The 72089-nt window shown below is 45.0% G+C and overlaps 1 protein-coding gene across 1 annotated transcript; it reads right to left on the reverse strand.

Annotated features, from left to right (window-relative positions):
* Nucleotides 1-5070: 5070 nt before the first annotated feature.
* MINAR1 (membrane integral NOTCH2 associated receptor 1) lies at nt 5071-38525 on the reverse strand. The gene is made up of 4 exons (XM_043434652.1): nt 38394-38525; nt 12764-15123; nt 10560-10814; nt 5071-5548 (listed from the first exon to the last, which is right to left on the reverse strand). The coding sequence occupies exons 2-4, from the start codon at nt 15062-15064 to the stop codon at nt 5351-5353; spliced, it is 2754 nt and encodes a 917-aa protein (XP_043290587.1). The 5' UTR covers nt 15065-15123; nt 38394-38525; the 3' UTR covers nt 5071-5350.
* Nucleotides 38526-72089: the final 33564 nt, after the last annotated feature.

Raw genomic sequence — 72089 nt, forward strand, 5'->3', positions numbered from 1 at the left:
CAGTCAAGAATACTGCAGTGGGTTGCCATGCCCACCTCTAGCAGATCTTCTCGACCCCAGGGACAGAAATTGCATCTCTTACATGTCCTGCATTGACAGGTGTGTTCTTTATTACTAGCGCCACCTGGGAAGCCCAGAATGAATAAATAAGTTGTGCTATGTTTGCAATCAGTTAGTGCAATGAGGAGAAAACTACAAACACACACCACAGCGTGGATGTTTTTTTACAATATTATGTTGAGTGACACAAGAGCACATACTGCATGAATGCATTCACACAAAGCTTGAAAACAGGAAAACTAATATATGCCCTGGAAAAAGGGTATGTGTGTGTGTGTGCATGCGCACATGAGTGCTCAGTCACATCCAACTCTTTGCGACCCCATGGACTGTAGCCTACCTGGTTTCTCTGTCCATTGGATTTCCCAGGCAAGAATACTGGAGTGGATGGCCATTTCCACCTCCGGGGATCTCCCCACTCAGGGGTTGAACCCATATCTCCTGCATTGGCAGGCATACTCTTTACCACTGAGCTACCTGATAAATAGTATAGATGACCTTATTTGCAAAGCAGAAATACAGACACAGACATAGAGAACAAATATATGAGTATTAAGGGGAACAGGGGTCGTAGGAGGAATTAGGAGACTGGGGCTGGCACAGATACACTACTGATGTCATGTATACAACAGACAACCAATGAGAACGCACTGCACAGCACAGGGAACTCTACTCAACGCCCTGTGCTGACCTAAATGGGAAGGAAATGCAGACAAGAGGGGATACATGCATACACATGGGCTTCCCAGGTGGCACTAGTGGTAAAGAACCGCCTGCCAATGCAGGATATATGAGACATGGGTTCAATCCCTGGGTTGGGAAGATGCCCCGGGAGGAGGGCATGCAACCCACTCCAGTATTCTTTGTGTCACAAGGAGTCTGACACGACTGAATCGACTTAGCATGCATGCACACATATGGATAGCTGAGTCACTTGGCTGTACAGCAGAAACGAACACAACATTGTAAAGCAACTATATTGCCAACAAAAACTAATTTTAAAAAGTCAGGATAGTCATTCCTCTTTGTGAGATTTTCACTGGAAGCGGACTTGAGGGAGGTTTCTGGGGGTGCTTGTTATGTCCTGTTTTACTTTTTTTCATCAGGATGCTAATTACATGAATGTGTTCCATTTGTGAAAAAGCATCCAGCCAGCCACGTATGATTTGTGCATGAAACGAACTGCTTATAATTCATGCATAGAACGAAACCTCACAGCATGCTACTTCATCATTTCCAGTTTATTCTCGATTATATTTGGAGGGGCAGATTTTACATGATAGCTTCAAACCAACCATTATACGTTAACCAAATTTTACACAAGCCATTTGAAAAAAGATCTAAAAATGTGCTTAGTTATTAGTATTATATAACATTGATCAAGCACCAAGAGTGCGCTGAGAGCTTTACAGAACAAACATAGAAAAGACAGTCCCTGCCTTCGAGGATCCCCACTCCTTTAGACTCTAAAGTTCAGAGTCGTGCACATAAAACTTCACCTAATATTTCACACCCCTTTATTCATAAGGCATAAATAAGGAAGTTTGTTGCATTTCTCCTTGTTAATAAATATCGAAACCTTTTCCCCTGTTATACCAACTATTATTAACATTGTTGCCTTTAAATACAAATTTCCAAGGTACAATATACAGTATACTCTGATTTGGTATTCACACAATTGAGCACAATCTTCTTGCAGGCTGGTTATAATATGAAATAGGTTGAATTTCAACATTCACACATTTTTATACCACTGAACAGAATCATGTATTCTCGGCAGAGCTTTTTTTTTTAAGAAAAAGGAGGTGCCGTGCTCTTAAACTGATAAACTATAAACAAAGACAGCACTGCCTTGATTCCAATAAGGGTATCAGAGCTTATGCAGGTTCCAAACAGTGACTTTCAGCACATCTATTAAGCCAGCCTTGCAGATACAAACCACATAGCTGCATGCCCTAAAATACTAACAATTTATCAGCTAGTAATGGGTGATACAAGTATGATTTGCTTTACTGTATTTTCCATTTAAAGAAGGTACTGGCGTAAAATATCTGAAAACTGTGAGCTGGGAAATATTCTTTGCTTCTCTGCAAGGCTGTGTTCAGAGCAAATTCAGACTGAAAAAGAGGATGTGATGATTACAACTTTATTTGGATAAAGAGATCTAATTTTAAAATAATCCCTTGATAACGTCCAATGGTTCATGTTTTTTAAATGCAAGAGAACCGACGTGAATTTTGATAATATAATGATTTTCAGTTTAGGCACAAGAAATGGTACTTCATCAGAATATGCCAGATACGGTGGTAGAGGCTGTTGCCTACTATAGAAGTCAGGCCTGACCCTAGGTCGCCCACAGGGAGCTCATAGCAGCAGGAGATGAGAGGCAAATTTTAGAGGAATGGGTAGATGCTTCATTCCCATCCAGACTCTGGTCTTGACCCTTTCTGCAAACAGAGGGATGGAGGAGCTGGAGTGAGTCTAGAGGTCGAGGGAAAGAAAGTGTAACAAGCTTGGGATCAATGGAGAGAAAGAAGCCAACTATGAACTTCACATTGTCTAGACCCCAAGACTCCAAGCATCCATCAGGCTTCACGCTATGGCAAAGGTGCATAACTTGACACCAGACTCAGAGCTACCAAGCTAAGGACAATTGCTTTCCAGAGGAACCCCCCTTGCCTGGGGGTCATCTCTGTGTGGTCTCCCATGGGAGTGACCAGGTCTGGATGTTTCCATGATGCAGCAATGAGTGGAGCTGAATTTTAAAGCTATGCTGGACTTAGAGCAAGACTAAATATCTTTGACTACCTCCCCAGATATGAAAAGTGTAGGAGAAAATTCTTCACTTCTATGGGTTGGGAGGGGGCTTATACTCGCCCCCTCCCCAGGGAGCTAGGCACGTGGCCCAAAGAGGGCCCTTTAAGAAGAAACTCACCCAAGGGCAGTGGCCATAGTGGTTTGGTCGATCCGGCGTGATCCTACCTGGCAAATGAAGGAGTCCGAATGGGATTTGACAAATTTTTCTTATCCTGGGTGACTGCATCTCCACTTCTCTGCAAATCACAGGGCAAGAGGTTGGCAACCTACCTACCTCTGCTGCTCTTGTGGCTTAACCTGTGATAAAGGGGAGAGCGTCAGGGCTAGGGTGTTTTCTAGAGTGGTATAGATTGGGAGGAGACTTGGGAATCCACAACTCCCGAGGGTATTAACCTAGAATCCCCTTTGGGCTGAAAGAAACAACCTTATTTAATGTGCCCAACCCAAAACAGAGCACCAAAAGACTAAATTCTGATGATAGACAGTAATATATATTAATATATTTTTCATTTTCAATTATAAATCCTCAGGTTTCCATACTAAGGCTTAAATTTCAGTCACCTAGCTGAAAATCTATACATAAACATGAGACTATAAATAGAGAACATGAAGACCTCTAAAAACGAAGGTTTACTACAGATGAGAGCATCCATCCTATATTTATTAACAACACAAAATGTTCTGACTCCCCTTTGGGGGAACAAGAGAATTAGACACAGCAAGCTAAGCAATATTTGGAAGATTTTAGGATGGATGCTGAATTCCTATTGCTTTAAAATCTGAGATGCTTCCCAAAACTCCCTTTTAGGAATTTATTCTATCTTCGGGCTTCCCTGGAGGCTCAGACAGTAAAGAATCTGCCTGCAATGCGGGAGACCCGGGTTCAATCCCTGGGTCAGGAAGATCCCCTGGAGAAGGAATGGCTACCTACTCCAGTATTCTTGCTTAGAGAATCCCATGGACAGAGGAGCCTGGCAGGCTAGAGTCCACGGGATCCCAAAGAGTTGGACGTAGCTGAGTGACTAACAATTTCACTTTTCTTTCACTGGAGTGACATGATTCTTACTACCAACATTTATTTATATTCCACTTTGTTCTCAGAAGAATTAAGGTAGCTAGTTTTTGTCCATTGTTTTTCTTTAACCTATAATAAGACATTAGGATCTGACACTGAAAAGGATTCTTTCTGTTCACTTATGTCAAAGCACCATTCAACAGGTGGAAACTGATATCAAATTCTCATGAATGACAACGGCTTCCTTACACGGGAGAAATCTTGCTCTCAAGTTAATTAACAGAGAAGACAATAAACCAAAATCAGGTATTTAGATAGACATATAGATAGATAGATAGATAAATGGTTAAATAGGTCATTTTTTTTTGCACTGCTGACAAATATTTGAAACTCTGGAGTAGGTGCTGGAGTAGTTGAGAACACCTCAGAGCCTTTATCATATTATCGACAAGCTTTCAAAATCTTTTTAAAGCCATTGGAAATGGCTGGTATTATTGGTGCACAGCAACCACGGTTTATAGTTAGAAGGTCAAAGTTCTGCCATTGTCTCTACTTTTCAAGGCACAAGGACAAGTTCCAAAATCAACTCATGGTAAAAGGTGGAGGATCCATACTACCAGGAGATAGAAGATGGAGGAGATGACCCACACACCAAGGCAAGGATGGGAGGTCCTTTGGGATACCTTGACTTTCAAATGTTGAGCATATATCATTAGCGAGAAGCCCTCCCATGGCTTGGGGTGGCCACTGGAAGGTCTCCTAGCCTGAAGACCTTGGCCTATTAAGCAGAGAGGTCACTTCATGCCATGCCTGACTTGGCAGTCCAGTACCTTTCTACCCTGGGCACCAGGAAGAAGGTCTGGAATGTTTCCATGAAGATCTGCAACAAAGAGCATCATGATGACAGAAGGGCAAGTGTGAGAAGTCAGTAGCCCTTGATGGCAGTCAGCAGAGAAGTAAACAGTAACCCCCTATGAAAACATATCCTGTTACTTCACCTGCAATGGTCTAGTAACATTAAGAAAGAGAGAACCCAGGCTTTTCTTTCTCATCTTGCTCTCTCTTAGCTTCCATTAAAGAAGTATGTATTAACCATCTCCTCTATAGCATATTATCCACCATGAAATGGAAAGAATCCAACCAATTAAGCTTCCTCTTCTTTTTTTTTTTTTTTTTTTTTGCCCAGAATTCAGTTTGTATCTACTGGTCGTCCATTACATTCTTTCGGTAGGAAAAGATATTGCACTTCTTAAAATTCATCCGTGTCATTAAGTCAAAGCTAATAGGTAGGTAGACATCTTTCTAGAATGAATATTTTCTGAAGCTCATCATCAGCATTTGCAGAAAAGCCTCCATGGTTTCTGTTTCAACAAGTGGTGCCTGACCTGCCACGTGATTTTAGACTACAGAGAGAGATGTCAGAGGTCACAAGCCATCGGCAACATTGTCTCCAGCAGCTCATGATTTCATCGTGCAGATGGGCACGACGATCACCAGAATGACCGTGCACGCAGCCGCAGCAATCAGAGCCGCTATCTTGCAGACCTTGGCTCGTCTGAATTCGGCTTCTTTCCGTTTTAGCAATGAGTCGTAGCCCGGAGTATAAATGTCTTCCATCCAATACTCTAAGTTGTTTGGATTTAAAGATTCTTGAGTCTAAAAGTGAAGAGAAGATGTTAGAAAGATGGTGAATATTTGTAAACAGGTTCATCACCCTTGAAGCATCTCAGCTGGTGCTTGAAGCACCCTGAAGCTGTCTGCAGCTGGCAGCGGTGTCCAAGCTGCCCACCAGTCCCTCCTGAGATGGATCACCAAGGACTCGGGGTCCTGCACACCCCAGATTGCATCTGTCCCCTCTTACTACAAAGGTCATGATGGTCTCGACACAGGAAAACCCAGAGGTTTTCTGGGGACAAGCGAAACAGGGCCGAGACAAGCGAGAGTCAGCACTGCAAGGGCGCACAGCCAAGAACAGGCTGGCCTCACTGTCGGGGAAGCAGGGAGGGTCACTGACAGATATTCCCCACTTACAGTCCCTAAGAACAGAGATGTTTGAAGCAAGGCTGTTCTATTATTCTGATTCACTTCCCAGTTCTTCAGAAAAAGCCTCTACTGAAAAATCAAAGGCACCTCCCACAGAAGCAGCTCAAACCAAACATAAAATATTTCCATCTCAAACATCTGTCTGAGCAGGTCAGGCCACTGCTCAAAGGCCAGGTCTACAGACTGGCGGCAGACCACCCCCAGGCCAGGTGCGGCATCCCCAGTGGGAGGCCCCTCCCTGACATTTTGTCTCCTGGTCTCCCTGAGATTAACGATTGTCTACGAGAGAAATATCGTATTTAACCTGTGTTGCCCATGAATCCCGTTCCCCGTGGATGGCTATAATCTATTTCCATAAAGAAAAGCAGTGTTCTCATTTTACAGCAAGCATTTAATAATGTGAGTGGCACACAAAAGCGGCAACACATTGCGATTCCAAGTTGAGGTCTCCTAAATCTCTGAAACACAAGCAAAATATCCATTTTGAAGATGTTCTCAGATTGGTCAATGCTGATAAAGATGGGCATGTTACAAATTATGTACACACACACACACACACAGAATTACAAAACAAACACTTCCAAAACTTAAAAAAAAAAACCTCAGTGGTACCAGGTTATTGGAATATTGATGATTTTGTCACCCACGTTAGTCATTCTTCACCCGTCCTTCCAGAGCAGTTCTCTGCTCTTCTCCATCTTGCTCTGGTCCCCCCAGATCTTGGTCCACATGGACGCATCCCTGGTGGGTTCCCTGGTGGCTCAGATGGTAAAGAATCTGCTTGCAACGCGGGAGACGTGGGTTCGATCCCTAGGCCGGGAAGATCCCCAGAGAAGGGAATGGCTATCCACTCCAGTATTCTTGCCTGGAGAATCCCATGGACAGAGGAGCCTGGCGAGCTACAGTCAATGGGGCCACAAAGAGTTGGACACAACTGAGTGACTATCACACACACTGGTGGGTTCTGTTGATGGAGCACCAGTCCTCAGGCTCCCTCTCTGATGGACTACATTTCTATCTGACACCTGCTTTCACAGCTGTGGGTCCTGGTGGGTTTCAGAAATAGCTCCCATCTTTGGGCCTTCAGATCCAAGGGCAGCATCAGTCTCTCACTCATGCTGGTCCCTGGGTGCTTGCTGGGCTTTAAACCCCTCCCACACTGATGCTAACAGTCCCCTCCTCCCATTCCTGTCCTTCCATGAGCTCGCCAGCTGCTTCCTGATGGGATGCTGACAGTCCATACACCGTGGACCCCTCTGGCATCTCTATTGCTCTCCTGCTGCTAATGGCCTTCTAGTGCTGGGGCCAGCAGACGCCAACCCGGGAGCTAAATTCAGCCCAACACCTGCCTCTGTACAGCCTACAAGAATGGTCCTCACATTTTTTAATCACTGGGAAAAAAAAAGAAAAGAAAAACAACAGTCTGGGATATGTGAAAATCATAGGAAATTCAAATCTTAGTGTCAAAAGAGAATGTTTTATCAAAACACAAGCATGTCCAGTCATTTATTTAACACAAATTGTCCATGGTTGCACAAGACTATTATGGGCAGAGCTGAGCAGTTGAAGCCTAGGGTGCTGCAGTCCATGGGGTCGCAAAGAGTTGGACATGACTGAGAGACTGAACTGAACTGAGCAGTTGTGATGACAGAGATTGTAAGGACTGCTGGGTCTTAAGGTATTTACTCTCTGGCCCTTTAGAGGAAGGTTTGTCAACCTTTGTTCTAATCTATTCAGTTGTTGTTCAGTCACTAAGTCATGTCCCATTCTTTTGTGACCCCATGGACTGTAGCCCACAAGGCTCCTCTATCCATGGGATTTCCCAGGCAAGAATACTGGAGTAGGTTGCCATTTCCTTTTTCATAGGATCTTCCCAACCCAGGGATTGAACCCATGTCTCCTGCATTGGCAGGCAGATTCTTTATCATTGAGCCAACAGGGAAGCTCTCTCCTGGGTAGATATGCTTTATGCACTGCGATTCAGTCAGTGAAATAAACTATTTGTAATTAGTTTTTTCAATAACTGCAAGCTGTCATGACACCCAGTAGCAGAGAGGTAATGCCAAGCTTTCACAGGACCCAGGGAGCATCTTTGATTGACAATTACACCTGCTGAACACTGGAAATGGAAACGGTATCTTTGATGTATCCTCAAGGTGCCATTGCTGGTAAATTTATATCTCAAAGCCAAGAGACAGCAAGAAGATGGCCCAGATGCTGAGGCTGCCATAAGACAGTACCTGGGTCTCTGCAAAGTGATGGAAACAAGGAGGGTGGTGCTTTTCTGCCTTTACCAAGTTCCCGATACCTGTTCTGCTGCTGCTGCTAGGTCGCATCAGTCATGTCCAACTCTCTTGCTGCAAACACCCTCGAAAGGCTATGAAGCTCCTTGCTGTCTTACATTTTGTGAGACTAGATATATTATCCTCTGCTTTTTAAAGTGCTGTCACCTGAAGCTCTCTAAAGATCTTTAACTTTTTATAATTTCACCTTTAGTGCTTATAAACATTGGCATTTTAAACTCACATATATCTGTAGGAGCAATTCTCTCAGACTCAGCCTTCTGGATATTAAAAAGATGTTTTTCAATCTATGATTCATTCAGTTAATCTGACCATGTCAAGGTCATCCCATGATACTGGTGAGACACTGATTATTCCTCCAAGTAAGCCATTCATACCTCCAGGTCTTCCCTGATTCGTGGCATCCTAATACTCACAGAACACAGTGTGGTACCCACGGCAAAGTGTTAGGACCCCCTCCAGGAGAAAAGAATCCTATACAGCCTGCTTGCCAGAAGGATAGTGACAGGAGAGGACATGGCCTGAAGGGTCAAGTGATAAGCAGCAGGCATGTGGACATAAGGTGCAGGAGGGGACAGGGGCCATGATATCTCCAGGGTCATTCTGATAGCATCACCCACCTGACTCTCAAGATTTGGCCAGAGATGCTCCTCCCCATAACTGCTGTCAGTTAGGGACCAACATAAACCAATGTCATTGTGGTCACTTTAGTAACATGAAGCCCCACTATACTCTCATCAGAAAAATGAAATGGTGGCGAGGCAACAGAAGATGAAAGAACAGAAGTCTTATTGCTGGAGAGTCCGACAGGAATTCAGACTTGTCGGACCTGCAACAAGTTCTTGAGTTTCTCGGGCCTCAATTTCCTCATTTACCTGCTTGAGATGAACGTCATCACTCCTGCCTGCAGGCCACTGCACCTTGCATGAGAGACTGTGGTAAAAAAGCACCACACAGGGGCTTCCCTGGTGTCTCAGTGGCAAAGAATCCACCTGCTAATGCAGGAGACGTGGGTTCAATCCCTGGTTCAGGAAGATCCCATATGTGCAGGGCAACTGAGCCCATGTGCTATTATTGAGCCTGTGCTCTAGAGCCCACGCATCTCAACTACTGAAGTCCGCATACCCTAGACTTCAGGCTCCACAACAAGAAAAGCCACCACAGTGAGAAGCCTACACACCACCACTAGAGAGTAGCTCCCGCTCGCCACAACTGAAGAAAAGCTTGCTCAGCAACAAAGACCCAGCACAGCCAAAAATAAATGAATAATTAAAAAAAAAACCACTATACAGAGTTGATTGATTTCAGCATCCTTTTGTCAGCCTAAATACCTTTTCAGTCCCTGATTAATGCCAGGTACTTTAAATACATTCTTCTCATGTCTCACAACAACACCACAAGTTAGAGATTATCATGGACATTTAACAGGTGAGGGGACCACAGCTCAAACAGGTGAATGTTCCAGGCTGCACAGCAAAAGAACCCTGGATGAGAATCTGCACCGTGGGAAAACACATTCCTTTTCTCACCACCGTACTGCCCATCCTGCAGACTCTTGGCTTCAGAGCAAGGCAATGTCAGGGAACACCTTGCCATACCAGCCTCCACCAGCATCTCCCCAGCTGCCCTTTCAGTGGTGGGGACATTCAGGGACCTGGACGTGACTGGCAGCATTGAGACAATGACCTTGTTGCCCACAGATCTAACCGGCAGGTGAAGGCAAGGTGCTTCCCTGCTCCCAAGATGATGCAGACACACAGATAGACGCAGCGTGGATGGAATCACCAAGATGCAAGTGTGGCCGAAACCCAGCCCTGCCTGTGGTTGAATAGCAAACACACCCTCTAGCCACAACTGCATTCACAGAGTTTCCAGGGGTGGCACTTACCTGGGGCTGCTCCGTACGGAAACATAATCCATAGCTTGGCTCCCACAAACATGCTTATCCCACGGGCTACATGTGGAAGGAGAAATCAGGCTTGTGTTCCATTAACCAGTTGGGCTCAGGTCTTAGGAGCAAGCATGAGAATCTGCACTTGGTACAGAGTCTTAAACGCAACGTTAGCAAATTGATGGCCAAGGTCAATCCATCAGTGAAGCATTCCTGTTGCTAAATGTTTACAAGCCAAAACGCAACATAGCAATCCCCTGGTTACACATCTCTGCCTTATGATGTATTCAGGTTCAGTATTCCATGGTGGGGACCAAGGGAGCTGAAGGGGAGGGAGTGGGTGGCTAGGGCATCCTTCATCCATTTCTGCATCCGCCAGGGTGTGGCCAGGTTTCCCCCACCTCACCCCACCCTGGGCAAAGAGGCTCACCTGCAGGTCCAGGGCTGTCAGCTTGCCCTTGTCACCCGAATTGCGTGCATACTCCTCGATGGTCCAGGAAGGCTGGCCCCGCTTCACCTCTGCCAGCTCTGTGAGCCGCATGTCCGTGTACAGAGGGTTGCTCTTCATGTGGGCCTTGAGAGAGGCGGGATAGGGGTGAGGGCTGAACACCTGCTCCACCAGGAAGCCGTCCTTGGGCTGCTTGGGCAGGCGGTGCTGCGGGGGGATGTCGTACTGCCTGTCTGCCTGCAGAGGGTCACAGATAAATCCAGGAGGCCACACAGATGTGGTCAGATGTCACACTGGGCAGACCCCAGCTTTTCATCATTAGGTGCTGCCCAGGTAGCAACATGCAGTCATTCATGAGCAAATAGAAGGATTGCCTGTACTGGGGGACATTTACTAGGAAAAGCTTACAACATTAATACTACTCATACAACCCAACATTTCTGTGCCAGAAAGAGATGATTTTATCTAATCTTCACGCCATGACTACTACTATTAACACACATTATTCTGGTAAGGAAAAGAAGACCAGAAAGACTCAGTAATTTACCCCAGGGAGCACAGCTGCTAATGGCAGGGAGCTGGAATTTAAATTTAGCCTCTAGCTTCAGAAAAGCCTTGTTTAACCACTGCATAGTGCTGCCCCCTCTTTCTTTCCTTCCTTCTTTCTTTTTTCTGCCACACTATGTGGTATGGCAAGATCTTAGCTCCCCAACCAGGGATCAAACCCATGCCACTTGCATTGGAAGCGCAGTCTTAACCAGTGGACCACCAGGGAAGTCCCGGCCCCCTCTTTCTATTACCAATTTCTACCTGGTCCTGAGGAGTAAAAGGTACAGGTATTCTCCCCAAGGAGCTGGCCAAAACCATGGATGACACCCTGCTTCTCTGGATGGAAGAAGCCAAGTCAGAAAGTATATGGTGAGAGCCTCCGCTGGTTTTCAGGAACATCTGCTCAGCCTTCAAGACAGGGAACAGTCTGGACCACAGTGTGGAGGCAGGAAGGTGCCTGACACCGCTAGCATCACTGAGGCTCTCAGTCCCTAGTTCTGAACCTGGGGCTCTGCTCTCCATGAATCCTGTTACAACCCAGGTCTTCTGATACTTTCTAACTTCAGGCCCTCAGATCTCCGCACACATGTCACTTCCTCCAGGAAGCACTCCCTGACCCACCAAGACCAGGTCAGTGCCCACCTATGAGACCCCTTCAGACTGTGTATGGAGCTCATAGCCAGCACTGTCCCACTGAACTATAATGGCCTGTCCGTCTGTCTGTCTGTCTCCTCCACTGGACTGTGAGTTCCTCAAGGGCAGAGGCCTATCCTGATCACTTTTCAATGCCACATTTGGCAAAGTCACACCACTAAGGAGAAGGTGCTCCAAGCTTTATAAAAGGGATGGATACAAACACTATGGGGTTTCCCAGGTGGTGCCAGTGGCAAAGAAGCTGCCTGCCAATGCAGGAGATGTAAGAGACATGGGTTCGATCCCTGGGTTGGGAAGATCCCCTGGAGGAGGGCACAGAAACTCACTCCAGCATTCTTGCCTGGAGAATCCCATGACAGAGGAGCCTGGTGGGCTACAGTCCAGAAGGCTGCAAAGAGTTGGATACAACTTAGCACACAATGCAAGCCAGCTTTTCTGACCTGGAAAGTTACCCACTGCCCACACTTGCCCCCACTGCTCCTACCAAGGAGCTGCTTGTGCTCTAATACAGCAGTTCCTATGTACACCTAAGACAGTTTAAAAATAAAAGCTGGTATCTACTCTGCACAAAGATGACTCAAAGAGGGAAATCAGAGACCAGCAAGAAGCCCCTGGGAAGCTTTCAGAGGCTTTTGAATTAAGAGGCCTTGATTCTAGGGGCTATCCAACCATCTCATCCTCTGCCACCCCGTTCTCTTTTTTGTCTTCAATCTTTTCCAGTGTCGGGGCTTCCCTGGTGGGACAGAGGTAAAGAATCTACCTGCAATGCCAGAGACCCAGGTTCGATCCCTGGGCGGGGAAGATTCCCTGGAGAAAGGAATGGCAACCCACTCCAGTATTCTTGTCTGGAGAATCCTATGGACAGAAGAGCCTGGCAGGCTACAGTCCATGGAGCCAACTATAATCAGACACGACTGAGCAACTGAACAATCACAAAAACAACAAAGCTGGCACCCAGTTACGTGACCTTAAGTGGGTATTACCTCTTTAGACTTCCGATGCCAGTCTTTACTGTCTCCAGGACCTCGCTCTTTGATCTCCTCCTCGCTGATGCCCATGCGGTTGGAGTAAGTGATGGTGCGCCAGTCCCTGGGTGAGTTGGAGATACTGGCAATCTTGGATTCTGTGGCACTGTTCTCCTCCGTCAGGGACCTGGAAGACGGCCTGGTGAAGAGGCTTTTTTTTAAGGCCTGGACACGAAGGCTTTCGCTGTTGCTCCCACTGGCATCTGAGCAGCACCAGTCAGCCGTGTTCTCCAGCTTGGGCCCGTGGGCACCCTTGTGGGCACGGAACATCCGGGGAGAGGCACTCTCGTCAGATGGAGCCTCACTGGTCAGAGAATTGAGGTCGATCTGCACGCTCACCTTCTCAGGCTGCTGCATCTTCTGGTCTAGTTTATTGAGCTTGCCCAGGACCTGGGAGATCTCCTCACGCACACCCGACAGTGACTCGAGCTTCCGTTCAATCTCCCCGATCCTGAGCACCAGCTTGCACACGCTGGTCTTCAGCTCCTCTTCTGAGTGGTGGCTGTTTTCTGGCCGGCTGCCCTTCTCCCCTTGGCCGCTGGGGAGCCCATTGGTGATTCTGGTGAGGTGGTGCTCTGGCGAACTGTCACAGTCTGACTTATGAAGCTGAGATAGGGACCCCGTGCTGTTGTAACAGGATGACTGCATGACCCCTGTTGAGCCACTGATGCTCATGTCGTCAAGAAACCGGAAGATGTCGCTGATGTCATCACTGACCACCTCCGAGTCATCATCAGAATGCTTCACGGCATGCCGGTCACTGTACTTGCCCTGCCCGGGAGTGCACAGGTCCTTGCCTGTTTTGGGCTCCAGCACGTGCAGGTCAGTCTGGGTGCCCACGCTGCTGGTGTCTGAGCTCAGCTGCCCGCTGGCGCAGCTGATGCTCTTGTCTTTAAACTTTTTGACTGGTTCGTGCTTCTCCAGGTCCACAGTGGGTGGGATCTCTTTAGATTTGAGCCCATTGGGCTTTGCTGAGTAGCCGACTGGGAGGATGGGCTGCTGATCCTGTGGTGTCAGGTAAGCGGGGCATCTGTCTGGGGTTGGGAAGTTGGGTGTCTGACTGTTGGAATTTGGATAACGGAGCTTCTCCTCGGAGGGGTTTCTGTTGAAAAAGGACCGTTCAAAGTCAGGAACTTCTTCGGTGTTGAGGCTCCAGCTTTTGGCCGGCCAGGGGGTCTGCTTGCCTGATTTGCCAGGACAGCGCCGGGCCTCCTGGGTCCCCATCACTGGAGTGGGTCCAAAATATGTGGAGGCTTGAAGGTCATCTAAGCTCTCGTGCTTCGCCCGCCTCTTGTCAGGAACTGGGGAGTACTCGGGGTTCAGGTACTGGCTGCTATAGGGCATCTCAAAGCTATGGTGGGGGAAGGGCGTCTTGTGGGACTCCTTGCGGGCCTGGGACTTCCTGCGCTCGCCCTCGGCCTTGTTGGCCGGGCTGGCCAACCCAGGGGACACGGCCATCAGGTTGTGAAAGTCCTCTTTGAAGATGTTCCTTTTCTGGACACAGGACTGGACCACGAAGGGCTCGTCGTTCGAGATGAAGGTCTGCTTAATGCCCTGGGGGAGAGGCAGGGAGTCCTGATCAGATATGGACTCGCTCTCGAGGTTCATGGGGAAGTAGGTTCTCTGCATCTCGCAGGGCTGAGGGCTGGCCACTGAGTATGGGGCCAGAGCCTGCAGCCTGTCCAGGGAAGCTGCCCGGTTTTTCACATCTTTGCTGACCCCCAGCAGGAAGTCAGGTTCAGAGGCAGGAATGAACTGTGGACAGTCCTTGCAGTCCACCTTTCTGCACTTGGATGACTGGCGGCTGGGGTAGCCCCGGCTGAAAGACCTGTCACTCAGCTCACAGTTGAGGGGCTCGCACTCGGCCGCGCTGCGGATCTCCGTGTCTGAGCGGCACGAGTCAAAAGAGGCATCTTTCTTGCGCATCTTCTGCCGGCCTCCAGGCAGCTTCTCCTTGGCGGCTCCCCCATTCATCTGGATCAGGTTGAATATGGTCACGATGTCCGCAGCCACCATGATTTTCTTGGACTGCTGGTTGTTTACAGCGCATTTCATCTTGTCTTTGAATAACGTGGCTGGGAAGTTGGGGTCAAGACAGGCTGTATAGAAGAGCACACTCCTCAGTTTGGCAAGCTGGGACAGATCGAAGCGGGCACACAAGGATTTGCAGAGGTCCTGGTAGGAGACAGTATTTTGCTTGCTGTCTAATTCCTCCAAGATCTTCACCAAGAAGACAGACGTTTCCTGGTTGGTCTCCATGGCTTAGAATTTCACAGGCTAGCTGGTGACACTGGAAACTTCGAGTCAGTTCTGCGGGACTGATGATATGGAGAAATAGTAGGGAAGGGAAAAGAAGATTAGAAACATCAATGGAGTTTAAGTCAAGCTGGTCCTGAACCACATAAAGAAATGCAAGGAAAGACTTTTTAATGCTTAGAAATGTTGTAAATGCTTTAAAAATATTTATAAAATACCACGTCATAATTCCCTTCCAAGGAACACTGGACCTGGAAAGTGGGAAATCTAGATTTTCGTCTTAATCTATTGATTAGCACTTAGATGCTGGGCAAAGGCTTTAAACTTTCTGGGAAACTACCTAAATAAATTATGAGTGACTAAAGGAATCTACCTAAAGAAATTATGAATGACTTTGATTTTGCATAAAAATGTTCATTGTGTATATGTGCAACTGATTCACTTTGCCGTACACCTGAAACACAATACTGCAAATCAACTATGCTCTAATAAAATATTCTTTTAAATAGTTACAATCATCAAAAAGATGCTCATTATAATAGTGAAAACTAAAACATCTTAAATATCTGAATATTAGGGTAATGCATAAATAAAGCACGCTGTGATATACAGTGATTTCTTACAAACATTAAAATTACATTAATGTAGGGCTTCCCTGGTGGTATAGTGGATAGGAATCCTCCTGTCAATGCAGGGGATATGGGTTAGATCCCTGGTCCGGGAAGATTCCACATGCTGTGGAGCAACTAAGCCTGCACATCACAACTAGTGAGCCTTCGTGCCCTAGAGACTCTGCTCTGCAACAAGAGAAGTTACTGCAATGAGAAGGCGGCGCACCACAATGCAGAATAGACTCTGCTCACTGCAACTAGAGAAAGCTTGTGCACAGCAACAATGACCCAGGGCAGCCACAAAATAAATAAATTACATTAATGTATATTCTTACAATGGAATACTACTCATCAATAAAAAGGTACAAATTACCAGTACATGTAGTAAATGACATGAATGAATCTGAAATGTATGGTGCTTAAATGAAAGAAGCCAGACTCAAAAGGCTACCTATCAAGGCTACCTATCATATGGTGATTTTGTCGCTAAGTCATGTCCGACTCTTGTGACTCCATGGACTGTAGCCTGCCAGGCTCCTCTGTCCATGAAATTTTCTAGGCAAGGATACTGGAGTGGGTTGCCATTTCCTTTTCCAGGGGATCTTCCTGATTCAGTTATCGAACCTGAATCTCCTTCACTACAGGCAGATTGAGCCACCAGGGAAGCCCCTCTTATTATATGGTTCCATTTTTATTATATTCTGAAAAACAGATCTGGGGTTGCCAGACACTGGATGTGAAGCAAGGTGTAGGCAAAATGGCAAGGTGTAGACAAAACTCCATTCTGGATGATGGAGCTCTCTCACATCTTGATTGGAGTGGTAGTTACATGTCTCTCTGCATTTGTCAAAACTCACAGAACTGTGTGCTAAAACGTGTGAATTTTGCTTATGTAAATTATATCTTGATTATAAAATTACACATTGGAGACTTTTGATGACAAAAGAAAACTGAGGAATGACATTCTGAGTGAAAAATGTAAAAATGAATCTGTATCTGTAGTAAGATCTTAATTATATAAAATTATATCTTCTTGGAAATGAAACTGAAGGAAAATAATATACACTAAAATGTTAATGGCTGTTACCTTTGGATTGCAAATATAGATTTTCATTCTGAATTAGTCATCTTTGTTTCTCAATATTTTATTACGCAAATTTTCGAACATACAGCGAAGTTGAAAGAATGTTACAGTGAACACTCATATAGCCACCATCTGGATTCCACCATTAACATTTTACTATATTTGCTTTATCACATATCTATCCATCTACCCTTCATGAAGCCATCTTATTTTTTTAAATGCACTTCAAAACAAATTGCAAACATCTGTGTACCTCCTCCTAAAGATTTCACTGTGCCTATAATTAACCTAAGTCCAATAATTGTTTACAGTTTCTCTTTTATTAATAAGATTTACATACAATGAAGTGCACAAAATTTGTGTGTATTTGCTGAAGTTGTAACAAATGTGTGTGCCTGTGTTAAAAGCAAAACCCCTATAAGATCTAGAATGTTCTCAGTGCCCCAAGTCCCTCATACCACTTCCCATTCAATGGCAGTTCTTATTTTTTATAGATAACGTTAATATTTTCTTCATAATTTTTCTTCTTTTCCAAAATTCCTACCATGATCACACATTATTTTTTGTCATCACCAAATCAACACAGGAGACATTAAGAGATGCAGGTTCGATCCCTGGGTCAGGAAGATCCTCTGGAGAAGGAAACGGCAACTCACTCCAGTAGTCTTGCCTGGGAAAATGCCATGGACAGAGGAGCCTGATGGGTTACAGTCCACAGGGTCGCAAAGAGTGGGACACAACTGTGAGCACACACACACACAGTCTGTTTTCTAGGGGAACAGCGTCTTTTTTAGGGGTTAAGTTTCAGCTGCTCTGGACCACGGGTTCTCTCTCCATCCTGAAGGCAGTGCTCCCAATGAGAATCTATACCCTCTCTCCATGAACATCTGCAGGGACATGTAGAGATGAGTGGCCTGGATTTTCTTGTACGAAAAGGCAGTTGAGCTCTGAGAGGCTCTGCTCCTGCCCAGAACAAGGCACAGGGAAACCCTCATTTCCCCACACAGCTCTCCCTCCCTGCCCCATCCGCCCACTTCGTCTGATGGGAGTGCTGCATGTCAGAATGTTCTGGTTTGCTCCAGGTGGGGACAACCTGCTAAGCTCAATCTTCAAGGAAACAGGCACAGAAACCTGAGCAGAGGACAAATGAATGTAAATACTGAGGGAAGAGCAATTACAACTCAGGCACATCAGATTTTACATACAGGGGACACAAAGCATTTTCAGAAATTCTAGAATTATTTCAGAGATTTCTAGAATTCTTGTAACAATCTTAGGAGGCTTCTTTCACTATCAGTTTCTGACAGACCAGCAAACAAGTTCAGAGCCCTGCAAGCAGCAAGCGGGAGCAACAAGGATCCTCAGAGCTGGACTTGCAGTCCAACCCCATGGGCCTCCCCCAAACCCAAGACCCCACTTGCCTGTGATGCTGTCTCAACTTTCTATTCTACTTTGTGTGGTGAAAATTCTACTAACCCCAGGTCAAATAAGAACTTGGAAAATCAAGGCCCAGCATCTCCTAAAGTGAATAAAGGCAACACAAGTGGGATCTGTCTAAACCTGAGTTGTTTTCTATTAAGACTGAAATTTAGGGGATTATGAACGGCTGGCAGGGCAGGCAGGTGCCCCTGTGCCAATGGACGCATGCCTGCTGTGTGCTTAAGACGATTAATCACCGCAGAGAAATCCATGTAGATTTTCTACAATGTGCCAATGAATGCCAGAGAGGAATAAGGAGCAAAAGAGAGGCCAATCGAAAAACAATTTCTAGGTCCTGTGCAATAGGATCTGGCCTGCAGCACATGGTCCCTGGCAGCTACCTCCTCAGGTCACAAAGCAGCTCTGCGGTGTGGGAAGAGGGCTCCCATTTTGCAGATGAGAAAACTGAAGAGAGGGGAGGGAATGTGAGCTGCCTGGGGCCCAAATGGACCACAGCCCGGGCTGGGGATGCTATGGGCAGAGTAGTAGGCTCCGTCTTGTGCCAGGAGGAGGGAAAGCATTGCTGCTAAGGGACAGAAGTGAACTGGGGCGGGCGGGAGGTGCTGAGCAGGACAGGCACTGCAGTTAGACCACCTACTATGTGCCGGGGCTTCACACAGAACGTCCTCAGCAGCCTGGAGAGTACAGCACCACCGCTCGGCCACCTGTGCGGGAGGATGAGGGAAATGAGGCCAGAGGGAGAAGGAAATGCCGGGTCTGAAGCCAAATTTGCTGAATGCTGGATCTTGGACGCTTCTCTTAGTGATGACAGAACAAGGAGGAAATATCAGCCCAAGATCTCTGGGGGCTAAGCGAATCTGCTGTGGAAGGTGCACATGTGTGTGCACAAGGAGACACACACACAGTCACACACAGCGACACACTCAGACACACTCATACACTCACACACACTCATACACACACAGACACACTCAAACACTCACACACATTCACACAGAGACACACACTCAGACGCTCATACACTCACACACATTCATACAGATACACTTATACAATCATACATGTTCATACAGAGACACACAGACACACTCATACACTCACAGACATTCACATAGAGACATATACTCACAGACATACTCACATACTCACACATGTTCGCACCCAGAGACACACACACAGACACACTCATACATTCACACACATTCATACATACAAATCATCTGAGCAACATTATGTACACTGACAAGGGACCACCGTGAGCCCCCAGGCCAAGCCCCTCCACCTTACAGACTGGAAAACAGGGCCGAGCATCATCATTTTTCAAAACTACATGGAGAGCTAGTGGCAGAGTCAGCCCCAGTTCACAGGGCTCCTGACACCTTGCCATTTTCACAAGTGTCTGTGTAGAAACTGTCAGGCCTCAAAGAAGCAGAAACCAGAGGCTGGGGACCTGGGGAGAGTGAGATGAGTCCCAGCCACCGGGAAAGGCCAGTTTTGCCAAGGAGGCACCATCAGCAATGGCCTTGAAGACTGAAGAGGAGGAGGGTGTGTGATGGTCCAGAGGAAGGAGACAGAGGGAAGATTCCAAGGCAGAGGGGGCAGAGGGCAGAGGCGTGAAGGGGTGACGTGGTAGAGTCTGTCTGTGTGGTCAGGATAAGCAGGGGGGCATCCAGAGAAGGCAGGGTGCTCAATCTGGGCTAGGTGTCTGGACTCGATTCTGCGGGCAGTGAAAGCTGGGAGCAGCGGCAGAGCAGGTGCCAGAGGGCTGGACCTGCAGCTCAGATGAGCATTCACCCACAGGATGCAGACTGGGGCCCACATTCTCTTGTCTGCAACGCCTCCTGCATACACACAGCCAGGAGGAGAACTCCAGGCTTTTCCATCTCCGGACACATGGCTATTTCCACCACATGTCTACAGCTTTGGGAAGGGCCAGAACCAGATTCTGGACTTTTCCCTACTCCCTCATGACGCCATGTGTGATTCTCATGTTGTGCTCCAGCTTGACTAATGCAGCTGTCCAATCTGTGAGGCTCAAATGAATGTCCAACTTTTCATAACCTTATGCATTTGTAACTGCTCAAAGTGTTGATATCAGATGTTGATCAAAATGGAAAAGAAGAAAAGGACATGATTTAGGACCATAACTTGCAGAATTGCCTCGTGAATCTTCGGATAGAAGACAAGCTCTCTGAATTTCATGTCCACCAACTCCCTTAAAGCTTTAATCTTCCCTTTTGCCAACCACTCCAAAAATCTGATGAGGACAAATGATACAAACCTTGAACTGGATGAGTGAAACTTGGTTATAAGGTGTTCTTATTAATGTTTTCCCAGATGCAATGATATATTGATCTTTCCAACACTGAAATAATGTGCCAAGATGCAGTGTGGGCACAGTGTCCTCGCTTTACACTCATGAAAAGCAAGATAAAGAGAATTTCTCTGCAGCATCTGGGTATTGGCCTGGCTTGTTGTTTTGGATTTTGGTGTTTTTTTTTCCCCAGGATGATGGATGCTACTGTGATTCAGTGAAACTCTGGATTCAATGAAACTATTAAAAGAAGGCATTAATCTAGGAATCTAAAATTTATGGATGGGAATTTCTACCTCCCTTGTGTCACCTGCAATAAATTTCTAACTGAAAGGAGGCCCCTTTCTCCCTTCACGGCAGTTTTCCTCCACAAAACTGCTAAAGAGGGCAAGTAAAAATTACAAATAAGATGACAGAAATGTTTCCAAATACATCATACAGAATAAATGTAAACATGCTAAATTTACCAGTTTTGTTGTTGTTTTTCAGTTGCTAAGTCACTAGGTTGCTTTGTGACCCTACAGACTGCAAAATGCCAATTTTCCCTGTCCTTCACCATCTCCCAGAATTTGCTCAAACTCATTTTCATTAAGTCAGTAATGCCACCCAACCATCTTATCCTCTGTTGTCCCTTTCTCCTCCTGCCCTCAATCTTTCCCAGCAAAACGTAGTCCTTTTCCTGACAAAAAGTGGTCCACTGGATAAGGGGATAGCAAACCACTTTAGTATTCTTGCCTTGAGAACCCTGTGAACAGTATGAGCAGTATGAAAATTTACTGGTTGTGAAGTAATTAGCCTCCAACTAATAAAAAAAAAAAAAAGAAAGAAAGAAAATTTACTGGTTAAAAGATTGTGACTCTCAAAGCAGATTTTTAAAAATTAAAAAAAAAAAACAAAACTGCAGTCAAATGCTACCTATAACAGGCATACCTAAATGCTGTCACAGGAAGGATGCAAGTATGCCAATGGGATAAGAAAATATCCGTCAAAGCCAAATCAGAATATAGTTGGTAGCTTTTATAGGCAGATTGGCATAATAGTTAAAGGTCATAGACTCTGGAGCCCAACTGCTCAAGTTCAAATTAAAGCTCTTTCACTTACTAGCTGTGTGACTTGAACAAATTCTCTTTGTTTCAGTTTCCTCAGCTGTAAAATGGGAATGATAATAGTATCTACCTCTTGTTATATGTATTAGTGTCTGGCGAACATTAAGCAATCTGGCAATAGTGGTAAGGCTCAAGTTAAACAAGGGATCCCCTAGTGGCTCAGATGGTAAAGAATCTCCCTGCAATGCAGGAGACCTGGGTTCAATTCCTGGCCCAGGAAGATCCCATGAAGAAGGGAATGGCAACCCACTCCAGTATTCTTGCCTGGAGAATCTCATGGACAGAGGAGCCTGGTGGGCTACAGTCAATGGGGTCCCTAAAGAGGAGGACATAACAGAGCAACTAACATTTTATATAAAAAGGAAGGTACACAAACGTATATGGAAATGATTCATACCATGTTTAGCAGAGGGTTTCCTTTGGAGAGAAAAAAGGGGAAAGAAAAATGCAGTTTAAGGTCTAAAATTAAATCTCAATGTTAAGAGCTGTCCTGACATCTGGTGACACCTGCAGGGCCTGTTAAGGATCTAGTCACAAGTTCCTCTCCCCACTCTGCTCCCAGATAGGATCCCGGAGCAAGACAACTCTCCTCGTCAAGGGGATCCGGCAGTTTCTACTTTTCCCCAAGCAGCAAGTGCTGGTACCCTGCCAGCCCAGGGATATTCAAATAAGCCAATCACAGCCTCCCATGGAAACCAGGGGTCCCCTCACCCCCTTGTTACTATGAAGCCTGCCCTCAACAGACCATGCATGTTCACTCTGCTCCTCAGTCAATCCCTGTGTGACCCTGAGTGATGTGCTGCATCCTCCCCCTAGACTATGAACTATTTGGTTAATGAGCTGCTGTTGGTAGAGAACAGACTTATGCACATGGACTGGGTGAGGAAGGAGAGGGTGGGATGAATGGAAAGAGTAGCATGGAAATATAGACACTACCATATGTAAAGGGCTTCCCTGGTGGCTCAGATGGTAAAGAATCTGCCTACAATGCAGGAGACCTGGGTTTGATCCCTGGATCAGGAAGATCCCCTGGAGAAGGGAATGGCTACCCACTCCAGTATTCTTGCCTAGAGAATTCCATGGACAGAAAAGCCTGGTAGGCTACAGTCCACAGGGTCACAAAGAGTGGATACAACTGAGTAACTAAGCCCAGAGGGGTGGGAAGGGGTGGGAGGTGGGAAGGAGGTTCAAGAGGAAGGGGACATATGTATATCCATGGCTGATTCAGAAACCAACACAATATTGTATGGCAGAAACCAAAACAATATTGTAAAGCAATTATACTTCAATTAAAAATAAACAAATTTAAAGAAAAAATTAAGCTGCTGTCAGGACTTTCATGGGATCATCACAGGGTTAAGACTCTGTGCTTCTAATGCAGAAGGCATGGATTTAATCCCTCCTAGGGGAACTAAGATCCCACATGTGTGAAGTGTGGCCAAAAATAAATAAATACAAAAAATAAAAAAATAAGCTGCTGTCAATCTTCCATGTCCAGAGTCAGATGTCAGGTGAACATATCCATAACCCTAGGGAGGGAATCTGCCTTCTCCAGTAGGGTGACTAGCTGGCGATTAAACAAAAGGATGAACAAGTAGAACTTGAACTACTACATATTCTCTAAAAAAAAAAACTAGCACACAAGCAAAAATGACAAAATGTTAACCTCAATGGTACGTGGATGTCTCTTGGGTTATTGTCTGTATGTTTCTGCATTTTTACACTTGATCTTAGCCAAAAGGCCAAGAAGCGATGTTTCTGCATTTTTAAAAACAGGTACTAATTTAATAAGAAAGTCAATTTTAAAAACTAGAAAAATAAGTTCTCACTTAGACCTCCTGTCAAAATGGAGCAGAAAATTTCATAAATAAGGCTGTAAAAGGTAACCACTAATTAACCAGTTTTTGTTACTATGTTTTGCTGTTTTTGCATTTTTACAGTGAGAAGTCTGTGTCTTAGAAGGAACACTGAATAGTTACTTGCTTTATTTTAATTAATTAAGAATTCTGGTTCTATTTGGATAGACAAGTTCTAAAGTTTCTTATAAAGCTCCTATAACCATAATTTGACAGATAAATCAATGGAGCAAGATAAAAAGACAAGAAAGAAAGAAAGAAAGGGAAGTCACTCAGCCATGTCCGACTCTTTGCAACCCCATGGACTGTAGCCCACCAGGCTCCTCGGTCCATGGGATTCTACAGGCAAGAGTACTGGAGTGAATTGCTATTTCCTTCTCTAGGGGATCTTCCCGACAAGAGGCAAACACAAATGTAGCTAAGGATTCATTTCATGATGAAGGTGGCATTTCAAGTCAATGAGAAAATAATGGTTTATTCAGTAAAATGTGTCAATCAGTTCAGTTCAGTCCAGTTCAGTCATTCAGTCGTGTCCGACTCTTTGTGACCCCATGAACTGCACCATGCCAGGCCTCCCTGTCCATCACCAACTCCCGGAGTTTACTCAAACTCATGTCCATCGAGTCAGTGATGCCATCCAACCATCTCATCTTCTGTTGTCCCCTTCTCCTCCTTCCTCCAATCCCTCCCAGCATCAGGGTCTTTTCCAATGAGTCAACTCTTCCCATGGGGTGGCCAAAGTACTGGAGCTTCAGCTTCAGCATCAGTCCTTCCAATGAACACCCAGGACTTATCTCCTTTAGGATGGACTGGTTGGATCTCCTTGCAGTCCAAGGGACTCTCAAGAGTCTTCTCCAACACCACAGTTCAAAAGCATCAATTTTTCAGCACTCAGCTTTCTTCACAGTCCAACTCTCACATCCGTACATGATCTCTGGAAAAACCATAGCCTTGACTAGACAGACCTGTGTTGGTAAAGTAACATCTCTGCTTTTTAATATGCTGTCTAGGTTAGTCATAACTTTCCTTCCAAGGAGTAAGCGTCTTTTAATTTCACGGCTGCAAACACCATCTGCAGTGATTTTGGAGCCCCCAAAAATAAAGTCTGACACTATTTCCACTGTTTCCCCATCTATTTCCCATGAAGTGATGGGACCAGATGCCATGATCTTAGTTTTCTGAATGTTGAGCTTTAAGCCAACTTTTTCACTCTCCTCTTTCACGTTCATCAAGAGGCTTTTTAGTTCCTCTTCACTCTCTGCCATAAGGGTGGTGTCATCTGCCTATCTGAGGTTATTGATATTTCTCCCGGCAATCTTGATTCCAGCTTGTGCTTCTTCCAGGCAGCATTTCTCATGATGTACTCTGCATATAAGTTAAATAAGCAAGGTGACAATATACAGACTTGACGTACTCCTTTTCCTATTTGGAACCAGTCTGTTGTTCTATGTCCAGTTCTAACTGTTGCTTCCTGACCTGCATATAGGCTTCTCAAGAGGCAGGTCAGGTGGTCTGGTATGCCCATCTCTTTCAGAATTTTCCACAGTTTATTGTGAGCCACACAGTCAAAAGCTTTGGCATAGTCAATAAAGCAGAAATAGATGTTTTTCTGGAACTCTCTTGCTTTTTCGATGATACAGCAGATGTTGGCAATTTAATCTCTGGTTCCTCTGCCTTTCCTAAAACCAGCTTGAACATCTGGAAGTTCACAGTTCATGTATCACTGAAGCCTGGCTTGGAGAATTTTGAGCATTACTTTACTAGCGTGTGAGATGAGTGCAATTGTGCGGTAGTTTGAGCATTCTTTGAGCATATCTTCTAACAGAAGCAGAAGATATTAAGAAGAGGTGGCAAGAATACACAGAAGGACTGTACAAAAAAGATCTTCACGATCCAGATAATCACGATGGTGTGATCACTCACCTAGAGCCAGACATCCTGGAATGTGAAGTCAAGGAGGCCTTAGAAAGCATCACTACGAACAAAGCTAGCGGAGGTGATGGAATTCCAGTTGAGCTATTTCAAATCCTGAAAGATGATGCTGTGAAAGTGCTGCACTCAATATGTCAGCAAATTTGGAAAACTCAGCAGTGGCCACAGGACTGGAAAAGGTCAGTTTTCACTCCAATCCCAAAGAAAGGCAATCCCAAAGAATGCTCAAAATGTGTCAATAGTTAAGTATTATTAGAAACATTGGTTAACCAACTGTAAAAAATTAAGTTAGCACTCATTTCTTGCCATACACAAAAATAAATAACAGATTAAATGAAAAGAAGAAAATCTGAGTCAGGACACAGGTGAGGTTGTGAAAAGATATTTCCATACAACATTCCAAAAGTTGAAACCATGATGAAAAAGATTGATCAACATGGATAAATGAAAATGACTTACCATGTCAATAAACATCACAGAAATTGAAAAAAAAATAGAGTGCAGAAATTTTTTGCATCTCATAGAAACTCTAAATATCAGTAAGAAAGAATGATCAGTCCCATAGACAATAGTCAAAGGAAGAAAGGCAAAGGAAAAAATGGGCAACATTATAAGAAACAATTATATAATTTATTATGTAATTTATATATGTAACTTATGTAAATATAAATCATAATATATAATTTATATTTTATATAAATATATAAAGAATTATAATAAACAAATTCTTTGTGGCTCAGCTGGTAAAGAATCCTCCTGCAATGTGGGAGACCTGGGTTCGATCCCTGAGTTGGGAAGATCCCCTGGAGAAGGGACAGGCTACCCATTCCAGTATTCTGGCCTAGAGAATTCCATGGACTGTATAGTCTACAGGGTCACAAAGAGCTGGACACACCAAGAGACTTTCACCTTCGTGATAATCAAAGAAAGCAAACTAAAACCACAATGGGTTTGACTGCCTTAGGATGTATACATGTAAAGAAAATTAAAATGATATTTTCTTTCTAAGGTGGAGAAGCACCAAAACACTATGGGTTTTTTGTTTTGTTTTGTTTTGCCTGGGTTAAGAAGACTCATACCACTGTTGGGGAGAATGTGGAAAAGTGAGCACTCCTAAGCATTATGAAAGAGAAAGAGAGATAGGAAATGTGTGTGATCATTACAGGAAGTAATCTGCATAAAACCTGAAGCACGCATATCCTTTAAATAAAACAAATCCACACTTCTAAGTACTTATCTCAAGGCAACAGTCAAATATATGTAAAAAAGAAAGTGCTACAAATACATTCTCTTTAATGTTGCTTATAATAAGAGAAATATCAGCAATAACCTTTGTAGCTAACGATTGGTTATATAAAACTGTAGTGCTTCAACATGATGAAATATCATGCAGCCACTATAAGCCATGTTGAAGAAATAAATGTATTGATATGTTTAATTTTTAATGATATATTCTTAAGCTAAAAAGTGTGCCAGTAAATGGCATACTGTAATATGATATAAAATTGTCTATATGCACACCTTATGTACTAAAGTGTTATTAAAAATTATCCCTTGGTGCTTTTTCCTTCCCTTTGTTTTAGGTCTGTATTACTTAAATGCTTGGAATATGTGATTTTCTAATAAAAAAATAATGAAACAAGGATTTGCAGGAAATCCCAGCAAGGGGAACCTGGGGAAGTAAATTATTACCTCCTATCTTTGGTGTTCTCACCTAGAAAAAGAAGATATCAATTCCTCTTCCTGGGATTTCTAACACGGTCAAAGGAGACATTCATGATTTCATTCAAAAATCTTGTAAATGGCATGTGTCAGGCATGGTTTTCTTTCTATAACTACTGGAAATATAGCAGGCTATTCAAGCAGATTACAAAGAAAAAAAACTACCCTCATGAGCTTATATGCTAGTGAGGAGACAGATAATAAGCAAAATGGGCAAATAAAATGAATAGTATGTTAGATGGTGGAAAATGCTATGGAGAAAAATAGAGGAGGGTTAGAAAGTAGGGGACCAGGGGTAGGGACTGCAATTGTTAAAAAGCTGTTCGGAGAAGTCCTCAGGGGAAAGATTACACCTAAATGGAGTCCCCAAATAGGTAACAGAGCCAACCACATGCCTAGATGCCTTTCATGAAGAGGAAGTTAAGCGTCCCGGGCAGAGCAAAGAGCAAGTGCAAAGGTCCTGAGGTTGAAGCATGACTGATGTGTTTGGTTGGCCAGGAAGGCATTTTATACATTATGATGTGCAAATAAACACTATTTACTACTTTACTGTCAACGATACAATATTTATCTCTAAGGTGACTGTGATCTTTATCAAAATGTTCTCCCAAAATAGTGCAGACACCTCTCACATTCCATTTTAGAGTGAAATAATAATGATTACCTCAACTTCTCCTCTCTCCACCTAAAATCATCCCTGTGTCAGCCTCCCTCCTAACCTTTAACTTCCTAGGAAGAGATGAGGCCCTGGACCAGATGATGACTGTTGGGATGGAGAGGGAAAGATAAATACCACTGAGGGGAAGTCAAAATGTTTCCTAATAGGAAACAGGATAAGAACCCTCTGGTTTGGGCTTCCCTGTGGTCCAGTGGTGAAGAATTTGCCTGCCAATGCAGGGGACATGAGTTCAATCCCTGGTTTGGGAAGATTCCACATGCCTCAGGGTGACTAAAGGCATGCACAACTACTAAAGCCCTCATGCTCTAAAGCCCGTAAGCCACCACAATGAGAAGCCCAAACACCACAACTAGAGAGTAACCCCTACTTGATGCAATTAGAGAAAGCCAGAGCACAGCAATGAAGACCCAGTATAGCCAAAAATTAAAAACAAACAAACAACTCTCTGGTTCATTTCTCATTTAGGAAACTTTCTCCAAACCTCTTTGCATGTATTTTCCTATATATGACATTTAGCGGGGGAAATGGTATGTCATTTTTCTGCTTTGTTTTAATTTAACTGTTTGTTTTCATTTCAGTGATAAATGTAAATGCATATTCTAGATCCTGCATTGGTCACCTCATAACTGGGTATGGCTATGTGGTCTCAAGGACTATACGCACTGTGGGGACAATGTTGAAATTTTATCACTGTGTTTCCAAAACTGCAGTCTAAGAGGAAACTTTGGGCTTCATGGATTTGTCTCAGAGAAGATAGAGGTTTTTTTGGTTTTTGTTTTTTTTTTAATATTTATTTGTTTATTTGGCTGTACCAGGTCTTAGTTGGAACACATGGGATCTAGGTCCCTGACCAGGGATTGAACCCGGGCCTCTTGCTTTGGGAGCACAGAGTCTTAGCCACTGGACCACCAGGGAAGTCCCGAGAGGGAAGAGTTTTCGGATTCAAGAAATACTGACCAAGGTGTAGATATGATCAGATTGCCCAGAATGTCCACTGCCACCAGAAGAAGTCAAAGTTATGCCTCTGGGTCTGCAAAGTTCTGTTGCCTCTTGACACTTAGGTGGCGAATACTCATCGCCTCAGAGGCTGTGCTGTGTTATTAAGAGTTTCTTATTGCTGAAGAAATGTCTTCAGTCATGTCTGACTCTGAGACCCTACGGACTGCAGCCCAGCAGCTTCCTCTGTCCATGGGATTCTCCAGGGAAGAAGACAAAACTGGGGGCCATTGTCTTCTCCAGTGGATCTTCCACTTCAGTCATGTCTGACTCTGAGACCCTACGGACTGCAGCCCAGCAGCTTCCTCTGTCCATGGGATTCTCCAGGGAAGAAGAAAAAACTGGGGGCCATTGTCTTCTCCAGTGGATCTTCCAACCCAGGGATCAAACCCATGTCTTTTACATCTCCTGCAATGGCAGGCAGGTTCTTTACCACTAGCACCACCTGGGAAGTCCCGTATATGGGATCTTCTTATCGCTGCTATAACAAATACCATAAATATAATGGCTTAAAACCACACATTTACAGTCTTAGAGTTCTGGAGGTCAGAAGTCCAAATGGACTTTTTAATCCAGGTATTAGCAAGGGCTGAATTCCTTCCAGAGGCTCCTCTAGGGGACAATCTGTTTCCTTGCATTTTTCAGCTCCGGGAAGCTGCCCACAGTCCCTGACTCATGGCCCCTGCGTCCATCTTCAAAGCCAGCAATTACATCATTTTGAGCTCTACTCCAGTGGCCATGCCTCCTTCACTAACTCTTCTGAATCCTCTTCCCCATCTGTAGGCTCTTGTGTTTGCTCTGAACCCCTCGATCATCCAGCATAATCTCCCCTTCTCAAGATCTGAACTTAATCACATCTGCAAAGGACAGGTCACATATTCACAGGTTCCTGGGTATTAGGACATGGCCATCCAGGGGGTGGGGTGAGGGCTAACCTCTTTACCAGAGGGTCTGAACCCCTGACCCCCAGTGCACATGCAGAGAGAAGGATGGTCTGTCCTCTTTACTTTTGCATATTTAGAGTAGACACAGCTGGAAGGTTTGCAGTCCTTCTCAGAAGACAAATGCTTTGCTCTAGTTGATAAAACAAGATCTGGTTTGCCCAGCCTATCAGCTAGAACCCACTGTTGACCGGCAGCTGAGGATAAAGATAACTGGTGATGTTGATAAGGACTCCCTTGTACCGTAATCCTGGAATTTATCCTAAAATCCTGGATATGTGGAAGGCCACATTGTCAAGTCCCTCCCCCGCATTTTTCACGCTTACAGCAACCCCGACCCATGCCTGCCTGGGCACCTGAAACAAACAACTGGTCCAGCTCAGGTCCTTCAGCCATCCGGGACCTGGCTGCGACTCCTGGAATTCTTCCTGTGGATGGGGACGTGGTCTCTGACTTGGATCTTCCCCTTCCTCTAGCAACTCCAAACAGCACTTGTAAATGTGGAGAATAAACTGGGGCCCAGGCCTCAAGCCCAGACATTCTGACCGGGCAGAGTGGGGCATAACCTGCAATCTACTTGTATAAAGATACCCAACAGGCTCTGGTACCCTCGAGGCCCTGACAGTGGCTTGGGAATGCTGGACTAGATGTATCCTAGCAGTGATGACCCTGATACTTTTAATAATCTTCAATCTGCTCACGAGCTCCTCCAGCTAAGCCTCCTTACACTGAAGTACAGAAAACAGCGGAAGTCCCCTCTTCCTTCCCCATGCCATCCTTAAGCTGAGCCTCTTTCCGGTGGCCACACAGTAGTGTTGACTCACACAGAGGTGATGGGACACTGAATCATTCCACTTTTCCATCACGCAGCAGCTCTGGAGCCAGGCTTTCCCGGCCCCGCAGAGAGCCTTCTGAATCATCCGAAGTGACATCCAGTCCCTGCTTCACACGACAGCACTACTGCACTGCTCAGCTCCGTGCCAGCTCCTTGCCGGCCATGGCCAAGACGGGAACAAGATACTGTCCCGCTCCTGCTGGGTTCAGGGATCAGAGGGAAGCGCAGACTAGCACTGGTCTGTTACAGCACAGTGCAGGGAGTGCGCCCACGGCTGTCGGACAGAGCAGGAGAGAGCCCGGAGCCCACCACCCAGGGCGCTCACTGTCCATCCCCACTCACTACCCACGCCCATGCACTCCTGCCCACTCACTACCCACCCACTCACTACCCTCCCCATTCACTCCCACCCACTCAATACCTGCTCTCCATCCTGCACCCACAATGATAAACGACTCTGCATTCTCTTCAACCGCAGCACCAGAAACAGGCCGCATTGCTGAGTCTCAGCTGGCCTCTCACGGCTGCTGTCAACCCTCCAGGCTTCCAGGAGGGTCCGAAGCCCTTCACATTCCCATGAATCCCTACTGACTTTTGGTTTGTTTTCTCAGCTGTTTACTTGAAGTCTCCTTTAGTAACCATAAAACAGGCATGTTTAGCATCCTGCTTAAAATTTTTCTTTCTCAAAATCCCAGTGATATTGCAAAGGCCACAGCGTGGTCATCACAGCACATCAGCCTTTGGGAGTCAGAACTGCTCTCCAGGACCCGAGGGGAGAGGCAGGAAGAAAAATCACAGCAGACAGAGGAACACCAAGGAAGACATGCATGGCAGAGGGGAGGCTGAGGGCTGCAGGCTGGGAGCTTCCGTAGTGCTCTGTTCTCACAGGCCAAGCCAGTCAAAAAGGCTGCCAGGAAAGTTCCCACTGCTGAGAACATGGGCAACAGAGCCCCAGAAAAATCACAGTATTCGTGCTGGACAAGTCACATGCTAAGGACGGTATTAAATGGTGGGGGTCGGGGGGGTGTCTGTGTGTCTCTGTGTATGGAGTGCATTCAGCAAGTGGTTTTCAAACTTGGATAAAGAAGGAAACATCAGGGCTTCCTTGGTGGCTCAGTGGTGAAGAATCTGCCTGCCAATGCAGGAGACAGTTTCGATCCCTTGTCTGGGAGGATCCCTGCGTGTCCCAGCCATAGGACACTAGCCATTCCACTAACTCCCCTACATTTCACTCCAAGCTCATAAAATAGCTTCTTATTATCTGGCTTCTAATGGGCATTTCTCCCTGATCAGTGAACACATTTATCAGATTTACTTTATTCGCACTAAACTATTAAGCCAGCAGTTTGTGTCTTATGCATTAGGCCTCCGGTTATCATGCTTTTGTATGTGTGCTCAGTTGTGTCCAGCTCTTTGGGACCCCATGGACTGAGCATGCCAGAATACTGGAGTGGGTTTCCATTTCCTCCTGTAGGGGATCTTCCTGACCCAGGGATCGAACTCAGGTCTCCTACGTTGGCAGGTGGGTTCTTCACCACTGAGCCACCTGCAGAGCCTTGGTTAACCATGGGTCCTTCTCTAAAAGACTGGCCTGGATATATCAGCAAAAGAACACTCCAGCTAGCAAAAATGACAGCTACACACCTCAGTGTGGGAACCACACGAAGGTTCAAATGTCCATGAAGCTCTGTCTCAGCAACCTCTGGCCTTTGAGGATAACACTAGATCCCAATGTGCTCTGATCACACACCAGTGTTGTCTTAAGCTCTTTTACATGCTGCATCCATCAGGACAGACTAGGTTATGCTGTAGCAAGACTGTCCCTGGATTCCAAGAGCTTAAAACCCCAATGGTTTATCTCTTATCCATGGATGTGACCAACATGAGTCAGCCAGGGGTTCTGCTCCTCGCCACCATCAGCCTAGAACGCAGGCCGAGGGGCAGGCCCCAGGATGTTTGCAGGATCCTAGTTCCTTCACTAGGGGTAGAAACTAGGGCCACAGCAGTGAGAACTCCAAGTCCTAACTGCTGGACTTCCAGGGAACTCCCATGGAGCTTTGTCACTGGAGCAGAAGAAAAGGAAGAACAAAAAGTGAGGCACCTGCCAAAACTCTAAAAGCTCCCAGCCAAACAAGGCACAAGACCACATCTAATTTCAGGTGACAGGGGAGGAGAAAATGGCAACCCACTCCAATATTCTTGCCTGGAGAATTCCATGGACAGAGGAGTCTAGCAGGCTACAGTCCATGGGGTCGCAAAGAGTCAGACACGACTGAGCACACACACGCACGGAATCTGAATGGGAAGGATCTCCAAAAGGGACTTCCTTATATTTGTGTAGGTATAGCTGATTCATTTTGCTCTACAGCAGAAACTAACATGATATTGTAAAGCAACTACACCCCAATAAAAGATTAATTTAAAAAATAAAATAAGTAATAATTTCAGGAAACTGCAATCCACCACGTTTCCAGAAGGAGAGAGAGTGAGAATCTTTATTAGCAGAAGAATAACCATCACACACATGGTGCTGATGACCTCTTGGAGCAATCAGTCCCCAACTTTAACTAATTTAAAGGTTTTTCTTAAAATGTGCCTGTGCCAGGCCATGTTCTAGGCACTAATATACAACAACATTTCCCTGGAGAAGGAAATGACAATCCACTCTAGTACTCTTGCCTGGGAAATCCCATGGACAGAGAGTCTGGTGGGCTACAAACCATGGAGTCACAAAAGAGTTGGACAGGATTTAGTGATTAAACAACAACAAATAAACCAAAGTCCCTGTCCTGCAATTTATACTGTAGTGGTTCCATTAGTTCCTGTTGAGTCAAAATAACTTTACTCCTTTGTTGTTTCATCCATTCAGTAAGCATTTACTGAGTACCTAATTCCCTGCCAGGTACTGTTCTAGATTTCAGGAGCTTTCAGGCTGAAGAGGACATGGTCTTTCAGGAGTCCACATTGTAGGGGGTTAACTAGACATCAAGGAGGATCAGCTACCGGGATCAGGAAAGGTGGGTGATGTGTCACTGACATGGAATTAGGAGGCCACAAGCTGGGCTTAGAAAAGGCAGAGAAACCAGAGATCAAATTGCCAACATTCACAGGATCATGGAGAAAGCAAGGGAATTCCAGAAAAACATCTACTTCTGCTTCATTGACTACAAGAAAGCCTTTGACTATGTGGATCACAACAAACTATGGAAAATTCTCAAAAAGACGGGAATACCACACCACCTTACCTGCTTCCTGAGAAACCTGTATGCAGGTCAAGAAGCAATAGGTAGAACTGGTCATGGAACAACGGACTGGTTCTAAATTGGGAAAGGAGTACGTCAAGGATGTATATTATCTCCCTGCTTACTTAACTTCTATGCAACTACCTCATGTGAAATACAAGGCTGGATGAGATACAAGCTGGAATCAAGATTGATGGGAGAAATATGAACATCAGATATGGAGATGATACCACTCTCATGGCAAAAAGCAAAGAGCAACTAAAGAGCCTCTTCAGTTCAGTTCAGTTGCTCAGTCGTGTCCGACTCTTTGCGACCCCATGAACCGCAGCACACCAGGCCTCCCTGTCCATCACCAACTCCCGGAGTTTACTCAAACTCATGTCCTTCGAGTCAGTGATGTCATCCAGCCATCTCATCCTCTGTCGTCCCCTTCTCCTCCTGCCCCCAATCCCTCCCAGCATCAGGGTCTTTTCCAATGAGTCAACTCTTCCCATGGGGTGGCCAAAGTATTGGAGTTTCAGCTTCAGCATCAGTTCTTCCAATGAACACCCAGGACTTATCTCCTTTAGGATGGACTGGTTGGATCTCCTTGCAGTCCAAGGGACTCTCAAGAGTCTTCTCCAACATCACAGTTCGAAAGCATCAATTTTTTGGCACTCTGCTTTCCTCACAGTCCAACTCTCACATCCATACATGACCACTGGAAAGACCATAACCTTGACCAGACGGACCTTTGTTGGCAAAGTAATGTCTCTGCTTTTTAATATGCTATCTAGGTTGGTCATAACTTTCCTTCCAAGGAGTAAGCATCTTTTAATTTCATGGCTGCAATCACCATCTGCAGTGATTTGGGAGCCCAAAAAAATAAAGTCTGACACTGTTTCCACTGTCTCCCCATCTACTTCCCATGAAGTGATGGGACCTCTAGATGAGGGTAAAAGAGGAAAGTGAAAAATCTAGCTTAAAATTCAACATTGAAAAAACTAAAATGGCATCCAGTCCCATCACTACATGGCAAATAGATGGGGAAAAAGTGGAAACAGTGACAGATTTTATTTTCTTGGTCTCCAAAATCACTGTGGACAGTGACTGCAGCTGTGAAATTAAAAGATGCTTGCTCTTTGGAAGGAAAACTATGACAAACCTAGGGAGCACATTAAAAAGCAAAGACATCACTTTACTGACAGAGGTCTGTAGGGTCAAAGCTACAGTTTTCCAGTAGTCATGTACAGATGTGAGAGTTGGACTATAAAGAAGGCTGAGCACCAAAGAATTGATGCTTTCAAATTGGGGTGCTGTATAAGACTCTTGAGGGTCCCTTGAACAGCAAGGAAATCAAACCAGTCAATACTAAAGGAAATCAACCTTGAATATTCATTGAAAGGACTGATGGTAAAGCTGAAGCTCCAATATTTGGTCACCTGATGTGAAGAGCCAACTCACTGGAAAAGACCCTGATGCTGGGAAAGATTGAAAACAAAAGGAGAAGGGGGCAACAGAGGATGAGATGGGTCATATAGCATCACTGACTCAGTGGACATGAACTTGAGCAAACTCCGATGGTGAAGGACAAGGAAACCTGGCATGCTGCAGTTCATAGGGTCGCAAAGAGTTGGAAATGACTGAGTGACTGAACAACAACAACAGGGAACCACAATATTTCATTTCCGACACTCAGAGAGGGGATATGCACATTCTAGAAAGAGGCCTTCTAGGGGTTCTCAAACAGTGTTCTCAGAGCCGCTAGGGGTTCCAAGTGCTTTAGAAATTACCTTGGGAAGTGAACAGGTCACTCCCTCATCTCTAATCTGTTTCATGTACTTAACTTTCATATAAGATTCAACTTAAAGAGTTCTACTCTTAGAGAGAAGAGGGGGAAAAACTAATGGTCTATGGGACCATTAACCACTGGTGGTCTAGTGGTTAAGAACCTGCCTTCTGGGGCTTCCCTGGTGGCTCAGTGGTAAAGAATCCGCCTGCCAATGCAGGAGAAGAGAGTTTGATCCCTGGTCTGGGAAGATCCCATATGCTGCAGAGCGACTAAGGCCATGCGTCACAACTACTGAGCCTGTGCTCTAGAGCCCAGGAGCCACAACTACTGAGATCATGTGCAGCAAATATTGAAGCCCACTCGCCCTAGAGCCCTTGCTCCACAATAAGAGAAGCCACTGCAATGAGAAGCCCGCGTACTGCACTGAAGAGTAGCCCTTTCTCACCACAACTAAAGAAAGCCTGCGCAGCGGTGAAGACCCAGCGCAGTCCAAAAGAAAAATTAATGGTCCAGTCTGATGCTCTCATTTTATATAAACACACAGAAAACTTAAGTAACTTACTGAGGTCATATCGTGAGTTAGATGCATGCCAGAGGCTGCCTGCCAACTGCCTCTGCCTGTTTCTAAACTCCATACTCACCCCCCATACCCTTATTTTTCAATTTATACCAAGTCTGCAGGTAAGTTCCACATGTCAGTGGGGAAAGATAATCAGTGGGCTTTAGCGGCACAGCCACAGGGGAACCTGGAATCTTTCCCAGCTACTTTGAGAACACACATCACCACTTGGCAGAAGCAGACAGAAGGGCCTTCCCCTTTCTTCTCCTGGTCATCAAGTCCCAGCTCAGCAGGCGCCAAGCCATAGCTGCAATACTGCTTTCTGCTTCACATTTTTCAGGATCTAAGAAAGGACTTATTTGGGGGCTCCTGAGTGAGAACCGCTGGCCTGAGACCAGTTCTATGTGCAGTGGACAGAGACAGGACAGACATCTTAACCTCCCAGGAGCGACTGAATGTTCCAGAGGGAGTATCAGAGAGTTAATAAGCTGCAAAGGCTTTTGGAAGCTGGAAAACCACGTCAATTTTGCCTCTAGCATTGGCTGGCATGGTGGGTGGGAGGTGGTGTAGAATATTATATTTGTAAAATTCAAAAAGAACACATCACTGACAAAGAAACCTCTGTCTGTCTTCCAAGTATTAAGTGCTATACAACACTTCCTCACCAAACTCATCAGAAATGCAAATAAACTGTTTGATCTATTATTTGCCTGGCAATTTCTTTGCACATAGTGTCAGATTTATACAAGCCTCTCAGACAAGTACAGTAAAAATCAGACTCTTTTTACCAGACAGTCAAGGTTTTCCTTCCAGGTAAGAAAATCTCCCAATGTGTTCATTCTGCAAGGTCCCTCCTTCTCTCTCCTGCACCTCCTTCCTCTGAAACCCCTAAAAGGGGGGGTGTCCAACTCTCCCTACAGCATCAGAGCATCAGGCATCCCACTCTCTTTAACGTCCTTCTCTTATCTATCTCAACTCTCCTCAAAATACTGCTGTGAGGGTGGCATTCCTACAGACATACTGTGGTCACAGCAGTCTGCCAGCTTCTACCTGCAGAGCATCCCGGCTAGGGATGCTGGTGGTCACAGGACTGGGAAAGAAGGGTCATTAACCAAACATCTCCATCTGGGCGAGGCGGTGGTGACAGCTTGTTTGGTGGAGAAAGGAGTGCATAACCTGGCTCCATAAGCTGCTCTCAAACAACTGGCAACTCTTGATGCCATGCATAAGACCTCAGCCAGCCGGGCAGCAAAGCTCCCCCATCACAGCCATGAGGGCAGAAGGATGGACTCTGCTCTCTCTCTCTGGAAACCACCCCTTCCTCAAGAGAAATGGGTTGGAAGCCTCTGAGATAAATCTTTATTGTTTATCGCAGAGACTCTCGATCCCCCAGCTCAGGTCTTCCCCACAGGATCCTTAATTCCCCCTGAAAAGCGCGCCTGAACCAACCATCTTCCCCAGCGTGCACACAACAGTCGAACACTGCTACAGTCTTCCAGCACAACGGTGCTGGAGTGGGCACTGTTACAGTGAAGCAGCTCAAAAACAGGGAGCTCCCGACACCCTCGGGAGAGTGGACTAACGATCACTCTGGCTGGATGTGTCAGCCCGGAGGAACGCTAGCGTTCAGAGGACCAACAGGCAAGGAATGCTGCAGGCGTACGAGTTAGACGGCGGCGGCCGCGTGTGAGCGCGCGCTCCCCGCCCGCCAGGCCTGGCTTCTGTGTCGTCTGGCAGGTGAAGTTGAACAATCTTATCTCCTCGGGAAAACCAACGATCCCATCGCACGTCGACGTGACTGGAAATCTCAATTTAAGAATTGGATGCACTGGTCGGTCCGGCTCTGGTGGGTACCTGGCGCCTCTGATGCGTGGTCGGGCTTTTTGTATATTAGCGCTGGCCTGTTTAACCCTCAAGATACCGGATTCTACAAGGAAATTTTCAGCCATGAAAACTTGCCCCAAACCGCATGGTCCTCTCGCCTCGACTCTTCCTGAATCCCTGATCTCTCCACCAGGTCTGGTCAAGCCCAACACCACACACACACCTTTCCCATCACAGCCCCCAGCGCGGCACCCCGCAGGCAGCCGAGTGGAGGCGCGGAGGGGAGCCCGCGGCCCGGGACTTCACATTCCGCGCGCGTGTGCGCCGAGCCGCGAGCACACGGCGCACACACCTCGCACCGGCACACACGAGCACGCGTGCGCTCCCGCCCCCCGCCCGTCCCTGGCTCTCCGAAGTTACCTCCGAGGCTCCCCCGGCGCCGGGCCCACGCGGCCCTGCAGGGCTCCCACTTCTTTCCCGCCGTGGTCCGCCCGATCTCAATCGCCGCGCCTGGGGAAGGCTCCGGAACCCGCCGGACCCCGCCGGACCCCGCCTCCTCTGGGGCACCCCGGGGTCCGCACTCTCGGCGGCACCTCGGGGGCTGGGACGGCCGTGGCCTCGGCGCCCCGGGTCGGGCTATGCCCTCACCTGCGCTGCGCCCACCGGGCTGCAGCCGGAGCCGGCGCACCACGGGGGAGGCGGCCGCTCGGGCTCCTCCCGGGCAGCCGGCGGCCGGCACCGGCTCTCATGGCGCTCGGGCTGTCTGCGGCTCCGGGACGCGGCCTCGGCCCCCGGGCGGCCCCAGCCGAGGTCTTTGTGTCTCGGCCGGCGGCGCCGCGTCACAGGCTGGCGGGCGGTGAGCTGCGCGGGCCGGGAAGCCCCAGGCGGCAAGGAGCAGAGCTCGGCTTCCCCATCGTCGCCCGCCCGGGGCGCGCTGGCAGGCAGGGCGCACTGGCGGCGACTGCGCGCACCCCGGGGACGGAGGGGGCGGGCCCGGGAGGGGCGCGGCGGACGCGCCGAGGGGCTGCCTGGCTGGAAGCTGTGACCCGGGAGGGCAGGATGGGGGCCCCGGGAGAGCTCGGAGAAGGCGACGTCCGCTCGGTCCCGGGTCGCGGCTGCAGCGCTGGGGGACAGCGAGCGGAGGCTGCGCGCTGGAGGGAGCCCGGCGGCCGGAGCCACCGCCGGAATTCGCGTCTCCCCGCTCCTCTACGCTGAAGGTGACTGCGGCCCCCAGCGGCCGAGCCGGGGCGGCGAACGGCGTCCTCGCCGCGCCTCTTCCCCGAGTGCACTCGGCTCGCCCTTCCCCGGCCTCCGGTTCCGCAATCCTTTGCAAGACCAGGGCAGAGTGGTCACTTCGCTCATTGATTTTCCCTCTTGGCTGGTCTGGGCTTAATTGGTACCCAGATTGGCGCGACTGGCGATCACGTGACCACCCCTTCCCCAAACACACACACACACACACACACACACACACACACACACACAAATATACACACACACACACACATACCAAGCCCAGTAAAACTAGCCAGGGTGGGTTCCCAAAAGTCAAACTGGATACAGCCTTCAGAACTGCAGGCCTGTCGCGAGTTCCCCCCGCGCGCTGCTGTGGGGCTGAAACGCTGCAGCTGGCTCTGGTGCCACCATCTCTACAGATCCTGGCCCTGCGGTGGGGAAGCGCCCACGAACACACTTTCGGTCCGCTCGGCCGGAAAAGCGCAGAGAGAGTGTAGTGTAGTTTCAGAATCAACGGATCCCATTGCAGAAGGAAAGCCAAGCCCCCTACCGAGTCGTGGAACAGAACTGCTACGGAGCGCGCCTCGGTAGGGACAGAGCCGCCTCCTAGGGATGCATTTGGCGGGCGGCTTTTCCCGGAGCGCAGCCAGGGTACCACCTCAGGCGTCAGCTATCTGTGGTCTGAGCGCCGGCCCCGGGGGCAACGAGGAGCCGACTCAGCCTCCCTTCACGCGCTGCCTGGATGCAGTTGGTGACAGAGCTCTAAAAGTGAACCTGCTAGATGTACATTTTTAATAAATTCAGAAATGTATAACTGTGCTTTCTACTTCACACATGATATCTGGGTATAACAATTTCAAGGAAACATCTTACTCATTAAAATATTAGTAAATTAGGTTTAATGTCAATTAAACAGTTCATTTAACAAATGTTTATCTTCACAGATCTCTCCATTTCATGATGTCACCTCACTTTTTGTACTTCTACTTTTCTTGATAATTATATAATTGTTATAGTTTAGTATACCTCCCTAAAGTATTGAAATTTTAAATTAAAAAAAATTAAACATATAAAAATAAATAAATAAAAGTGAACCTGCTAATAAATGGTTCTTTAAATAATGCTTGATCGGGGTGGTAACTGTTGACTGCTTGGTGTTCTCAGAGCTCCTCCCTGCCGGTGTTTTATCATCCACTTGTTCCTTAGTGTAAAGGGTGTCGACTAAGAAGTTCAGTGATAGCTTAAGTGACCCTGAGCCTGCCAGAATCCTCAGTGCCCCTGGAGTTCAAAGGATAATTATTTGAGACTTAAGCAAAGATATATACATATAGATAGATAACTAATGAGAATCTACTGTATAGCACAGGAAACTCTCTGTGGTGACCTTAATGGGAAGAAAGTCCAAAAACGAGGGGATCTATGTATACATATGGCTGATTCACCGCGTTGTACAGCAGAAACTAACACAACGTTTTTGTGTATATATATGATTTAGTTGCTAAGTTGGATCCGACTGCTGTCACCCCATGGACTGTAGCCTGCTGGGATTTCTCTGTCCATGAGATTTCCCAGGCAAAGTACTGGAGTGGGCTTCTGTTTCTTTAGAATTAGAATTCTTTAGAATCAGCCTGCCAATACAGGAGACACAGGTTCAGTTCCTGGGTGGGCAAGATCCCCTGGAGGAGGAAATGGCCACCCAGTCTGGTATTCTTACCTGGTAAGAATTCTTACCTTCTACAGTCCATGAGGTCACAAAGAGTCAGACGTGACTGAGCAACTAACGCTTTCACTTGCATAGTTTCTTTACAATGTTGTGTTAGTTTCCGCTGTCCAGTAAAGTGAATCAGCCGTATGTATACATGGATCCCCTCTTTGTTGGACTTTCTTCCCATGCAGGTCACCACAGAGCACTGAGTAGAGTTCCCTGTGCCATACAGCATGTTCTCACTAGTTATACACAGGTTCTCATCATTATACACAGAATCGATAGCATATGTATATCAATCCCAATCTCCCAATACATCCCACTCCCCTTCTTCCTCACCTTAGTATCCATACATTTGTTCTCTGCATCTGTGTCTCTCTTTCTCTCATCCAAGTACTAACTAGGCCCAACCCTGCTTAGCATTCGAGATCAGATGAGATCTAGAGTGTTCAAGTATGGCCATAGACTGTGTCTCAATTTCTGCCCTGAAAATAGGTTCATCTGTACCATTTTTCTAGATTCCACATATATACATTAATATTTTTTGTTTTTCTCTGACAATATCTGTTCTCAGGGGACTTCCAGCAGTGGCAGGGGTTTCAGATACAGTCATAGGTTTATAATACAAATTGGAGGTGGGAGTGGGGTACAGAGCAACTCCCAACCCCAATTCCTTTCCTGTGAGTTACATGGGTGGAGACTGGGGTCAGCAGCTTGTCAGTCATGAAATGAGGCCTGGAGGGAGATGTGAATCAGAAACACATCTGAAACAGGGACTGAGGTCTTATGAATTCTCCCCGGATCCTCACAGTGGGTTGCTGCTCAAATATACTGCAGACCAGGGACCTGTTTAGACTAAGGTGAGTCTATCAGCACCAAGGTCATCTTCTGAAGGCTGGGCCCTTGGCTGGACACACCCCAATCAGATATGGACCCTTGAGTTCCACTCTTCAGCTTTGTACTTGGCCTTTTCCAAGCAGAAGCTGTTGCAGTGGGGTGTTTGCCAGGCACAAAGTATGTGTATTATACCTTCAGTAATGCCTGACTCTTTGTGACCCCATGGACTGTAGCCTGCCATGCTCCTCTGCCCATGGGAATCTCCAGGCAAGAATACTAGAGTGGGTTACCATTTCCTCCTCGAGGGGCTCTTCCCCACTGTCTGAGCCACCAAGGAAGCCCGCCAGGCACAAAGGACATTTGTTTATTTTCTTGCCTGCCCAGATCCTGAATTCTCTTCCTATCTTGAAGGAAATTGATACTTCGTGAAACTTCAATACCCTCTCTCCTTGCGGACCCTCTGCAGATAGGGTCAAAGCTTGACCAGCCCAACACTCTAGCCCGAAGCTGTGAAACTGAAGCCAGCAATGGTGAAAAGAAGCTGGTGACAGTCTTTAAATTGTGCCACCCCTTGGGGTTGTGACATCTAGGGTGCAATGGCCTGAGTCCAGTACTGGGAATAGCAGGGCCCCTGACTGACTCCAATTTCACCCCACCCCCGATTTCCCTCAGGGCATTTTCCAAGCCTGGTTGGAAATTAGTCAGTGTTCTCTAGAGAAATAGACCAATAGGATGTATACTTATAGTATTGGTCGTGGTATGTGCTCAGTCGTGTCTGACTCTTTGTGACCCTATGGACTGTCACCCACCAGGCTCCTCTATCCATGGGATTTTCCAGGCAAGAATACCGGTGTGGGATTCTCCGGGGGATCTTCCTGACCCAGGGATTGAACCTGCATCTCCTGAGTCTCCTGCATTGGCAGGTGGATTCTTTACCACTGAACCATAATGAGATTTATTATAAGGAGTTGATTCTTGTGATTATAGATGTGCAAGCCCCAAGACAGATGAGATGAGTCTTGAAGCTGGATACACAAAAAGAGCCAATGGTATAGTTTTAACACAAAGGCACTTGCAGTCTCTGAGTCTTGGTTTCCTCAGCTGGTCCATGAGATGCTTGCAAAGATGCTGGGGTGCATTGAGGGGAGTCCCTGAGCACCATCCTAGCTACTAGTGTCAACCTCCCGATTAGTGAGGCTTCCAGGACCAAGGGAGGAAGGTGGTGGGAAGGAAAAAGGAGCTTTGTCCATTTTTTTTTCCAGTTCGTTTGTGATATGGGAGAGGGGGAAGACAAGGTACCCTGGTACAAAGGTGAGTAGGAAAATCAATAACTTTTGGGCATGGTGGTCTAGGGGACACAGGGCCTCCTAATTGCCTATTGATTTGCAGGAACAAGATACATAATAGCCACATGTATTGTTACAGGAAAAGCATGACTCCTTTCTGAGATCGCAATTACACAATAAAGTTCAGACAATCCATAGATGTTATTGCTTAAGTTAGAAGATGAGAATTGAAACATGAATCTCCCAGAGAGAAAGAACTAGGCCTTTTATCTATTTCAACAGCACCCAAGTATTCAACAGCATCCAAGTGTATTGGAAAGCAGAAGCATGCATTTTTGTGGATTCTGATCAGTGATGTATCCCAAGCACTAAAACAGTGCCTGAAATATAGTTTTCTTGTCATTGTTGCTTAGTTATTCAGTCGTGTCTGACTCTTTGGGACCCCATGGACTGTAGCCTGCCAGGCTCCTCTGTCCTTGGGATTTTTAAGACAAGAATACTGGCATGGGTTGCCATTTCCTTTTCCAGGGGATCATCCTGATCCAGGGATCAAACCCATGTCTCCTGAGTCTCCTGCATTGCCGGGCAGGCTCTTTACCACTGAGCCCCCTGAGAAGTCTGAAACATAGTTTGGGGCGCAGTAAATATTTGTCAAATGATTTACATGTTCTTGAAAAACTTATTTAACATGAATCTCCTTCATTTTTAAACCCCCAGATCCAAGCCTAAGGACAGACACACAGTAGGTGCTCAGCCTGTTTGTAGAATCAGCTCTGTATTTCCACCGTGTTTTACCCAGGCAGCTCCCAGCCCGAGCTTGACGCTAACCTCACAATATTCTCATGATATCAGGGAGAATGGGTTTGGTTTATATGTTTATTGTCTTATCATGACTCAACAGACAGGAGAACAAAGCCACAGCACTATGAATGAATGAAGTGACTTCACCAAGGTCATCTGGAGAGGAGGAATTCTCTAATGCTGATCTAACATTTTCTCCACTAGACTGAACTTCAAAAAGAAATTGGATTTCAATTCAGCGAACCCAAATAATATTTCCTGACAAAGAGGAGTTCAATGAAGGGAAACTCGATGGAGAAGAGTACTTAAGAAAAATCCATTTATGCTAGACTTGGGTTGCTGGCGTTTCAGATGCTATTTTGTGAGCAGATAAAGCCTGGCCTCTCTAACTGAAAGTCTGGTAACTAAGCCTCATTCTGAGATTCCATTATTTTCCTGGAGTTATCTGGATCCCTGAGATAAACAAAAATATTTTTAGGGTTGGCATAAATGGGCATGCATCCAAGTTCTACTGAAATAACCATCTCCTTTATCATGTCAGGGATGTCAGATTGCTGGACAACTTGAATCATCCAGAATTATCTACCAGCTAAGCAAAAAGAAAGACAGCTTTGTTAGCACTGGGTCATGGTAGGGTGGCTAGTGGGTATGCATCTATTTATTACTTGAAAATGCTGATTGCTACAATGTGCCAGGCCCTCAGTTAGTGGTACCTGAATGCAGAGATGTCACCAAGACCTGTCAGTCAGTTGGAACTTGTTACATGCCAAGGATCAGTTCTGAGACTTACCTTACATAATCCTTACCAGAATCCTATAAGATGGTTAATACCATTATTTGCATTTTAAAGATGGAATATTGAGGCACATAGAGGTTCAGTTCCTTCCCTAAGGTCATAGAGTTGGACCAGGAATGTGAGCCCAGGCATTCTGACTTTAGAACCTATGTTTTGATTATTTATACTGAGATGAGTAATATATGGGCTTCCCTAATGGATCAGCAGGTAAAGAATCTGCCTGCCAATGCAAGAGATGAAGGAGACGAGGTTCAATCCCTGGGTCAGGAAGACCTCCTAGAGGAGGAAATGGCAACCCACTCTAGTATTCTTGCCTGGAGAATCCCATGGACAGAGGAATGTGGAGGGCTACAGTCCATACGGTCACAAAGAGTCAGACACTACTGAGTGACTGAGCACACACAAGTGACATCTGGCCCTCAGAAGTCTCACTGTCCACTGGGAGAGGCAGATGCCAAGAAGTCCTTATAGCTCAGAGTGATCAGTGAGTGCAGAATGGCATGGGAACACCAAGGTGGCAAGGCCATCAAGCAGTCATGGGAGTGGTACTTTGTTTATTGGTAAATGAATTGCTTAATTATTATTTTAAATAAGTAATACACACAACAGGGAAAAATTATGCAGTATTCAAAATATACAGTATACCAACTGGTTACTCTGTCTGGAGATAGCTGTCTCATTAGTTTCTTACTTGTCCCTTCGAAGATAGACTATGGAAATAAAAGTAGTGCCCTCTTTTGTTTTTTTACACAATAGTAACATCCTATACATGTTACTTCATATGTTAATTCTTTTCAACATCAACAAGATATTTGGGGGATCAGTCTATATCAGTATCAATGGTGATGGAATTCCAGTTGAGCTATTTCAAATCCTAAAAGATGGTGCTGTGAAAGTGCTGCACTCAATATGCCAGCAAATTTGGAAAGCTCAGCAGTGGCCACAGGACTGGAAAAGGTCAGTTTTCATTTTAATCCCAAAGAAGGGCAATGCCAAAGAATGTTCAAACTACCACACAATTGCACTCATCTCACTTGCTAGCAAAGTAATGCTCAAAATTCTCCAAGCCAGTCTTCAACAGTACGTGAACTGTGAACTTCCAGATGTTCAAGCTGGTTTTAGGAAAGGCAGAGGAACCAGAAATCAAATTGCCAACATCCATTGAATCATAGAAAAAGCAAGAGAGTTCCAGAAAAACATCTTCTGCTTTATTGACTATGCCAAAGCCTTTGACTATATAGATCACAACAAACTGGAAAATTCTTCAATAGATGGGAATACCAGACCACATTACCTGCCTCCTGAGAAATCTGTATGCAGGTCAAGAAGCAACAGTTAGGACTGGACATGGAACAACAGACTGGTTCCAAATCGGGAAAGGAGTTCGTCAAGGCTGTATATTGTCGCCTTGCTTGTTTAACTTATATGCAGAGTGCATCATGCGAAATGCTGGGCTGGGTGAAGCACAAGCTGGAATCAAGATTGCCGGGAGAAATATCAATCAATAACCTTAGATATGCAGATGACACTACCCTTATAGCAGAAAGAGAAGAGGAACTGAAGAGTCTCTTGATGAAAGTGAAAGAGGAGAGTGAAAATGCTGGCTCAAAGCTCAACATTCAAAAAATGAAAATTATGGCAACCAGTCCCATGACTTCAAGGCAAATAGATGGGAAACAATGGAAACAGTGACAGACTATTTTCTTGGGCTCCAAAATCACTGCAGATGGTGACTGAGGCCATGAAATTAAAAGACGCTCCTTGGAAGAAAAACCATGACCAACTTAGACAGCATATTAAAAAAGTAGAGACATTACTTTGCCAACAAAGGTCTGTCTAGTCAAAGCTATGGCTTTTCCAATAGTCATGTATGGATGTAAGAGCTGGACTATAAAGAAAGCTGAGCACTGAAGAATTGATGCTTTTGAACTGTGGTGTTGGAGAACACTCTTGAGAGTCCCTTGGACTGCAAGGAGACCAAACCAGCCAATCCTAAAGGAAACCAGTCCTGAATATTCATTGGAAGGACTGATGCTGAAGCTGAAACTCCAATACTTTGGCCACCTGATGCAAAGAACTGACTCATTGGAAAAGACCCTGATGCTGGGAAAGAATGAAGGCATAGATGGCATCACCTACTCGATGGACATGAATTTGAGCAAGCTCCGGGAGTTGATGATGGACAGGGAAGCCTGGCATGCTGCAGCCCATGGGGTTGCAAAGAGTCGGACACGACGAAGTGACTGAACTGAACTGAATATTCTTTCTATACATGTTACTTTATACATTAATTTTTTTCATCATCAAAAAGATATTTGGGGGAATCAGTCTAATCACCATCTATAAACCTGCCTTCTTTCTTAAAAGCAAACTTTTTATTTTGAGATACATGTTGATTTGCATATAGTCATCTTATTCTATTTTATGGTTGCATAATATTCTATTGTGCAGATTTCAGTTGAGTTCAGTTTAGTCGCTCAAAAAGTCATGTCCGACTTTTTGCGACCCCATGAACTGCAGCATGCCAGGTCTCCCTGTCCATCACCAACTCCCAGAGATTGCTCAAATTCATGTCCATTGAGTCAGTGATGCCATCCAACCATCTCATCCTCTGTCATCCCCTTCTCCTCCTGCCCTCAATCCTTCCTAGAAGCAGGGTCTTTTCAAATGAGTCAGTTCTTTGAATCAGGTGGCCAAAGTATTGGAGTTTCAGCTTCAGCATCAGTCCTTCCAATGAACACCCAGGACTGATCTCCTTTAGGATGGACTGGTTTGATCTCCTTGCAGGCCAAGGGACTCTCAAGAGTCTTCTCCAACACCACAGTTCAAAAGCATCAATTTTTCAGCACTCAGCTTTCTTCACAGTCCAACCTCACATCCATACATGACCACTGGAAAAACCATAGCCTTGACTAGACAGACCTTTGTTGGCAAAGTAATATCTCTGCTTTTTAATATGCTGTCTAGGTTGGTCATAACTTTCCTTCCAAAGAGTAAGCGTCTTTTAATTTCATGACTGCAATCACCATCTGCAGTGATTTTGGAGCCCTCCAAAATAAAGTCTCTCACTGTTTCCATTGTTTCCACATCTATTTGCCATGAAGTGATGGGACTGGATGCCATGATCTTTGTTTTCTGAATGTTGAGCTTTAAGCCAACTTTTTCACCCTCTTCTTTCACTTTCATTAAGAGGCTCTTTAGTTCTGCTTTACTTTCTGCCATAAGGGTGGTGTCATCTGCATATCTGAGGTTATTGATATTTCTCTTTACAATCTTGATTCCAGCTTGTGCTTCATCCAGCCCAGAGTTTCTCATGATATACTCTGCATATAAGTTAAATAGGCAGGGTGACAATATACACCCTTGACATACTCCTTTTCCTATTTGGAACCAGTCTGTTGTTCCATGTCCAATTCTAACTGTTATTTCCTGACCTACATACAGGTTTCTCAAGAGACAGATCAGGTGGTCTGGTATTCCCATCTTTTTCAAAATTTTCCACAGTTTATTGTGATCCAGACAGTCACAGATTACCATAATTTATTTAATGAGCCTCTATGAATGAATATGTAGGTAATTTCTGTATTTCTACTATTAAAACATTGATGCAATTAATATACTTGGTCACATCATTTCACACCTTTGAGAGTAAACATCTGGGGCATAAATCCTTAAAAGTAGAACTGGTAAGTCAAAGAGTAGATGTAATTTAACTTATGATATTAAAAACTTACCCTCCATTGAGGTTATAGCAATTCACACTCCCAACAGAATAGAAAAACTTATCTTCATGATTTAAATTTTGGGGCAATTTGACATTTTCTTCATGGCCAGATTAATGGCCAGACTAATTTTCTGAATTTCTGTTTGCTGAACATAGACTTCAACATATATTGATTTATACCTTCAGATGTGTATTGAGATTTTCTGTAATTGTTCATTTTTTGCTCCCTTGCTCTATTGTTGACTGAAGAAGGCTTTTTTGGTAATAGTATATTTTTGTCTATTTTCCTGTTCAGTTTCTATAGTTTTTGCTCCATGAGTGTCTCTTCCACGTTATTTGGTGTGGAGATATTCCACCTTGTTTGAAATTAAGATGGCAATCTTTGCTCTTTTTGTTGGTTTCTGTCTATTTTCTCAGCATGTGTTTGTGCAACCTTTAATTTTCAACTTTTGGAGTCACCTTGTTTTAGGAGTTTTCAAGTGTCACTTCTCCCCAAATAAGAAAATACATCATACAGTGAAAGAAACTCTACTAATAGGAAGCATGACATAAAATATGACAACTGAATCAAAACTTAAACGTATGTCATCTTCATCTTTGTGAGTATCTTAAACTCACTTATTAAAGGTTGGGTTACCTAGATCAGGAAGATTCCTTGGAGGAGGGCATGACAACCCACTCCAGTATTCTTGCCTGGGGAATCCCATGGACAGAGGAGCCTGGTGGGCTATGGTCCATGGGGTCACACAGAGTCAGACACAACTAGAGTGACTTAGCATGCATGCAAGTACCTTGCAAAATTCCACCATCAACTCTCCCAGGAGATACCTGGAAACTCCTAAAACAAAGTGATTTCTAACCCATCCTGCATTGGAGGGTGATTAGGAAGGTCAAGTGAGAAAATTAAATCATTGAAATCATAAAACACAATACAAGGTAGGGTGTTGTTTTAATATTAGTGTCTTCACTATTTTGTTGGGCTCATGAATCTATTATTTCATGTCAGAAGTGCCTGGTGAATCGAGGAGCTTCAGTGACTGCCAATTCAGTGATGGGATTCCCAACCTCAAAAGCAAATTCCTTTTTTAAAAAAAAATTTTGGCAGTACCCGCCCCCCTCCACCCCTGCCAGTATATGGGATCTTAGTTCCAAGACCAGGGATTGATCCTGCATTGCCAACATTGAAAGGCAGAGTCTTAACCACTGGACCACCAGGGAAGTCCCCACAAGTTCCCTTTTCTAAGGCTGTTCATCCCTGACTCTGTAAGGCAGTTGGCCCATGGAAGGTCAGTTGCAGACTGCTCACACACTTGTCCTCAGCTCTGAAGGGCCAAACACACAGAATATTGGTAGGGGAAGATAACAGAGCAAAGAAATATATCCACGCATACTAATGAGTGTAAGATACATGTATCTATAAATATTTCTCTATATAAGCATTTGTATCTATAGTAAGATAAACATGAGCTCATACGGGTACTTCCAACTCTCATCCATTAGCCATAGATCATTCCAGCATTCCCCTTGTTTGCCTGTACCCCCCTCATTTCAACAGTGAGAATTGAGTTCCCCACTGCCCACCATCCATGGCCTTAGTTGTTCTAGTCCAGCATGTCTGTGCTATGGTTTCAGAACCGTTAACCCACACCCTTGGGAAACACCTCATCAAGTAGAGAACAGTGTTTATATTCAGTTCCCTGGGCCCTCAGTCTTACCCTCTCACTCAATTCCAAAGTTATTTAGGTTAATGTTTTTTTCTCCTACCTCCTTTCAATGAGGTTATTTTATGCGTTTGTTATCAAGTTAGATTCTTTGGTCCTGTTCAGCATTCCATCCTAGCATTCTCCAAAGTCCTAAATGATTTTCTAGATTTTCATGTGTTGAGGTTCACTCTCTGCGGTGTAAAATTTTGAGTTTATTGTTTGCTTATCTTGGCCACGGTTGGTCTTCTGAGGAATGTGGGCTTTCTCTTGTCGTTCTGCACAGGCTTCTCTAGTTGTTCTGTGGGATGTAGTTCCCAACCAGCTATCTAACCCACATCCCCTACACTGGAAGGCAGACTCCTAACCACTGAACCACCAGGCAAGTACCAAGTTATGGGTTTTGACAAATGCATAGTTTACCTGCTAATACAACCAGATTTGACAATATCTGTCATGGAAAATGAATAAAACACATTTTAGTTGGGATAGAGACTCTTTCTTTACTTAAACTTGTAGAGCAAAAAAATTCAACTGAATATTTTTACCAAAACTCCTTTCAAGTATCAGAACTGACCTTTGATAGTGAGATGACCTCCCTGCATCAAGGACTTTCTGTTTTGAAAGAGCTTTTCTGTCTACTCTCTGCTTTGATCTACATAGCAAACCCACGGAGTAGGCTAGGTTGTTTGGAGACCACTCTGACCTGAACTTCGCCTCTTCTCTCTTTGTTCAGTTACTCCAGATGCTAAGAAGCAATGACTTACCCACAGGATAGATGGGTGGGGTAAGGGAGTAGCTAGCCCATTGGAGAGCAGCTCAAACATTGTTTAGTTCCATTTCATGCTTACGTGTTCAAAAACATTCTTGAAAAACTTTCATCACTTTGCTCTCCTTATGGAAATGGTTCCTGGACTTCAGCCTGAATGGCAAAATAAGCTTATGTGGAAAGACCCACTTCTTGCTCCAAAGACATACAAATGTTGCATAAAATATAACAATAAAATTTTCTTGAAATATAAAGCCAAATTCAAAATCAAAAAGGAAAAGCAACCCCAGCAACTGGAAATGAAAAAGAACCTGAGAGTTGAAACGATGTGCTGGAGTAAGGCAAATTGTCTGCCAAGGAGTTTGGCTTAAATATATATGCCTTAGAGCAGAGGATGGCAAACTATGGCCCAGGGGGGCAAATTCAACCCACTGCCTGCTCCTGTATAGTTTGGGAGGTAAGAAATTTTACATTTTTAAAATTTATTTATCTTTAATTGGAGGATAATTGTTTTACAATATTGTGCTGGATTCTGCAATATATCAACATGAATCAGTCATAGGTATATGTGTGTCCCCTCCCTCTTGAATCTCCCTCCTATCTTAGACTTCATCCCACCCCTCTAGGTTGTCACAGAGCACAGGTTTGAGCTCCCTGTGTCATACAGGAAATTCCCATTTGCTATCTATTTTACATATGGTAATGGGAAATAGATGGAGAAACAGTGGAAACAGTGTCAGACTTTATTTTAGGGGACTCCAAAATCACTGCAGATGGTGATTGCAGCCATGAAATTAAAAGACGCTTATTCCTTGGAAGGAAAGTTATGACCAACCTAGATAGCATATTAAAAAGCAGAGACATTACTTTGCCAACAAAGGTCCGTCTAGTCAAGGCTATGGTTTTTCCAGTGGTCATGTATGGATGTGAGAGTTGGACTGTGAAGAAAACTGAGCACTGAAAAATTGATGCTTTTGAACTGTGATATTGGAGAAGACTCTTGAGAGTTCCTTGGACTGCAAGGAGATCCAACCAGTCCACCCTAGAGGAGATCAGTCCTGGGTGTTCATTGGAAGGACTGATGCTGAAGCTGAAGCTCCAATACTTTGGCCACCTCATGTGAAGAGTTGATTCATTGGAAAAGACCCTGATGCTGGGAGGGATTGGTGGCAGGAGGAGAAGGGGACGACAGAGGATGAAATGGCTGGACGGCATCACCAACTTGATGAACTTGAGTTTGAGTAAACTCCAGGAGTTGGTGATGGACAGGGAGGCCTGGCATGCTGCAATTCATGGGGTTGCAAAGAGTCAGACACGACTGAGCAACTGAACTGAACTGAACTGAATGTATATATTTCCATGCTACTCTCCCAATTTGTCCCACCCTCTCCTTCCCCCACTGTGTCCACAATTCTGTTCTCCACATGTCTGTATCTCCACTGCTGCCCTGAAAATAGGTTCATCAGTACCATCATTCTAGATTCCATATGTATGCATTACTATATGATATTTGTCTTTCTCTTTCTGATTTACTTCACTCTGTATAACAGACTCCAGGTTCATCCACCTCATTAGAACAGTGTCAAATGCATTTCTTTTTATGATTACTCATTTGAAAAGGCCCTGATGTTGGGAAAGATTGAGGGCAGGAGAAGAAGGGGACAGCAGAGGATGAGATGTTTGCATGGCATCACAGACTCAATGGGACCTGAGTTGGAGCAAACTCCAGGAGATTGTGAAGGACAGGGAAGCCTGGCATGCTGCAGTCCATGGGCTCGAAGAGTCAGACATGACTGAGTAACTGAACAACAGCAACAAATATTCCATTGTGTATATGAACAACAACTTCTTTATCCATTCATCTGTGGATGGACATTTAGGTTGCTTCCATGTCCTACCTATTGTAAATAGTTCTGCAATGAACATTGAGGTGCATATGTCTTTTTCAATTATGATTTTCTCCGAGTATATGCCCAGCAGTGGGATTGCTGGGTGATATAGTAATTTTACTTCTAGTTCTTTAAGGAATCTCCATACTGTTCTCCATAGTGGTTGTATCCATTTACATTCCCACCAACTGTGCAAGAGCGTTTCCATTCCTCCACACCCTCTTCAGCACTTATTATTCGTAGACTTTTTGATAATGGCCATTCTGACCAGTGTGAGGTATCTCATTGCAGATTTAGTTTGCATTTCTCTAATAATGAGCAATATACAACTTAAATGGCTATATAAGTACCTCCAGGCTATCCTTCAGAGAAGGCAAGGGCAATCCACTCCAGTATTCTTGCCTGGAAAATCCCATGGATGGAGGAGCCTGGTAGGCTGCAGTCCTTGGGGTCTCAAAGAGTCGGACACGACTGAGTGACTTCACTTTCACTTTTCACTTTCATGCATTGGAGAAGGAAATGATAACCCACTCCAGTGTTCTTGCCTGGAGACTCCCAGGGACGGTGGATCCTGGTGGGCTGCAGTCCATGGGGTCACACAGAGTCGGACACGACTGAAGCGACTTGGCAGCAGCAGCAGCAAGCTATCCTTAATTTTGTTTCCTGGTCCAAAAGCCTAAAATGTTTACCACTTAACCTCTTACAGGAAAAAGTCCAAGGACCCAGCCTTACAATATACCAGTACCCTCAAGGGCATGGTCTCTGCTGAGGGCCCCAGCCCAGCTGGAGTCTGTATGTGAGTTCCCGGCAGAGAACCAGGAGCCCAGAGAGGATGTTCCACCTGTTAACAGAGGTAGACACACTGCCCACGGGTCAGAAGTTTGTGTAATAGCTGTGTACCCTGTGTCGTGCAGTGAAGGAGACTCACCTTTGAGAGTCTTGGAGTCTAAGTGTGTCCTGCAGTGCCAATGGGGATGAATGTCCACACCAGGATGGGTGTAGAAATTCACATCAGACTGAATGGATAATGAGTGGAAGGATGTTCCGTGAGCAGCCTTCCAGGAGTCTCAAGTCTCAGATTCGGTTTCTCCAGTGATTGTTTCCTGTGTTGTCCTAGGGGGTGACCTGGCTGCCTGTGTTAACCCTTTTTTGTTATTATAAACATACATAGTGGCCTGTCTCAGGGAGATAATCTGAGCTGCCCACCTGTGAAGGACTGTAAGGAAGTGAGACTAACACATCCCCCTGCCTGAGGCTTCCCATTCTAGGGGACATTTACAAGGATTGAATAGTGTTTTCACTTGGTTTCCTTGCCTCCCCCCACCTCATCTCTAATGCATAAAAGAACCTGGCAACCAGACCCTGACAAGATAGTTGTTTTGAGGTCCTAGCCTGCTGTCTTCTTGGACAGCAGCCTCCCAAATAAAGTCCCTTCTGTTAGAGCCTACATGTGGGCTGATTGTTAAAATGGCTCGTTATGTTGACCTTGCAAACAAACAGTAAAATCACAGTGACCCTTGAGACTGACCAAATGACATTCTCTTTTCTCACTGGTGCCTACCTTCTCAAGGCTACAAGACCACCAGATTCCAGACCTCCAGCTACATGACCTACATGACCGCAGGACTCAGCTACAGGCTAAAATTTAAACATCCCTTTGTTGCAGGAAGGGGGACCCCTTCGAGGGCCCATAACCGGGCTCTTGTCTAACACTCGGAAATGAATTGTCCGAGGAGACACATGTGCTGACAAAGCAAGAGATTTTATTGGGAAAGGGCACCCGGGCGGAGAGCAACAGAGTAAGGAAACCCAGGAGAACAGCTCTGTTACATGGCTTGCAGTCATGGGATTAGTTTCCAGGTTGTCTTTAGCCAATCATTCTGACTCAAGAGTCCTTCCTGGTGGTGCACGCCTTGTTCAGCCAATATGAATGACAGAGGATTCTGGGAGGTGGTCAGACATGTTATGTCTCATTTTGACCTTTCCTGAACTCTTTCAGTTGGTGGAGGCTTATTAGTTCCATGTCCTTTACCAGGACCTCCTGTCATAAAACAACTCATGTAAATGGTTACTATGGTGTCTGGCCAGGGTAGACGGTTTCAATCAGTGTGCTTTCCCTAACATCTTCAGCGAATTTTTCATTCAGTTCAGTTCAGTTCAGTCACTCAGTTGTGTCCAACTCTTTGCGACCCCATGAACCGCAGCACACCAGGCCTCCCTGTCTATCACCAACTGCCAGAGTCTACCCAAACCCATGTCCATTGAGTTGGTGATACCATTCAACCATCTTATCCTCTGTCATTCCCTTCTCCTCCTGCCCCCAATCTTTCCCAGCATTAGGGTCTTTTCAAATGAGTCAGCTCTTCGGATCAGGTAGCCAAAGTATTGGAGTTTCAACTTCAGCATCAGTCCTTCCAATGAACACCTAAGACTGATCTCCTTTAGGATGGACTGGTTGGATCTCCTTGCAGTCCGAGGGACTCTCAAGAGTCTTCTCCAATACCACAGTTCAAAAGCATTAATTCTTCTGTGCTCAGCTTTCTTTATAGTCCAACTCTCACATCCACACATGACTACTGGAAAAACCATAGCCTTGACTAGACGGACCTTTGTTGACAAAGTAATGTTTCTGCTTTTTAACATGCTGTCTAGATTGGTCATAACTTTCCTTCCAAAGAGTAAGCGTCTTTTAATTTCATGGCTGCAATCACCATCTGCAGTGATTCTGGAGCCCCCCAAAATAAAGTCTCTCACTGTTTCCATTGTTTCCACATCTATTTACCATGAAGTGATGGGACCGGATGCCATGATCTTAGTTTGCTGAATGTTGAGCTTTAAGCCAACTTTTTCACTCTCCTCTTTCACTTTCATCAAGAGGCTCTTTAGTTCTTCCTCACTTTCTGCCATAAGGGTGGTGTCATCTGCATATCTGAGATTATTGATATTTCTCCCAACAGGATATAAGAAAGACCCCATCAGAAAGGGCGAATACTGGTTCTTCTTAAGGGCCAGTCACCCTCTCGTATCCCTCTAATAAATTTCCTTTTCTTGCCTGACTGCCTGGCTTGCTCTCTTTTTCTCCGCACTCACCTTACACCTTCCTGATCCCAACACCTCATCTCAGATTCATTGAATTATCTTAGATTTGAAAGGTTGTTGCTGAACCACGGAAGAAGCTGGCATTCTTGGCCTCTGGAGAAGAATTCAATCTGGGGCCAGAGACGAGGCTTGATCTCTCAGAGCTTTTGTGTAATAGAGTTTTATTAAAGTATAAAAGGGATAGAGAAAGCTTCTGACATGGACATCAGAAGGGGGCAGAAAGAGTACCCCCCTTGCTAGTGTTAGCAATGGAGTTCTATACTTTCCAATTAGTTATTACAACAAATCAAAAGAATGTCTCAAGTTTGTGAAAATTTTACCAGACCCACTCCCACAATTTACATTTTAGGATAACAAGATTAGAATTTAACAATAGAAAGATCCTACCAGACCCACTCCCATAATATACATTCTCAGATATCAGGATTAGTCAGAAGGTTTTCAGGAAGGAGCAACTGTCCTCAAGCAGGATACACTGTTGTTATATAATCCCTAGTACAGAGTTTAAACTGAGTTGTGTAATTGACGAAGACTAAGGAGTATATACACAAAAAAGCTTGTCCTTTCCTCCTCCTTGAGAATTCCAGACCCCTGTCTCCACTTCGAGAGTCCCAGACCCCTTTCTCCTCCTTGGGGACCCTGGACTTCTTATCAGTCTGCCTAGGAATTGACTCTCTCAGATTCATTGACTTATCTTGTGGAAAGCAGAGCTAATTTGGACTCAGTAACAGGAAAGAGGGTGGGGAGGTCATCTGGTCTGCAGTCTGAGTCTTCCCCCATTTCAATCTTTTCAGCCCTCCTCATCCTCTCTTATGTCTCTGAGTGTCAGACTTTCCAGGTTTTGTTGGGTAAACTGGCTCTCATCTCAGCACCCATCATAACAGAGCAGTTTTGGTACTTCCCTGGTGGTCCAATGGCTAAGACTCTGGGCTCTCAATGCAGGGGGAACTAGATCCCACATGCCACAATGAAAGATCCCACATGCTGCAACAAAGATCAAAGATCTAAAAGGTCCCAAATGCTACAACCAAGACCTGGTGCAGCCAAATTAAACAAATGAAAATAAATATTTAAAATGGCAACGAACTCCAGTATTCTTGCCTGGAAAATCTCATGGACAGAGAAGCCTGGTAGGCTACAGTCCATGGGGTTGCAAAGAATAGGACACAACTGAGCGACTTCACTCACTAGTGTCTTCTCTGGGTTAGATCACTTACCACTCCATTTCGGTTTTTCCAATAATAAAAGTGGTTTTTTAGCTGATTTCCCCTCTCACACTCACCCTGTTCTTTGGAGTTGTGTCTTTTTTAATTCCCTTACCATCATTTTTGGGGATTTCATAAGAAATTGGTGATAGCTTCCTATGGTCAATGTACCATCTTTGTCTGAGTTCTTTGGGAACTAAAAGTCTTAAAATTGGTTTAGATATTTTCTGAAATGACTGTGTTGTGAATATATATTGCCTAGACTTTATACATTGAATATATGGTTGTTTCCTTTTCCATGATAACGTACTTTAGCATTTTCAGTTTAATTAAAACTCTATTTTTAAGTTATCTTTTAAAAATTATTTTGAATTTCACAAGTAAGGCATGAATGTCATCTCCATTCATAACTGATTCTTTTCTACTGGTCTTTTCTTTATTCCTGCTGGAATAGATCCTATAGCTATTCTTTCAGGAGCATCTATGGGTTGTAAGTTTATCTGAGCCTTTAGAAAAATGCCTATATTTTATTCTCCCTGTAGAATGATAATCTACTGGTTAGACCATTCTAGAATGAAAAGGCTTTCTTCCTCTCCTTTGGCACCTTAAAGATTTTCCTTCATTTTCTTTCATCCAGTGTTGTTGAGGTAAATTTGATTCTCATTCTTGTGTAACTATTCTATCTTGATTTCCTGGAGATTTCTAGAATTTTCCTTACTTATCCATGAAGTTTTGAAATTTCACTATTATTTGTCCAGGTGCTATCTGTGTTTTTATAAATTCATCCTACTCAATAAACAGTAGACCCTGTCAATCTGAAGATGAATGTCTTTCTACAGTAGTAGAAAATTCTTAGCTTTTTTTTTTCTTTTTCAAATCTTGTATTCCCCCTGCCTATATTCTATCTATTCTCTCCTTCTAAAACTATTAGAAGGATTTTTGAATCTCTGGATTTATCCTTCATGTCTTTGAATATTTCCTTTATCTTATCCCTTTCTCCTTTATCTATTGCAGTTTCTGCCATATAGCAAAATGAATCAGCCATACATACACATATCTGCTCAGTCACTCGGTTATGTGTCAGTCACTCTTTTGTGACCCCATGGACTGTAGCCCGCCAGGCTCTTCAGTCCATGGGATTTCCCAGACAAAAATACTGAAGTGGGTTGCCATTTCCTACTCCAGCATATACATGTATCCCTCTCTTTTGGACTTCCTTCCCATTCAGGTAACCACAGAGCATTGAGTAGAGATTCCTGTGCTGAAGAGTATGTTCTCATCAGTTATCTATTTTATGTATACTATCAATAGTGTATGCATACCAGTCACTTTACATCCAGAGTCACAGCATGGCAGCATTTGTCACTTTGGGATTAAATTCTACCTTTTTTTTTTTTTTTTAAATGTTTTATATCTTTTGCTGGAATTGCAGGGCTCTCCCCAGACATTTGCTGACTCTCATCTTATTCGCTGAGACTCCCAGTGAGTTGATCTGCTGCTGGCCCAGGAGGGGGTGGGGGGTGGGGAAGCCTTCCTGCAGTCTGCACTGTGCTCGGTGGAGTTGGGCATGCTGGGCAGTTTGACCATCTAGGTGTGCGTGTCCCCAATTCTCCCAGGGCTCTGCTGTCCTTTCCAGTCCACCTGCCTGTGATCATTCTTCCCACTGGAGGAAAACACGATTTTTGCTGCTTGGGGAAAGGAGAGAGTGTTTGTACGGGGTCAACCCTCCGGCTGCTCTCCCTGAATCAACCCAGCCAATCAGGGCTGTGAGCTACCCCCTCCCCGCCCCCATCTTCTCTCACCTCTAGACAAAAAGCAGCCTCAGCACTCTCCCCTTCTTTCTGGGTTGGCACTCTCTCACCCCTGGTGTCCTGAGCCATCTCTTCTGCTATCACGGGCTTGCCTTGCTGGCTTCCTGACCGGCTTTGCTTTTGCCTTTGTTTTTTAATTTATATTGGAGTATAGTTGCTTTACAATGTTACTTCAGTTTCTGCTATACAGTCAAGAGAATCAGCGTAGGTACACATGCATTCTCTCTTCTTTTGGATTTCCTTCCCATTTAGGTCATCACAGAATACTGAGTAGTTCCCTGAGCTATACAAAGGGTTTTCTATTTTATACAAAGTAGTGTGTATATGTCCAGACCATATTTGATTGTTCAGGGGCCCTTCAAAGATTTGAGGCTGAGAGTATCCAGTATTGTTTACAAGAGTGACTACTTTCATTTTTTAATCTTTTCTATAATTTCTATGGAGTCTCTGGATGGGCAGGATGGAAACAGGGTTGGGGCAAAGGAATGCCGTGTTGAAGGTGCTAAAATCAGTCTTCACAGAGGTGTTTTTGAAAGCCAGTTTAAACCTAAATGCCTTATTTAAATAACATCTGTTAAGGCCCCTTAATAGCTTTTCTGTGTGACTTAGGATAAATCATTTTACCTAGTTAATTGTATTTTTTCACCTGTAAAATGAAAGGTGTGGACAAAATGACCTTAAGCTTCTCTCTATCAGAATTTCTGTATTTATATTTTAAAGGCAGCTGCGTGTGACCAATGCAACTCAGGCTTCCCACCTCCAGATTCCTATAAGCAATTCATAGCTTTCCCATTCTTTATCTCCAAGGAGAATCACGTGATTCATTCTACCCTCCCCAGTCCCTGCTTTTGCACTTGGCATATTACAGTGAAACTCATTAACTTGGATGACGCTAATTTAGAATCTACAATAATTCTATGACTGGACCAAACTGCATCTCTGTTTAAGAAAACGTGACTTCATGGCAAGTGCAGATAAATGGTGTCAGTAGCACTGCCAAACCGGTGTTCAAAATCCTTAAGAAACAGCTATTTTTCAAGCCCCTGCAAGCATTTTCAACATATGCATTTCTATCTATCCAGCACCAGTTTATAAGCCAGAGCATCAAACCAAATCGCCTGATGGTCAGGACTCTTGTCTTCTCTAAGCCTGGCTTCTTTCCCATTGACTCTATGCTGTGCTCATAGTTTTGAAAATGGAAAAAATCTCGTGCCTCATAAAAGAGGGAGTCACCCATATCACAGTGGAAATGAGATAGTCAAACAGAGACTCTTTGGTTCTGCAGAAACAGATAGAGAATTTAATTTCTAACCGCAGCTGCTGCAGTCTAATGGAATGTGTATGTACAGTAGACAAAGAAGGAATCTCTGAATAATGAGGGAGAAGCGCGTCTGGGTGGCATTCACCATCACCATCAGATATTGGCCAGTCACTGCCACAGAAGTTTTGATGGGGAGTCTTGTCTTCAGGATCTGTACAATTTACAAAGCACTATAGGTGATGTCTAAGCCCACCTCTAGTTGAGAAATATGACCCTGATAAGAAGGTATTATTAACTGCTGGTTAATAAGACTTGCCCTGCTGTGGTGCCTGGAACTTATCTGGAATTTAATACATAGAGGCTTAAGTTAATAGTTCCCTAAATTGTGTCATTTACATTCTGACTATTGTTAATGAGATATAGCTGAGCTGTATGGACTCAAACAGTATTTGCAACCCAGATCCTTATGTCTGGGGTGGACAGGGAAGATCAAAGCAGCCCCCTGCCAAGAACTGAACTTGGATGGAGACTCCATCTTTTTTTGGAGCATGCCAGCCCTCTCGGCAGGAGGACAAGGCCAGGTGAGCTGATTCCAGTGCCCGGCAAGCCGTTCACCTAAAAGGAAACTTTGCACAATTTCCTGGGAAGATGGAGATTTTCTACATTCCTTTTGAGGAAGAACTCATGGTGAGTTAGCATCACAAGTCATCCTGGATCGGGGGATGGGGGATAGTGGTGATAAGGATGCCAAGTTGAGGGAGATCACATTGGACATTTGGCATCTCTTGCTGTATGAGTTTGGGGGGAGGACATCCTTAGATTTTCTTGGGCTCCAAAATCATTATGGACAGTAACTGCAGCTGTGAAATTTAAAAAACTCTTGCTCCTTGGAAGAAAAGCCATGACAAACCTAGACAGTATATTAAAAAGCAAAGACATCACTTTGCCAACAAAGTCCAAAGTATAGTCAAAGCTATGGTTTTTCCAGTAGTCATGTACAGATGTGAGAGTTGGACCATAAAGAAGACTGAGCATCAAAGAACTGATTCTTTTGAATTGTGGTGCTAGAGAAGACTCTTGAGAGTCCCTTGGACAGCAAGGAAATCAAACCACTCAATCCTAAAGGAAATTAACCCTGAATACTCATTGGAAGGACTAATGCTAAAGTTGAAGCTCCAATACTTTGGCCACCTGATGTGAAGAGCCGACTCATTGAAAAAGACCCTGATGCTGGGAAAGACTGAAGGCAAAAGGAGAGGTGGGCAGCAGAGGATGAGATGGTTGGATGGCATCACCCACTCAATGGACAGGAATTTGAGCAACCTCCAGGAGACGGTGAAGGATGCGGAAGCTTGGCATGCTGCAGTCTGTGGCACAAAGAGATGGACACGACTGAGCAGCTGAATAACAGTGACAACATTCTTAGAGACTGAGCAGACTTGTGAACTGAGAAGGTAGACCCGCAGTATCCGAATTAGCCAGCCACCATGTCCCCAGTCAGTCCCACTGTTAAAACAGCCAGGAGTATATTGTTAGATTTATCCTCACTTTTCCCATTTTTTATTGTAACTTCCTTCAGTGCCTCAAGTTATTTCCATGGTGGTTCTCCCTTCCCCATCCTCTAACTTCCCCACCCCCACCGCCCCACCTTCTCCTTCAGACTTGCCTTAAAGATCAAATTTTGACAGCTGCTTGGCGATCCCTTTACTGTCCCATAAATCTGAAGGAGACAACCTCATCAGAGAACACCGCTATCATCAGGGAAGTGAGTTTTTGCTGGTGACGTGAGTTTAAAGTCCCTGGAAAGAGATCATAGAGCTAAGAAGCTGGGAATTTCTGATCATGGGTAGCTGATCCTGACTGGCCAGGATTTGGGGCCAATAAGTCTGTCCTATCACAAATCAGACCCTCCTTCCCAGATGTTCTAGGCCAGAAACTTGCCAGATGCTTGAAATTTCAGTACCAGCTGCCCAATGATGGGCCAAACTGAAATTTTTGGTCTGATTTATAAAAAGGCAGAGCAGGGAGCCAAGAGTGACAAAGCTGTCCACCATGATGTCAGTGGCCGCTTTATCTGCGGTACAAAAACATTTCCAGTGTTAAGAGAAGGGTTCTGAAAAGTGTGGTACACTGTCTTAGATGGCATGTTCTTAAGTCACTAGGTTTCCCTAGTGCCTCAGACAGTAAAGAATCTGCTTGCAATACAGGAGACGTGTGTTTGATCCCTGGGTTGGGAAGATGCCCTGGAAAAGGAAATGGCAACCCACTCCAATATTCCAGCCTAGAGAATTCCAGGGACAGAGGAGCCTGGTGGGCTACAGTCCATGGGGTCGAAAAGAGTCGGACACAACTAAGTAGCACTTTCACTTTTAATCACTAAAATCAAAGTAATGTGGTATCTGAAAAAGAAACAAGTTTATGATATGCTAAGGGAGACTTCCCTGGTGATCCAGTGGTTAAGTCTCTATGCTTCCAATCAAGGGGGCACAGGTTTGATCCCTGATCAGGGAACTAAGATCCCATATGTCATGTGGCACAGCCAAAAGATAAAAAAATTTAAAACTACAATGGGAATTATACATATTGCTGTCACAACAAAGAAAATACTTCTGCACGAGGACAAGGTTTGAGAGGTATGGAGTAAGAAGGAAAATAAGAGTTGCTAGTATTTTTCTATAAAATTTTCATTAGAAGTGTTACCTTACTACAAAAAAAAAAAAAAAAAAAGAAGTTTTCCCATCACACCATGATGCCTTTGTTTATTAAATTTCCTGAGTTGTTTCCTGGTCTCTATGTTCTCAGCATAAGGCCTGTAATTAAAATTTGTTTTGTGTTTCCTGACCTTGCTGGGAGCACTACTTTTTATATAGCTTTGAGATTCTCAGACATCAGACCCTAGAATAACACAGAGGAAAGATCGGCCTATCCCAAGTGACCTGGTCTGACCATGCCTGCATTGGGTTTCCACAACAGCCATTGATTTCAATTTGTGACTTCAGAAAAAAGAATTCAGCCACTATGGGTAGAAAAACAGTCAGCAATAAATCCACCCCCAAATCATGATGACACATGTGATCAGGAAATTGCTAATAATGAGGTGAAGTGACGTAAAAGTCTTTAAGTCGGGTCTGACTCTTTGCAACCCCTAGAGTAGGTAGTCTTTACCTTCTCCAGGGGATCTTCCCAACCCAGGGATCAAACTCAGGTCTCCCGCATTGCAGGTGGATTCTTTACCAGCTAAGCCACAAGGAAAGCCCAAGAACACTGGAGTGGGTAGCCTATCCCTTCTCCAGCAGATCTTCCCAACCCAGGAATCGAACCAGGGTCTCCTGCACTGAGGCAGATTCTTTACCAACTGAGCTATCCAGGAAGAACAAGTGCATGAGTGCTAAGTCACTTCAGTGAGTCCTCATGGACTAACTGTAGCCCACTAGGCTCCTCTGTCCATGGGATTCTTCAGGCAAGAATACTAGGGTGGGTTGCCATGCCCTCTGCAGGGGATCTTCCCAATCCAGGAATCGAACCTGTATCTGTTACATCTCCTGAAATGGCAGTCAAGTTCTTCACAACTAGCGCCACTTGGGAAGCCCAGTCTCACGTTCACCCTTCTCCAACCTTGATCTACCCATCAAAACTCAGCTAAAATGCTTTCTCTTTAGCACTCCCTGGTCTACCTCTCACCCCTCACAGCCTTCTCTCCTCTTCACTCCGCTCTCGTAGTTCAGGTCCTGACTACATCCCGTATCTTGACATGCCTTCACTTCTCTACACTTATTGTTTATTCAACAAAAATTACAGAGCATCTATCATGTGCCAGATGAGTAGAGGTACAAAGATCAAAGGCATGTGTATAAGTAGAAGCTATTTGTTAGGCACAGATTTAACGCAATGGAATCAATATATTTATGAGGGTTCTTTACATGCAGTTACGGGATCTGAATCTGGTTAGCTTAAATGAAAAGAGAATTTGGGGAGAAGTCTGTGAGTTTGCCTAAAGGAGAGAAAGACAGACTGGACAATCACCAAGGACCATACAAGTGTCCAGCATCACCAAGGAAGGGACTCCCACTTTTTCAGTTCTTTGTTTCTCCCCTTATAATTCACCTTCAAGGAGGGAGTGTATAAATAGCTTTGCAAGAATTCTCTCTCAATAAGAGAAGGGCAAGTGCTAAGCAAATAAACCCCTAGGACAGTATCCAGTGGCACAGAAGTAAAAAGCTGGCTGGAGTTTTCAACAGAAGGTGGCATGGGTATGGAGCAGTTTGGCCACTTAGAACAGTCATGCTGAGGCTAATGTCGGGAATTCCCTGGTGATCCAGTGGTTAAGACTCTGTGCCTTCACTACAGAGGGTATCAGTTCAACGCCCTGGTCAGGGAGCTAAGATCCTACATGCTTTGTGCTGTGCTTAGTCGCTCAGTCATGTCCAACTCTTTGTGACCTTATAGGCAGTAGCCCACCAGACTCCTCTGTCCATGGAGATTCTCCACATAAGAATACTGGAGTGGGTTGCCACGCCCTCATCCAAAGGATCTTCCTAACCCAGGGATCAAACCCAAGTCTCCAGCATTGCAGGTGGACTCTTTACCGACTGAACCACCAGGGAAGCCCTATGGTGAGACAAAAAAACACACCAAACAGGCAAAAAATACAGACTTTTCAAGAAAGCATTAGTCTTAATCATCTCCCATAGATCCGTGGTTCTGAGTCACTTTCTGTCTCTCCCCCAGCCCTGGGGAATCATCAGAGAGGATAGAAGGAGAGGGATGCAAAGAAAACAAACTCTTACTCTGGAATACAACCCTGCTAATACAATCATGCTAATTTTTGTGGGGTTGCTTAAAGGAATAAGCTTCCAAACTAAAAAAAGAAAGGAAAATGTTAAATGTCAAGGCATCCTTACCCCTGCATGGGGCTGGGGCAGGCACTGCCCAAAGCTGGCATCTCCCTCTTTCTTCCAACTAGATAGTGCAGTTCCTGCTAGAACAGGAACTGCATAAAGTTCATTCCCGAGTCCTTCCAGCATCCCGCACACAATCTGAGCTCAACTAACATGCCTTTGGCACAACTGAACTGGGACAAAATGAATGTTGCTTACCAGGATGGCAGTTTCCCATCTTCCAACCTCATCCTCTGTCTATTTTGAGAAGACTACTCCCAACAAGAAGTTCACTGAAAGAAAGAATGAAAACTTCCTGGTTGTTTCCGTGAAGGAGCGATTCCCTCCGCTGGGTTCCGCAAAGCAGCTGGCGTATGTCCTGCTCCTTGATGGGTCAACAGTGGGGTGAATCATGGCGCTCTAAGTGCAGCTGCAAAGTGATTGAGATACTAGTGCATTGGGGAAGCTGAGTCTACAACACCAGCCCTTCTCTGAATCTGACGATTGTTAGAAAGGATAAAAGGATTCAGATGACCAAATTCAGAGCCATGAATGGCCCAGGATAAAACCCTCTACTTGCATACTGTGGCTTCCCAGGTGGTGCAGTGGTAAAGAATCCACCTGCCAAGATGCAGCTTCGATCCCTGCGTCGGGAAGATCCCCTGGAAGAAGAAATGGCAACCCTCTTCAGTATTCTTGCCTTGAGTCGCATGGACAGAGGAGCCTGTCGGGCTACAATCCATGGGGTCACAAAATCGGACAAGACTGAGCACGCACATCATTGTAGGTTGTATTTCTCTTGGTTACCCAGTCTCTTTGGGGAATAATTTACTTTATTGGTGGCTCACGTTATCTTCCCCAACCCAGGAAGGTCATACCCTCCTAGTTGCTCTTGGGAACCATCAAGTGTATTTGAACAGGTTCCAGGTTGCTTTGTCCTTTTTGGCTGTGTGACCTTTAGGTGAGCTACCCAACCTCTCTGAGACTTTCTTTCTGCATACATTAGGTAATTAAACAGTTTTCTGGCCTGGAGTCTTGCAAATTCCTTTGCTATTACTAAGTGTGAACAACCAACATGTTTCCAGCACTCAAGTTTCAAATTCAAAAGACAAATACATAGAGGATTCTTCAGGGTCACAGGTCAACAAGACCTACATGAAATACGTCATGGTAAAGACATGATCTTCCTGTCAACACATTCTGCATTCGAAAGGCAAGACATGTTTCTGGAAATTTATTGTGATCGAATTGGGAAATTATAATTTAGATTGAATCTCTTGCAAATCATTGCTTCCGAGATGTTGCTGACAACTTTCATAATTGTATTTCTCCTTTATTCCAGGTTCACTCATTCATACATATACGTTTGTAAGTGTGTGTATATATATATGTATATATATATATATGTGTGTGTGTGTGTGTGTGTGTGTCACACATCTATCTTATATTTTTCCCCCTAATTTGCAGCTTCAACACCTGAGGGATCAGGCATTATTTTATGGACCCCAAACAGCAGGCATTTCCTGTTAAATTAAGTGGTGATGAAATTTATTATGTTAACTAAACCAATTTTCTTGCAATCACAGTGAAAATTCTGTCTTGGCGGTGGCGGCAGGACTTGTCTGACCACATCACAGTCACCACTGCAAAGGCTCCTGCCAATTAAGAAGAAGCAATTCAGGACTTCCCTGGTGGTCCAGTGGTAAAGATTCAGCAGTTCCATTGCAGGGGGCTCGGGCTTGATCCCTGGTGGGGAAACTAAGATCCTGCATGCCATGAGGAACAGCCAAAACAATAATAAAAGAAGATGCAATGTAATGACAGCTTTGTCCTCATCTCTGCTATTAGCAAAAGAGAACAGAGATTTTATTCTCACAGACAGAACTAGGCTTTTTCACACTTATTAATAACCTGAATTAGAATAGGATGCGTTCTCTGTCACTTGACTTGGTTTGCTGTAGAGCTATCATGTTTAATGTCTTGCTTATAAAATCATGAGGTGATAAATGAAGAGAACATTATATACCATTCTCAGCAGACAGCATCAAGGACAAGAAATACAATAGGATGTTCTGTTTCCAGGAGGAAATACAACAACTTCCTAGGTCTGTGGACCTTTTTATTTTAAAACTTCTTATTTTATATTAGGGTAGAGCTGATTAACAACATTGCAAAAGTTTTAGGCGAACAGCAAGGGACTCAGCCATACATACATGTGTATCCACTCTCCTCCCAACTCCCCTCCTATACAGGCTGCCACATGACATTGAGCAAGAGTTCCTGTGCTATATAGTAGGTACTTGTTGGTTGTGGATTTATTTCATTTTAAACATGTTTTTGTTTAATGAATAGGTGGTATAAATGAGAGTCTAAAATTCATAGGGACCAAAGGTATACAGGGTATGGTAAAAAGTTCCTATCCAACTGCCTATGGCTCTTCTCCAAATTCAGCCCACAGTTTCCTAAAACTAACCCCCAGCTCATCAGTTAACTTCTCTAGGGGCAACTAAGGTTCCCAATTTCCCGTGTATTCTATGGCTTATTTCACAGTGGAGGAAAGCGAGGCTCAAAACAGCGAAAATGCTTTATCTAAAGTCACACAGGGTGTTACTTGCTGCAACCTGAACTGATCTTTCTCCTCTAGAGCACATGTGACAGCATATATAGCTGTCAGCAAGCCCGAGGCAAACCAAAGACATTCCTTTCTTTTTTAAAAATTTTATTTATTTACTTATGTAGTTTTGGTTCTGCTGGATCTCTGGTTCTACATGAGGGCTTTTCTCTTAGTTGCAGTGAGTGGAGACTGGGGGCTGCTCTCTAGCTGTGGAGAGCAGGTTTCTCATCTCAGGGGCTTCTCTTGTTGCGGAGCATGGGCTCTAAGGCTTCAGCTTCAGTAGTTGTGATATACAGGTTTAGTTGTTCCTTGGTTGTGGGATCTTCCCGGATCAGGGGTTGAACCTGTGTTCCTTGAATGGGAAAGTGAAGTTGCTCAGTCGTGTCCAACTCTTTGCAACCCCATGAACTGTAGCCTACCACGCTCCTCCATCCATGGGATTTTCCAGGCAAGAGTACTGGAGTGGGTTGCCATTTCCTTCTCCAGAGGAACTTCCCAACCCAGGAATCGAACCTGGGCCTCCCACATTGTAGGCAGATGCTTTACCATCTGAGCCACCAGGTGGATCCTTAATCACTGGCACACCAGGGAAGTGCCCATTCTTTTCTTAACAGGCAAACCAGAACCTTCTAATGTCATTCAAAGTGCTTTTATTTGGCTGAATGTTCAATGAAGGCTCAAGATATTCATTCTGAAAGAGAAGTGTAGGAAATCTATTCTTTTTTTTTTTTAAATTGGGGTATAGTTGCTTTACGGGGCTTCCCTGGTGGTTCAGACAGTAAAGAATCTGCCTGCAATGCAGGAGACTTGGGTTCGATCCCTGGGTTGGGAAGATGCCCTGGAGAAGGGAATGGCTACCCACTCCAGTATTCTTACATGGACAATCCCATGGACAAAGCAACCTGGCAGGCTGCAGTTCATGGGGTCACAAAGAGTCAGACACGACTGAGTGACCAACACTTTGACTTTTCATAGTCGCTTTACAATGATGTGCTAGGTTCTGCTGTACAACAGTGTCAGCCATGTGGAGATACGTATATATATATCTCCCTCCCTCTTGGACTTCCCTCCCACCCCTCATCCCGCCCCTCTAGGTCATCACGGAGCTCCAAGCTGAGCTCCCTGCGCTACACAGCAGCTTCTCACTAGCTGTCTGTTTTACACGTGTGGTGTATATATGTCAATTCCATCCCCCAGTTCATCCCTCCTGCCCCTTCCCCACTCCTGCCCCATTTTCTCACGTGTGTTCTCTACACCTATGTCTTTATTCTAGTGGCTTCAGTCGCCAGAGGAAGAAACTGAGGCTCAGAAAGGGAAATGATTGTCCATCAAATAAATGTTGAGTGGGCCTATTTTCTTTTCTTTTTTTTTTTTTTTGTGGGCCTATTTTCATGAACTCTGAGTGGTGCTCTAGATTTTGCAAATGCAGCCTGAGTTCCCTTCATTCCAGCCCCAAATCATTAGATCTGGGTTCCCCTGGCTGTTTCTGGGCATTATGTCTGAGTTCTATTAGAAAATGCAGGAGCACATTGATTTCCTATAACGCTTTTATCTATAGAAACTTGTGAGGACATCTTTTGGCCAGAAGACTTGGCATTGAATAGCTGAAAACCTTGAACTGTTCCAAAGTCCTGCCTCCCAGTTGTGAACAAATAAACCTTTGCTCCTTCAGAAAAGCCTTTTCTGCACCCGCAGACTGGAACTCCTTGACCCAGTCTTATTATAAGATGCACCATGTGGTCACAAATGGATTGCTAAGCATTCATGACAGCTTGTTGCCTTCTTGGTAACGTAAGTTAGAGGCTTCAGAGGAAAAATAAAAAAAAACAATCACAGAATCAAGCTTGGGAGAGAGACGTTTTCTCTTATCTTTTTAATTTAGATTGTATTAAGACAGTGTAATTACAGAGATCTGAAGGGAGATTGAGAGCAAGATGAAAACATAAATACAGTGAAGACAGACCCTCCTCCCCTGCCCTGGGGAAGACACTAAGTGTTTAAAAACGTTCCTAGGTGCCTTTTTTCAAAAAAAAAAAAAAAAAGGTCCTCTACTATCCTTTCTCCTTTGAATCTCACAATAAAACTGAGAGGCAGGAATTCGCACAACTTCCGTTTTAAAGCTGAGAAAATCCGAAGCCCAGAGAGATCAAGTGACTTACCCAAAGTAACACAGCAAAGAAATGACAATCCCAGGATGAACATGGGGTGTCTGGCTTTCAGGTGCCATTCTTTCTGAATACCACCTCCACCTCCAATTTCCCTTTTCACTCCTACCTTCAAATCCCCTTTTCACTACTTCTCTAGCTCCTTGGTTCAATCTTTCCCTCCTTACGCTCACTGAAATTTAAGCATCCTTGACATTTTTCTCCTAGGCACGCTTCTCTTTCCTCATATGCTTTTGTTTACAATTTCCAATTTTCCTCTTACAATTTCTAACAGCACCACTTTGCAAAGGCCCTATCACTACCACCACCCCAAGTCAGTATCTGAAGCTCAAATCCCTCCTCTGCACCCCTATCATAGATTCTGTGGGTCTCTGTGAAGATTCTGGGGTTCACATTCAGGTGGGAGCCTGCAGAAGGTGAGACTCAGTATGGCAGAAGACCTAGGGCTCCAGACCTGCGGTTAGGGCCTCTGACCTTCACTTTCACTTTCCAAACCTGCACAAGGTGGCAGGGGGGCGGGAAGGGGGGTGGTGGTCCTGAGATTGACACTTTGACACAGGCTGCAGCCAGTACCCTTTGCTGCAATACTTGCACCTGGACACACCTCTCCTCAGGCAACAAAGCCCAGGGATCAAACCTGCATCTTCTGCATTGGCAGGCAGATTCTTTACCACCTGAACCACCAGGGAAGCCCCAAAAGGTGCTGAAAGCAACAAAAATCCACTGATGGCAGATGCATCTTTGAGATGATCAGCAGTCACTGTGATCTGTTGGCCTGGATTGATGGTATAAATTTCTGCCATAGGGACTTCCCTGGTGGTCCATTGGTTAAGACTTTCTACTTCTAATGCAGAGGGTGAGGGTTCAATCCCTGGTCAGGGAACTAAGATCCCACATGCCACTGGCGTGGCCAAAAAATTAAAAAAAAAAAAAAAATTCTGCCTTAGAACTAGACAACAAAGGTGATGGGCATCATTGCTGCTGTTTAGTCACCCAATCGTGTCCAGCTCTTTGCAACCCCCTGGACTATAGCCCACCAGGCAACTCTGTCCATGGAGTTCTCCAGGCAAGAATACTGGAGTGGGTTACCATGCCCTCCTTCAGGGGATCCTCCCAATCCAGGGATCAAACCTGTGTCTCCTGCATTAGCAAGTGGATTCTTTACCACTGAGCTGCCTGGGAAGCCCGGTGATGGTCATAGTAAATGGAGGTGACAGAACTGCAACATAGCAAGGACCGTGTGGTCAGGGGTGAGATGAGTGTCTCCCCTTGTCCTTCTCCAAGGAATCTGTGCTTGTTTACCAGAGTAACTCGGTGTACACACTCTTTAACTATGTCTGGGCTAACAAAGATGCCAAGGAACTCAGAATGTATCAAGGGTCCCCACCTTCCCAGTGAGGGACATAGATTAGTTGGAGCCCAAGTTCTCTCAAGGTCTACTCTCAAGGGTAGACCTCCAGTTACTTTCCTTATTGTTGTTGTTGTTCAGTCATTAATTCATGTCCAACTCTGTGACTCCATGAACTGGCAGCACGCCAGGCTTCCCTGTCCATCACCAACTCCTGGAGCTTGCTCAAACTCATGTCCATAGAGTCGGTGATGCCATCCAACCATCTCATCCTTTGTCATCTCCTTCTTCTTCTGCCTTCAGTCTTTCCCAGCATCACAGTCTTAACCAATGAATCAGCTCTTCCCATCAGGTGACCAAAGCTGAGCTTCAGCTTCAGCATCAGTCCTTCCAATGAATATTCAGGGTTGATATCATTTAGGATTGATTGGTTTGATCTTCTTGCTGTCCAAGGAACTCTCAAGAGTCTTCTCCAGCATCAAAATGCGAAGTCAATTCTTCAGGGCTCAGCCTTCTTTACTTTCCTGGTTGCAAGTGTGTAATTATGCTGCATGGTTGGCAGAATTCTCATTCACTCTCTGACCTGTGGAGGAAGAGAGAAAATAGGAAGAGCAAGCAGAAGGCCCTGCAACCGGCCTTCACCCCAACCAAGATAGTGAACTAGAAGCCATACCACCTCATGGACGAATCAGCAAATACTAGAACCAGCTTCAACGATTACAAGGATGCAAGGGCAGTGGCTGTCATCTTGTCTCTGTTATTCAGTTCATTGGCATGTCTTCTGCAAAAACTAGAAGAATTTAGGAGGTGCTGGTGGACGACTATAAACCAAGTCAAATGATCACCCTGATTGCAGCCTCAGTGCTGACTGTGCTATTTTTACCGGAAAGGCCTTGGGCACTAGAAATGTGGTTATTGATCCAGCAGATATGTTCCGTTCAAACCCCATCAGTAAAGGGAATAAAAACTAGCTCACCTTTACATAGAAAGGAT

The sequence above is a fragment of the Cervus canadensis genome, chromosome 17, assembly GCF_019320065.1.
Source record: "Cervus canadensis isolate Bull #8, Minnesota chromosome 17, ASM1932006v1, whole genome shotgun sequence".
Taxonomy (NCBI): domain Eukaryota; kingdom Metazoa; phylum Chordata; class Mammalia; order Artiodactyla; family Cervidae; genus Cervus; species Cervus canadensis.

Bases quoted from the DNA above. Each gene is read 5' to 3' on its own strand.
- MINAR1 (XM_043434652.1), bottom strand. From the start codon at position 15,064: ATGGAGACCAACCAGGAAACGTCTGTCTTCTTGGTGAAGATCTTGGAG. The intron at 10,815-12,763 runs GTAATACCCACT...GACCCTCTGCAG, and splicing joins GGCATCGGAAGTCTAAAGAG to GCAGACAGGCAGTACGACAT. The intron at 5,549-10,559 runs GTGAGCCTCTTT...CTTCACTTTTAG, and splicing joins TGACAGCCCTGGACCTGCAG to ACTCAAGAATCTTTAAATCC.